The sequence below is a fragment of the Pteropus medius genome, unplaced genomic scaffold (genome assembly GCF_902729225.1).
Source record: "Pteropus medius unplaced genomic scaffold, Ma_sr-lr_union100, whole genome shotgun sequence".
Lineage (NCBI taxonomy): Eukaryota > Metazoa > Chordata > Mammalia > Chiroptera > Pteropodidae > Pteropus > Pteropus medius.
This window is the reverse complement of record NW_024356248.1, coordinates 4,577,655-4,649,743: the sequence shown is the minus strand read 5'-3', so window position 1 is coordinate 4,649,743 and position 72,089 is coordinate 4,577,655. Positions and strand designations below refer to the sequence as shown.

General features: G+C 35.1%; 6 protein-coding genes across 6 annotated transcripts; 3 read left to right on the top strand and 3 right to left on the bottom strand.

Annotated features, from left to right (window-relative positions):
* Positions 1-4,425: 4,425 nt before the first annotated feature.
* LOC120600606 (olfactory receptor 1030-like) lies at positions 4,426-5,364 on the bottom strand. The gene has a single exon (XM_039860020.1). It carries the CDS (start codon positions 5,362-5,364, stop codon positions 4,426-4,428), a length of 939 nt encoding a protein of 312 aa, XP_039715954.1.
* A 9,456-nt stretch (positions 5,365-14,820) lies between these two features.
* LOC120600691 (olfactory receptor 5M10) lies at positions 14,821-15,851 on the top strand. Its single transcript, XM_039860173.1, has one exon. The coding sequence runs from the start codon at positions 14,882-14,884 to the stop codon at positions 15,818-15,820; it is 939 nt and encodes a 312-aa protein (XP_039716107.1). The 5' UTR covers positions 14,821-14,881; the 3' UTR covers positions 15,821-15,851.
* Positions 15,852-24,508: 8,657 nt separating this feature from the next.
* On the top strand, positions 24,509-25,447 carry LOC120600759 (olfactory receptor 1030-like). Its single transcript, XM_039860271.1, has one exon. It carries the CDS (start codon positions 24,509-24,511, stop codon positions 25,445-25,447), a length of 939 nt encoding a protein of 312 aa, XP_039716205.1.
* Positions 25,448-31,083: 5,636 nt separating this feature from the next.
* Positions 31,084-53,450, top strand: LOC120600620 (olfactory receptor 1019). The gene is made up of 2 exons (XM_039860039.1): positions 31,084-31,674; positions 52,515-53,450. The coding sequence occupies exons 1-2, from the start codon at positions 31,084-31,086 to the stop codon at positions 53,448-53,450; spliced, it is 1,527 nt and encodes a 508-aa protein (XP_039715973.1).
* Positions 44,054-45,038, bottom strand: LOC120600621 (olfactory receptor 5AP2). Its single transcript, XM_039860040.1, has one exon. It carries the CDS (start codon positions 45,017-45,019, stop codon positions 44,066-44,068), a length of 954 nt encoding a protein of 317 aa, XP_039715974.1. The 5' UTR covers positions 45,020-45,038; the 3' UTR covers positions 44,054-44,065.
* An 8,349-nt stretch (positions 53,451-61,799) lies between the features above and the next one.
* On the bottom strand, positions 61,800-62,735 carry LOC120600672 (putative olfactory receptor 2B8). The gene has a single exon (XM_039860145.1). It carries the CDS (start codon positions 62,733-62,735, stop codon positions 61,800-61,802), a length of 936 nt encoding a protein of 311 aa, XP_039716079.1.
* Positions 62,736-72,089: the final 9,354 nt, after the last annotated feature.

Genomic DNA, 72,089 nt, shown 5'->3' with positions numbered 1-72,089 from the left:
TCTCATATGTACATAATTATATACTTATATGTAATTATATATTAATTTATATGTGTAATGTAATATAAAACATATATGTATATAGCCATACATTTATACCTATCTTCTTAGGGAACTTCATATTTGACATATTTTTCAAATATTGTGAAAAATTAAAGCCAAAGGGATGAAACTCAGATATGAAAAAACAGCAAGTCCTTAACACTATTTAAATGAACAAATGATGGTAGTTGGATTTTTAGGGTCCCTCCAGCCAGCACAACATTTTCACTTGAAATCTTAGTTGTTTAACTTAATTTCATTTAGAGGACATTGTGAAATTTCTCTCTTGATACATGGATAAGAACGTACAGAATGAGAACTGTTCTCTCTGCTTTGTAAGTTCACCCACTCATTCATGTACACTGAAGATTTTGATATTTTTTTTTGTTCTCGGTTCTGGGGTTACGGCATGAATAAATCCCCCATCCTCATGGAGCATACACTGCAGGAGAAGGACATTATTAAACACATAGACAAAAATACATATGATAACGTCAGTTACAAGCATGTATTATAAAGGAGTGAAGGCAGGATTTTTTGCACATTAGTGAGATACTAATCTTCGCTCAATGGATAAAAATATATTTAGGGGAACAAATGTAGAAAATTACCTACCTGTATAGTTGACTTACCATATTTTGTGAAAAACAGGGAGGGAAGATTTATAGTGTATTTTCAAGTACATTCCCTAGAGTATGTTTTGAATAATTCAGAAGATCAATTAAATTAATCTTTGTTCCTCAGGGCATAGCCTTAATTTGATGCTCTGGGAACTGGATTCTCCTCTAAAGCTAACACACTTACCCAACATTTATATATACTGCTTGATACTGTGCATAGGATCTTTAACACATAGAAAGAAATCAACTATCACTTTTAATACTCTGGATTGAGGAAAATATGGGTAGATAAGTTTTGCATTTACATATGGAAAAGAGCGGGAAAGTCCAGTCAGTAGGCCTCAATGTTTCTGATGTGAGTTAGGGAGAAATTACAGAAAGTTTATAAATAGTGAGGTGAGGTCATCTAATGAGAGTGAGGAGAAGAAAAGTGAGAGATGTGAGGAGTAGAAAGACTAGGAAAGCCACAGACTGGAAAAAATGTTCACCTGACGTCATTCTGACAAAGGACTTGTGTTCAGAATGCATGAAGATCTTCCACAATAAACTGATAAGCCCGTTTTTAAAAAGTCTAGGTGAATAGACACTTCATGAAAGAAGATATGTAAACAACTGATAACCACATGAAGATAATTTCAACATCTATAATTTTCAAAGAAATGCAATTATATCTACAATGGAATACCACTCCACAGCCCCACCAATGGCAAGAATTTTTAAATTGATAATAAATTGATAATAAATTGAAAAGATAATGACCATTTCAAATAATTATAATCTCAGAATAAGTCACTTGATGGAGTATAAAATAATTTAAATGCTTTGGAAAACTGGCTGTTCCTTATGAAAGTTGCAGTCCCTTTAAAACTATGGTTTAGTAAGTATTAATTACTTATTCAAGAGAATAAAAAGGACATAATCATAAAAAAACTCAAATGTGTATTGGCAGATACAGAGATTTTTAAAAATTGATATATCCATATAATGGAATACTACTCAGCAATAAAAATGAGCAGACTATTAATACAATTTAAAAGAATCACAAAAACATTGTATAGAGAGGAAGATCAACTTTCCGAATGGCAGAGTCATTACCTTACAAAACCTGATTCTCCATAAAAGCAATGAGAATGCTTGCAAAAGTTGTCTAAGGAACAAGCATGTGATCCATGCCTTGCAGCAAAAGACTATAAGAAATCTCTTTCATAAATATGGAGTTTAGGCATCAGCTAATTTGAAATTACTAAGTGTCTGTGATAAGATAGTAATTATAGCCTAGAAATGAGTAACAGGGCTTCTGACTGTCATAGAGTTCCTGGTTCCAATTTCCGTTTAAAGATCGGCATGATTTAGTCTATGGCCTATTTCTTCTATTCATGTAATTAACAAACATTCAGGAAAAACTTATATTAGTTACTCTACTGTCAATGTAGACAGCACAAGAGAAAGTCAAAGACGATCGTGTCCTTAAAGAGTTTCTACTTCGAGTTGGGTAGAATGAGGCTTACATATTTAAAGTTTCACAATCAGGTTTCCATGGTTAAGAATTCATGATATCTTGTTGGAAAGGGGTAGAGAATAAAGTTTGCACTCAGATAACCATAATGCAAAGGGAATAGTAATAGTTATTACCACAACAGATATTTGCTGAGAACTATCTATATTCTAGGTTTTGTGATAAATGCTAGCTTTAAAATAGTGAGCAAAACCAGACATGGACTTTGGTTTTATGGTTCTGAAAACCAGGAGGAAGATACAACCGTGAATCAATCACACAGATAATGTTAAAATTATAATTGTGAAAAGTCCTCTAAATTAAAAGTACATGATGCCGTGAGAACATCTACTAAGAGAAAATGACTTAGAAAGATCAGCCAAGAAGACACTGAAAATGGAAAAAAATAAATATATTTAAATTCCAACAAAGACAAAAACTGAAAGTGAAGATTACCAATGTAAAAAAAGAAGATATTTTATCTATAGAGACATAACAAATAATCTGGTAAAATGATCATCTGTATAACAAAACTAACAGAAGCCAGAAAATAAAATATTTTAAGTACTGAAAGCAAGTTTCTATCTATTTAGATCCATGCTCAAATGAATTCTTCTTTGAGAATTTAAGTTAAAACAAGAAATCTTCAGACAAATAAAACAGAGAATTTATCTCACTCAAATTCTCACTGAAAGAACTAATTAAGAGTATATATCACCCAGAAAGTAACTTAAACCCTTGTGAAGAGTGAGATACAAAAAGAACAATGAGATTCATTGACAAATCTGGCTAAATTTAAAGGAACATTGATATTAAACAAATATTTAGTATATTATAATTGTAATCATATCTAACATATAATAATATTTAAATAGTTTATTATTAACTAATACTTTAGCATCAATGATTTATTTTACACTACCACATGACAGTACATAAGGTAAAGTGGGAAGTAACCAGAATTAAAACATTCGAAGTTTCTTTTATTATTCCATATCAGATTGTCTGATTAATAAAGATTTAGATAGGTCAAGTATGTGTATTAATATTTAAGGTAATTTATTTAAAATGAAAAAAAAAGTGTAATAATCAACAAGAAGTAAAAAGAAAAATTAGAAAAAAATTTAATTCATGGTTGGAAAAAAGGAGGAAAAGCATAGGGAAAAGTTTTTTAAAGCACAATATAAGGAGTTATAAAATATTCCTAAGTACCAATATTCACAAATACATATGAAATTTAGTAATTAAAAGTACTCAGGGGCTGAAAGTAAAAGGGTAGAAATATACACAATAGACATCGACTAACCAAAAACAATAAAAAATACTGATGAAGATACATGAATATCAGACAAAACTTAGAGTTTAATCATCAAAGATGGAATAAAATCTATAAAATGTTAAAAGGAAAAATAATGGTTTATTACTGGACATGACCTAATAATATAATCTCAATGTTTAAAAAAAAATTACAAAATAAAATAGAGAAGTCCTCAAACACCTCTCTGTTTTTACATGTGAAACAGTAAAACATTTGTAGGGCTGCTGACCAACTAGATTGACCTAATACAACTCTGCTCTGCTCAGCTTCCATCTCTTCTGAGAGTAGTATTTATTTATTTATTTATTGTTAGCTTCCACAGTTTTGTAAGTCTCAGGAGGAAATGTCAAAAATGAGTAGTAGGGTGCTATGACATGGATGGGCGTGCAAATTGTCCAGCAAGCAATGTACCACCTGTAATGCCTGAAGGGTAAAATAACACCACATCTCACTTGTGCCGCTGTTTTCCCTGTGAACTCTCAAATCAGGATATAGCAACTTACAGTTCGGATATTGGCCCAGTTTGAGTACAAAAGAAATGATGATCAAGGTCGGCAGAACGTCATTCGTTTAACACCTTGCAAAATGGGTTAAACCGTAAGTAAGAAAATATTTAAATGTAAATCGAAAAATATGTAAAACCATAGGTAGGGAATATATAATTGTAAATTGAAAAATATGTAAAACCATAGGTAGGGAATATTTGTGATCGTGACTACCAAAATAAGAGAGTAGATACAGGACTAAATGTAGACTGTAAGTAGCTTTTTTTATTTTTCATTCTCATGGGCACAACTAATGGATCAAGGAAGTTGGTTTCATGTGCCTTCTGAAGAAATGAAGGACATAGACTGTGGAGAGAATATAGGTACTTCTACACACTTTAACGGTATCTTCTGTTGGAGAGCCTTCGAGAAAATACTCCGTTTGGAGCTCCCAGGATGGCTATTTTATTTATCCAACAATTTCTTTTGGACAACTTTCCTTATTGCTTCTTTAACATCTTTGTTCCTCAAGCTATAGATCAAAGGATTTAACATAGGACTCACAAAGATATAAAACACAGCCACAATTTTCCCCTGTCCTACAGATGCCTCCGAAGGAGGTCTGAGATACATGCAGAACAACGTCCCGTAAAAGACGGTGACAGCCGTCATATGGGACCCACAGGTGGAGAAGGCCTTGCGCCTCCCCTCAGCAGAGCGAATACGCAAAATGGCTGTGAAAATGAAAATGTAGGAGATGAGAATCAAGGTGAGAGAGCAGGTGAGGTTGGAACCCGCCACCACAAACATGGCAGTTTCTTTGACGTAGGTATCTGAGCAGGCAAGGACTAACAGAGGTGGGTCCGCACAGTAAAAGTGGTTGATTTCATTGGGTCCACAGAAGGAGAGACGAAGCATCAGGACGGTCTGTACCAGACCATTTGCAAAGCCATAAACATAAGAAATAGCAACGAGAGAGATGCACACACATCTGGACATTCTGAGACCATATAGCAAGGGCTTGCAGATGGCCACGTAGCGGTCATAAGCCATTACTGTGAGCATATAATAATCTGTGATCACCAGGGTAATGAAGAAGTGGAATTGTATAAAGCAACCAATGACAGATATGGTTTTTCTCTTGGATAAGAAATTAACCAGCATCTGAGGAGCGACAGTGGTGGCGCAACAGAGATCCAGGAAGGACAGGTGACTGAGGAAGAAGTACATGGGAGTGTGAAGTCTCGAGTCACTTCTGATTAACAAAATCATGCTCACGTTGCCGATGACCGTGACCAGGTAGATGACGAGGAACACCACGAAAAGGACAGGCTGCAGCTCCGCGCGATCTGTCAGTCCCAGGAGAACAAACTCAGTCACTGCTGTGTAGTTTTCCTTTAACATTGTGTTTGCTTCACTTCAATTGAGGTCTAAATAAAGGAAACAGAAATTCATGCCTTTTGTCATTCATCCATTAGTTGCATCATGTCATCTGCTACTTCTTCCTCTCTCAAACTTATAAATAAAGAAGTAGCCTTGTAAGCAGGCAATTGATGTTTGAAATATCTAATATAGAGCTACTTTATTTAAAGGCGGTCATATTTTTCAATGCTTTTCTGCAAGTCTTTTCATATTTGAAAAGCTCAACTACAATTTTCTTAAATATCATTTTCTTTCAAATTGTAATCTCATTTTTTAATATACCTCTTAATGCATCATTGCTGAAACTCATCTGTGTTTTCATACCCGAATGGACATAAGGAAGTAAAACTATATATGGCACACATCTTTATAAAACTAGGATCTGTCTACATGCTCCTCTGAACTCAAGCTTGTTTCCGAGCTGTTCCCTGTAACTGCAATGCAATGTCCATTTTCCCCACTGTCGTCTACCTCAGGGAGCTCTCTTACCACCAAATCTTACTTACCTTTTAAGAATCAGCTCAGGATCTCGTTTGCTTTGTATATTATTGACAATTATTGGGGGCAAGATTGGTTCATGGGTCACAAAGCAAATCTGTGTTTTTTGTATAAAACAGATTTTATATATATTTATATGTATATATATATACATACATATATGTATATGTATATGCATATGTATATGTATGTGTGTGTGTTTATGTGTGTATACGCACACACACACACACATACATACATACACAGTACCTGAACAACGTGTGTCTGTCTATGTAGGTTTACATGTGCATGCATACATATAGCAGTAATATTAAATATTCATGGAGTAAGTGCTTAAGGGAAAAATAATGTAGTAAAAGGCTTCCTGCCTGGGAAGGAAACACTCATGAAAAGGCTGACAAGTGATCATAATGATTTTATTGAAATTCTACCTCACTTTAGCACCTGCAAAATGTTGAAAACATACCTCAATACATGAATTCAGTTGAAGTTATTTAAAACATGTAAATGATAACACCATAACACCGAAATAATAATCATATTACCCAAACAACTGAAAGAGTACATAAGATATCATGAAATGCCATCTCCCAACATTTGTGTAAGATAAAAGTGACCATGAAAAACATCATGAAAAAATCTACATCTTCCTTCAATAGCACATACTCAGCTGTGTTGATGTTAAACTGACTCTTGTTAACAGCTACCATGCCAAGGACAGTCACAGACCACTCTGTAGGGCCCATTGCAAATGCACCACTCCAGGATTCTTTTCTTGTTCTGCACTTGAAGACTTTGGATTTATTGACAAGGGTAATGAAACAAGTCACCTAAATCGGCAAAATCATAATCATTTTGTATTTTGTTAAATTTCATAAGATTATAATAATCGTCATAATAAGCAAATACTTTTTTGGTGCTGGGACTGTATGATTAATAGGTGTCTATTTTGAAAATATTAATCCAAAGCCAAAATTACTAATATCTCCATTTGCTTGTGAACTGTGAGGAAATGAGGCAATGCAAGCAATGAACATTCCAGATAATTTTACCGAGTATGTTATGGAAGGAACCTTCCTTTAAAGAAACGTAAAACAATATCTTAAGCGATTTAAGCAAGAAAAACTCAGAAGTATTTGCAAGTGAACAAAGTGGCTCTGGGGACATCTGGAGCTTTGCATTCTTGACATTCACCTTCACTCTGAGACTTTCTCGTGGAGGTGCTTGTCATCACGGCCCAGTCACCCAAAGAGTCTAGACGGTTGGTCTTTAGCTTTAATGAGGCTGATGTCTCCTTGGCATGTGGTCATGGTTAGATGTGAAGTGGAAAAATAAATTTAGAGAAGGCAGTTTCATGAAATGTTTTTATATAATTTTAAATAATATAGATTATAAACCTCGAAGTGGACAATTCTGCATGAAGGGGGTACAAAACATTACATGATATGATGCTTATAAAAAGTAACTTCTTTAACTGAGAAAGAACCTAAAAGACTATTTAATATCATCCCCTTATTTTTCTTCATGAAGCAAGAGAGAGTAAGCATGGTATAGTGTTGAGAGTCTGCAAGTGTTTAATCGTTATTGGGGGTCCCTGCTGTCAGACTCCCAGGCTAGAAATCCCATATCCTCTAATTTCTATCAGCGATACTTGGGCAAGTTATTCATCATCACGATTAATAATAACAACTCCCTCCATGTGAGGGATCTAACTCAGGTAAAAATTTAAGAATATGTCTGACATATAGTGAGCACTTAATAAATTGTAGATACTATTATTGTTTGGTGAAAATCCAGGTCTAACATAAAACGAGACTCCACACCAAAGTGTGAGCTCCGTAAGGACAAAGAGTTATTCAATCTGTAGTGACAACCTCAGTGGCACTTAGAACAGTGCTTTCCAAATGGAGATCATCAGTGATTACTGAGGGAATGGATGTTCTCTTTGGTCTGCTTCTTTTTTCATTATAAATATTGCTCTGTTGTACATTTAAAATACTCTGTACATTTAAAATTGCTCTAGTGTACATTTAAAGTACTCTGAGAATAGGATGGCGTAGTAGAATTTAACTTAGGACATTTACTAACTCATCGGAATATGTTTCAGCCCATAATTTTATTTTAGTGTATAAAACATCTATTTCTAGATTCCAAAATACATTTTAGTAATAGCTAATCCTACCTGTGAAAGGAGAGTGATTTCCCAATGACAGCATGGATATAAAAAGCTTGAAGGCTTTATAACAGAATTGTCACTTACGGAACAAACCCTTATATTCAATTATTCCTTAGCAGAAAGTCATTCAGACTATAAAAAGCCACTATTGCTTTATTCTTTTAAAAGTCCTAAGCTCATCGAGGATGTAATTTGTGCCCAACACTCCGTATCATCAGGGAATTGAATCTCCCAAGAAAGATGAAGCAATGGGATTCATTATTTTAACTTATGCCAGAATGTCCTAGTATTTTGGGGCTTGCAGGAAATATTGTTTTCTTGTTTACGACATGCAAGATAAAACAATGCATGGCATAGCGAGCAAGTTTTGAAGTCTGGAAAACCATTTGAAGATCAATTAACTTTGCTGAACTTGGAGTAGTTAGTTACTGATTCTAAGCCTTATCCTTTATCTTTTTAATAGATACAATAATAAACAGCTACAGGAACACTGTGGATATAGATATTATAGATGTGCTGGTGGTTTTCTCTTTGTTGCTTTACCCCATCTAGCCCTATTGTCTTTTCTTCTCTGTCCAAGCCGCTGTGCATCTGCCTGGTCACTTTCCCTACCTTGAGGGTTCTTTGGTGGGCATAATTTTATTGACCTCTCGCTTGTCATTTTGTGGACTCAACACCATCAACCATTTCTGTGCACTGACCCATACCTCTTAATGTTGACATGTTCTGACTCTTACATAAAGCAGACTGCCCTGTTTCTGTCTGCTGGATTAACCTCACATGTTCTCGATTCATCATCCTCATGTCTTATGTTTTCATTTTCATCACTATCGTGAGGATCCATTCCAGTGAGGGAGAGCCCAAAGCCTTCTCCACCTCTGGCCCCCACCTGACAACTTGACGGATATGTTTTATGGGTCTCTCTTCTGCCTGATCTGATACCAACAAATGAGTGGTCTTTGAGCAAGAGAATATTGTGGCAGCATTTTGTATTTTTGTGAGTCCCCATCTGCGTCTGTTCATCTACAGCCTGAGGAACGATGATGTGAAACAGGCTTTGAGAGGGATGTTCATGAAATCCTTGGTGCAATGGAGAAAAGTTCTATTTTGACAATCTCCAAATTAAAAAAAAAAATGAGTCACAAAATAATCAAAAAGTATCCCTTCTTGGTTGTGCTTGACTATAATTCCCTGAAATAACAGTATTATGTTTATGCATGCATAGTTTGGGATTAAGTGAGAGTCTAATGGAATAATAAATAAGAGAATTTATAAATTATAATCGGCAAGAAACACAACACAGAAGTCAGCTGTTTATGATTAAGCCGGTCATGTTTTTAGTCTCACTCAAGAGCTCATTTCCATTTGATCGGTTTGCTTTTAAGTTCTTCCTTTCACTGCCAAGGTCACCAATACTGAGCATGGCTAAGCTACTCCTAACAGCAAAATGAAATGCTTTACAATGTAGATACTGAATATTAAAATGTTCTACTTTTGTACAATATATTATATAGTTTCCTTTAATAAAAGCTAATTATCTTCTTCAAAAAAGCTCATATCTCTAATTTCAATGTTTTTTTTCTCAGTACATGTTTAGAATATTTTTATGTCTCTTTATAGTGAACATAATACCATCTGTATTTTATTATTTCAACAAAGAACATATATTTTCTATGTTTTTATGACCCTGTGGTTTGCTTCATTATTTTTCCTTTAATCAAAACAGATTTCTTTCCTAATGGAGGATATCTAGTTCTTATTTAAAATTTCCCCTTCTTCCAGAAGACTTTTATGTATCATTTTGTTCCTACATATTAACAACTATTGTTATAAAATTTGCATATTCCTTTTCAGTTCTCGTCTATCCATCAACAATTTTAAAATTACAGGTGGTCTGTATGCATGAACATATGGTTATAAGGCTTTACGTTTAGATAATAGCGTTAAGCATAGTCCACTATACTCTATGAACTAGGCTTTTTCTTAAGTGTATAATATAATTTATTGTTAATATGACATATTGTAGTTTATAAGTCTCCTTTCAATATATAGAGAGTTTTGATTTTTTCCTCTTTAAGAAAATCTTCATAAATAAAAATTAGTGCTTTAGCTCATTTCCTATATTAAGATTTCCACAGTATTGTTCTTACTTCTTTTTATATTATTCTTTTTGGACATACTCATATGTAAAATTACCACCAGCAAATGAATACCTGAATTTTCCTAAATCCTCAATCACATTAGGAGTGTTCATTTTATTGAATGTATGTGTGAATATAGTAGATATAAATTTAACGCAGAAAGCATTCATGCATTAGGTAGAATTTATTGGAACTCTAATTTGTTTCACTTCTCAATGCCATAGTATGCCAGCTACTATGATGTTCGTTTAATGCTTAAAAGAAGAAAAATCCTTTATTTCAAGGAAATTTCTCCTAAGAGGTAAACTTCTAAATGTAAGAAACATTTTGTTTCCAGATTAAAATATTGTGGGTAGAGAATGGTATTGACTTGATCTTAACTCCCACACCTAACAAACATATAAGCTTTACGTATCACCAAAGAATCTCAAAATAATCATAAGCAAAATATTTTTAAGGGGAAAGTAATAGTAGTTTGAATTAGAAGGAACCTGGATGACCTTCCAGTTTAATCCTGTTATAGAACTGTTTTGAACCCCTGCTTTGTCCTACTTTCATATTGAAATTCTAACATTAGTAAATAAAATCCTTTAATCTTATGCCATGCGATTTGGATGATATTGGAAATATGCACTTTTTGTTTGCTTGTTTTCTTGCTTATAAAATTAATAATTGTTTTGCATTAATAATTAGTACATAAAGAACAAGTCCCAGTTTTCCTTAATCCTAGTATTTTACAAAGTTACCACAATGTATTTATTTTTGTACCATTCTTTTTTTATAAAAAGCTATACAAAATCATTTGTCCTTCTCATAACTGGGAGCATCTTCATTTTAATATCTGTATAATATTCTAATGCAATAATCTGTCACATTGATAGCCACTCCGTCCTCTATGATTCCAGCCAGCAGACCCTTGCAGGGCGTCCAGTTATGTAACCAGCTTCTGTTCTGTCTGGCATCTGCCTTTGCTTGGCCGATCATTAAATGCAGGCATCCTCACTTTGCACAGTGCTGTGGTAACTGAGATCCAGGCAAAGCAGGGACACATTTCCAATCTGCATAAATTGCAGTTAACATGGTAGTGTGTAAAGTGAGGGCTGCCTGAATGTAATATAGCACTTACTTCCCTTTTCTCAATTATAAAACACACATTACAATGAAAAGCTTCTTCCGGGTGTCTTATTAAGCCTTTAGCACATTCTTAAAATTAAAATAGCTGACTAAAAGTGTACAAAAATTTTTAAGACTCCTTAAAACAGAGGTCCCCAACCCCTAGGCCACGGATGGGTACCTGTCCATGGCCTGTTAGGAACCTGGCCGCACAGCAGGAGATGAGCGGCAGGTGAGTGAGCTAAGCTTCATTTGTATCTGCAGCCACTCTACAGCACTAGCATCACCGCCTCAGCTCCACCTCAGATCATCAGGCATTAGATTCTTGTAGGAGCCCTGGTCCTTAGTGCCAAAAAGGCTGAAGATCGCTGAAACATGTTAAATTGATTTTCAGAAAAACTGTATATTATTCTTTTTCCTGACACCTTCAAAGTATAAAATGCCAGTATTCTTAAATTCTCTTGAATATAAACACACAAAATCTTATCTTATTTCACATCTGACTACTAATATTTTGACTCATTGAGTTAGCATTTTTCTATATTTATCAATATTCTATACTCAACTTTTAAATTTATTTATATGATAGTGTTTTAGTGCTTTGAGTGATTTCTTTGAATTTATCATATCTTAATGTTTATTACATTACTTTATCTGGCACAAATATTTTCCGAAACCTGTGGGCATGTCAATTCTTTTGGGGGACAGTTGCTAGTAAAGGACAAACTCATTAGGAATATGATTCTGTATTTAGACATCCTTGTTGAAAAATAATGTTGCATTATGCACACTATTATAGTGAAAACTAAATGTGTAAAAGTGTTAACAAATGCACAGCGTTAATGTGTCAAAGTTAAATGTTTTCTCTTCATTATACGCTACGAGCATCTCTCTGCTTTTCTGGCCAAAAATTTTAATCTGCCTGTAAACTTTCATTTCTAAGCAGACTTCTTCATGGCCTCCATTTTATACATCTCTCCTCTGAATCTGGGGACCAGGCTATATCGATGCTACTAAAACTAAAATATTTTTTCATATTTTCCAAATAGTTTACAAGAGATATTACTATGTATATATCCATATTTGATTTTCATGTATATGTGTGCATATACTTTTTAGATGAATCATCATATAATATAACTTCTAGGTTAAAAATATGGGCTAGCTAGAAGCATCTGATATGCATTCTCCTAAGATAAATTTGAAGGGAAGAATAATGAAGATAGAATTTCTCCATCAGAAATTAACATATTTGAAATATACATAATTTATAATAATTTGGTTTAAAATATATGTACAGATTAGTCAAGAGAATAGAAGAAATAAGCCATAGACTAAATCAAGCTGATCTTTAAACGGAAATTGGAACCAGGAACTCTATTTCGGTCAGAAGCCCTGTTACTCATTTCTAGGCTATAATTACTATCTTATCACAGACACTTAGTAATTTCAAATTAACTGATGCCTAAACTCCATATTTATGAAAGAGATTTCCCATAGTCCTTTGCTGCAAGGCATGGATCACATGCTTGTTCCTTAGACAACTTTTACAAGCATTCTCATTGCTTTTATGGAGAATCAGGTTTTGTAAGGTAATGACTCTGCCATTCGGAAAGTTGATCTTCCTCTCTATACAATGTTTTTGTGATTCTTTTAAATTGTATTAATAGTCTGTTCCTTTTTATTGCTGAGTAGTATTCCATTATATGGATATATCAATTTTTAAAAATCTCTGTATCTGCCAATACACATTTGAGTTTTTTTATGATTATGTCCTTTTTATTCTCTTGAATAAGTAATTAATACTTACTAAACCATAGTTTTAAAGGGACTGCGACTTTCATAAGGAACAGCCAGTTTTCCAAAGCATTTAAATTATTTTATACTCCATCAAGTGACTTATTCTGAGATTATAATTATTTGAAATGGTCATTATCTTTTCAATTTATTATCAATTTATTATCAATTTAAAAATTCTTGCCATTGGTGGGGCTGTGGAGTGGTATTCCATTGTAGATATAATTGCATTTCTTTGAAAATTATAGATGTTGAAATTATCTTCATGTGGTTATCAGTTGTTTACATATCTTCTTTCATGAAGTGTCTATTCACCTAGACTTTTTAAAAACGGGCTTATCAGTTTATTGTGGAAGATCTTCATGCATTCTGAACACAAGTCCTTTGTCAGAATGACGTCAGGTGAACATTTTTTCCAGTCTGGGGCTTTCCTAGTCTTTCTCCTCCTCACATCTCTCACTTTTCTTCTCCTCACTCTCATTAGATGACCTCGCCTCACTATTTATAAACTTTCTGTAATTTCTCCCTAACTCACATCAGAAACATTGAGGCCTACTGACTGGACTTTCCCGCTCTTTTCCATACTGTAAATGCAAAACTTATCTACCCATATTTTCCTCAATCCAGAGTATTAAAAGTGATAGTTGATTTCTTCCTATGTGTTAAAGATCCTATGCACAGTATCAAGCAGTGTATATAAATGTTGGGTAAGTGTGTTAGCTTTAGAGGAGAATATAGTTCCCAGAGCATCAAATTAAGGCTATGCCCCTGAGGAACAAAGATTAATTTAATTGATCTTCTGAATTATTTAAAACATACACTAGGGAATATACTTGAAAATACACTATAAATCTTCCCTCCCTGTTTTTCACAAAATATGGTAAGTCAACTATACAGGTAGGTAATTTTCTACATTTGTTCCCCTAAATATGTTTTTATCCATTGAGCGAAGATTAGTATCTCACTAATGTGCAAAAAAATCCTGCCTTCACTCCTTTATAATACATGCTTGTAACTGACGTTATCATATGTATTTTTGTCTATGTGTATAATAATGTCCTTCTCCTGCAGTGTATGCTCCATGAGGATGGGAGATTTATTCATGCCGTAACCCCAGAACCGAGAACAAAAAAAATATCAAAATCTTCAGTGTACATGAATGAGTGAGTGAACTTACAAAGCAGAGAGAACAGTTCTCATTCTGTACGTTCTTATCCATGTATCAAGAGAGAAATTTCACAATGTCCTCTAAATGAAATTAAGTCAAACAACTAAGATTTCAAGTGAAAATGTTGTGCTGGCTGGAGGGACCCTAAAAATCCAACTACCATCATTCATTCATTTAAATAATGTTAAGGACTTGCTGTTTTTTCATATCTGAGTTTCATCCCTTTGGCTTTAATTTTTCACAATATTTGAAAAATATGTCAAATATGAAGTTCCCTAAGAAGACAGGTATAAATGTATGGCTATATACATATATGTTTTATATTACATTACACATATAAATTAATATATAATTACATATAAGTATATAATTATGTACATATGAGAGAGAATGTGTGCATTTTGATATATTGAAAGAGAGATAACACAAAGATATAATGTGAGCAGATTTATGCAGACATTCTGATGTGTCTACTGAAAAAGGGAAATTTCCCTATAATGGATAAATCAATGATGAAATGATGAAATGGATAAAATAAATGCAGAATCTGGATCACACAGAATTCTTCACGTTCTTTGTCACTTTCAGTTTTCAAGGAATAAGAAGATGACTTCCCAAAACCACACTATAGTGACAGAATTCATCCTCTTAGGACTCACGGATGACCCAGTACTAGAGAAGATCCTGTTTGGGGTGTTTCTGGTCATCTACCTAATTACACTGGCAGGGAATCTGTGCATGATCATGCTGATCAGGACCAATTCCCACCTCCAAACCCCCATGTATTTCTTCCTTAGCCACCTCTCCTTTGTAGACATTTGCTATTCCTCCAATATTACTCCCAACATGCTGTACGATTTCCTCTCAGACCAGAAGACCATCTCCTATGCTGGATGCTTCATGCAATGTCTTCTCTTCATCGCCCTGGTGATCACTGAGTTTTATATCCTCGCTTCAATGGCACTGGATCGCTATGTAGCCATCTGCAGCCCTTTACATTACACTACCAGAATGTCCAAGGATATTTGTATCTCTCTAGTCATGGTCCCTTATGCTTTTGGCTTCCTGAATGGACTCTCTCAGGCACTGCTGACTTTTCACTTGTCCTTCTGTGGCTCTCTTGAAATCAACCATTTCTACTGTGCCGATCCTCCACTTCTAATGCTGGCCTGCACTGACACCTACGTCAAAAAGATGGCAATGTTTATAGTTGCTGGTTTTACTCTGTCGAGCTCTCTCTTCATCATTCTCCTGTCCTACCTTTTCATTACTGCAGCCATCTTGAGGATGCGTTCTGCTGAAGGCAGGCACAGAGCCTTTTCTACTTGTGGTTCCCACCTGGCAACAGTCACTGTATTTTATGGAACCCTCTTCTGCATGTACTTAAGACCCCCATCCGAGAAGTCTGTAAAGGAGTCCAAAGTAATTGCAGTCTTTTATACTTTTTTGAGCCCAATGTTGAACCCGTTGGTCTACAGTCTAAGGAACAAGGATGTGATCCATGCCTTGCAGCAAATGATTAAGGGAAATCTCGTAAAATTGTAGTTTAGGCATCTGTCAATTTGATATTACTGTGTCTGTGTTAAGATAGTGACTCCTTTCAGGGGACACACCTACCACCTTATAGTCATGATTTATTTATCTTCATGAATTCTTAGTGATATTAACTAAATTCTCCTCAAAATTTATACTTTCAAGAGAAATTTTTCTCTTAAAAACTGTAACATTGAAATTAAAAATCATTTTCTTTACCAGAGACTCTGAAAATAAATTGGTCAGTATTTGGTAATTCCATATAATATTTTCATTTCTTTACTTCCTAGGGAGTAAGTTTGCTAATAAGTACCTCAGAGTGATGTAATTAACTCACTGTGATGAGAACATTGGAAATCCATCTTCTCTGAATTGTATGGTCTTCAAAGCCATAGTGAGGGTTAAATAAGATGATTAGTTTTATCCTTTTAAAAAGTTATGAAATAGTTTATTATTCAGTGTGATATACATCAATATCGATGGTGCCTCACTAGTTGCTGGAATCACCTTAAAGAAACTTTTAATAAATGGATCACCAATAGGTTTAAACTTTCTGTACTATTCTCCCCAACTCACATTATACTGATCCTGAGAAACTTTTGTCTATTTCTAAATACTGTTTGTGCTCAAATTTGAAAATAAACTGTCAACCTCTGTTCATGAGAGTTCAGAAATATGGATCAAATTTAATCATTAAATAGTATAATGGCATTCTAGATACATTTTTCTTGTTGTAGCTCAGACTTACGTGAAATTATTAAGGGTAATAGAGTCTGTCAATTGGCTTCTGCAGACCCAAGAATGCCTTGAAATAGTGTACACGTGAGTAAGTGCATATACATGTTTCTGGAGTAGAACACCCAATATTTAATTTGGCTCATATAACTGTGAATCGTATTTTCTAGACAAGCCTATTCCAGTGGTTTTCAAAATTCTATTGAGAAAATCAGTAGTAAGGAAAATTATATAAAGAGATACATAATTCATCCACATTCATCATGCATTATTAGTCAACTGGATGACCTCATATTGAAACACATAATAAACTTTCTTTAAATTCCTTAAACATTTGGCATTCTAATATTGTGCACTTTGATTTTAACTAAGACTACAAGACTTAATGCTCATCTGATATCAACTGCTATATTTATTGTAACATGTTTAAATTATTTTCCATAAAATTACCCAGATGACCTGCAGTTTTAAAAAATTTGGCTGTATTCTTCAGTTTCAGTTGATTAAATAAGGCTGTTTCTATCAAATATGTTCACTATGAATAACTAAATTACAGACAGATGTGAGGAAGTAATATTTATTTCTTATATGTCCTAACCCAATGGACTTCTATTTGTATTTTGTTATATTTTCTCATAAAATTGATAAGCATATATATTCTTAGAATTCATAAAACAAATTGAACATAGTTTTCACTTGATAGTAAGATGTTTGCATTTTCACAAGACTATTTTTAGTGTACATCATTTTTAATGTAGTATAATACACGGCATCAAATCATATTTGAACTTAAGTATGAAAATATTACAAATCTATTGTAGAAAGAGAATTGGAAAATGCTGAAATATTTTTCCATTTTAGAATAAAGTTCAATTTCAATTTTGGAATAAAAGTAAAATTTACTTGCAACATCCTGTTAAAAGAAAGCTACTCTGTGTTTTGTGTATATACTTTTTCCACTTAATTTATATTACAAAATCATTATGCCGTTCTATCGATGTGCTGTTGTTACTGCTGACTCATACCTCTATGTACACATCCTTCTGACTGTTCCTTTAGGGTAGTTTTCTAAATATGAAATTCCTGATTTCAATGCTTTGAACATTTTTAAAGCTTTTGCTAAATTCTTTTGTGGGTACATTTTCTCCAGAAATCATCAAAGCATCAACCATTTACACTAATCACTGATGATGTTTAATGTTTCAGAATAACCATTTCACTGTACATTTATTATTAGATAATACCATTTAAGATTATTTGCTTCTTCGTTGTCTCAACTAAAATTCCTTGGAAAGAAATCTGTTTTAATTTGAACAGAAGAATTAAAATATATGTTTTAAGAATAAGGCATATCCATAAGTTTGATGATTGCTGTTCATGTTATTTCTGATGATTACTCACATAAAAATATTTATATTTTTATTTTTCATTTTGTAGCTTTTATGCATCCTAAAATTAAATAAGCAAACATCTATATTGTTATTGATTTTTCAGTCATATTTTACAGAAATATCTTAAATTATTTTAGATGCAATTTTGTTTGATGTTATAATATTATATATAACATTTTCCCTCACATTTTAACCCATTCTCTCCTGCACTTATTAAGCAACCATTTATTTTTCCACTGATTTGTGACATTATTTTCATTGCACACTAAATAAATCTATTTCTATTTCTTCTTTGACCAATCTGTATATGTATTTTAACCTAAATTCTTATAGTTAATGAAGATTAAGATATTTTATATTCTAGTAGAAAAATTCTACCTTAATTATTTTTCCTCTTCAAATTTATCTTAGAAGAATGCAAATCAGAGTCTCCTAGATACCTAATATTTTCAACCCAGAAATTATGCAATCATGGTTCAATTTATAAAGTGTATGCATTCAGATACATACAAATCAAATATGGCTATACATACATCTATCGTAAATTATTTGGAAAATGTGAAAAAATATTAGGTATTCACAGTATTGCTATAGCTCAGTCTCCGGATCCAACGGGGAGATGTATGGTATGGAGGCCCGAGAGAGGACCGCTTAGTTTTAAAAAGTTACGGGTGTGTTAAGAAATTTTTCCAGAATGGCAGAAAGGTGCTTGTGGCCTATTGATGAGGAAAAAACATGTAACCTTGGCACATTAAAGCTGTTTATTTATTAATGCTTTCATACAAACATTTATTTTTACACCAGATCGGTGTCTACAGTGAACATATTTTTTCAACATATCTAGCTAAATATAGAATCTTATCCCTAAATACATTTTCCTTTTGCCGGCAACTATTCCTCCAAAGAACTGACAAAATCACACATATGCCTCAACTGACTCATTCTAAGTAGGGAACATGTGAGGTTAAACTCTGCAGACAGAAACAGGGCAGTCTGCTTTACGTAAGTGTCAGAACATGTCAACATTAAGAGGGGTGGTTGATGGTGTTGGGTCCACAAAATGACAAGCGAGAGGTCAATAAAATTATGCCCACCAAAGAACCCTCGAAGTAGAGAAAGTGACCAGGCAGATGCACAGTGGCTTGGACATTCTGCTGTTGCAATGCAGGGGACTGCAGATTGCCACGTACCTGTCATAGGACATGGTACCGAGTGTGTAGTATTCAGTAAGGAGCAGAGTCACCAGAATAAGACATTGAGCCAGACACCCCGAGTAGGAAATGATTTTCTTCTCAGAAAAGAAAGTAACAAGCTTCTGGAGAATGACATCAGTGGAATAAAAATTTTCCACACCTGCTAAATGGGTGAGGAAAAAATGCATGGGGGTTTGCAGCCAGGGAGTGGATCTTATTAATGAAATCAGTCCGAAGTTCCCAGCAGGGTGATGAGGTAAATCAGGAAAAACAGCACAGAAAGGATGAGGTGCAGCCCTCGTTGGCTGGTCAGTCCCAGCAGAATAAACTTGGTTACCTCAGGGCTGTTGTGCTGGGGGACTATCTTCATCTTCATATTCTCTAATAAAAGGAGGAGAATTTTTCAGATACAAAAAGAGAAATCAATTGTATGTAATCTAAGAAGGACAAAATAAATGGACACTCAAACAAACTGCTTTTGAAAAGAGAGGTGTAAGGACGTTGTTATTTTCCTAGAGAGAGGAGTTTCAATACTCGCTTTAGGTTTTTGTTGGTGTTGATTAAAGTGGACACATGATACATTTGAGAAACATATTTCGAGTCCATGCAACATACTGTGCTGGCTGCCTTGCAACTTCCACCTTAACTTTGCTAGCGCACATGGAATTTGGCTTAGCTTATCGGTGTCCCTGATCAGACTATGGAAATGGAACTCCTGATGTCAAACATGGCCATCATAGTCTGATTGTGACATGAATGTTTGACTAGGAAGTGGGAAGAATGGTGACTCTGCAGACTGGTTCTACCATCGTCAGAGAAGGCAAATCTTCTGTAATTCAGTAGCATATACGTCTAGAGAGCCTGTTGTATATTTATTCATGTTCAGTTTCTTCCTCATTTCGTACTTACTCTCCAAGAGCAACAAACTTCCCCTGGTCCTCCGGCGATCTGTCCATCCATCTCCTTTATTCCAAATCAGGCCGTAATAGTCTGCGTTGTCTCTTCACCTAATGTCTCCTTTGATCTCACTAATATTTTTATCTCACAATATCCTAATTTATCTCAATTTTCATACATATTTTATATTTTTATTTTAGTTTATCTCATACCCTTGACTTCACATTTTATATTTAATTATCAGAAATCTTATCTACACTACCTTCCAATGTTACATATTGAATCTTAAAGCAGTTTGGTAGCTTTTCCTCTACTGCCAGCAGAGTCTAAGACAAAATTATTTCTTACAGAAGCTACTGTAATGAGTTTCCTTATTCTATATCTTCCAACACAAGCCAGTGATCTTCTTCAAACATAATCACATCATATTATTTCCTTCGTAAAATAGTTTCAGATATTCCATCATACTTGGGCTAAAATCAAAACTTCTTACCAGAGTCTACAAGATCATGTATGATGTCTTCCCAGTCCCTTCTCCAAAATGTTCGACCACTGATTCTCAGTTCCTCTCCTGGCACATTGACCATCTAGATGTTTCTTGAACATTCTGAGCACATTTTTTATCTCAGGGCCTTCGCACATAGTGTTCCGCCTGCCTAGAATGTTCTTCCCCTAGACCTCGAAGTGAATCACTTAGTTTATCACTTCATTCAGATCTTTTTTTTTAAAACAACAACTTCTATGAAAGCCATGTCCTGACCACTTGTCTAAGTTAACTCCAATCCAATTGCTCTTTAATCATCAACCATGATCTATTTTTTTCTCATGTCATCTTTACTTCTGGCATTATTATTTATTTACGTGACTCTGTTTATGTGTCATGTCTACTCCAGTTCTGTATTGTCCAGGCAGTGGCTACTGTCACCAGAGCCCAGCGAGATCTGGTACCAGGAGGAAAGTCCCTAGCCAGCTTCTTCTCCAATAAACATGTTAGCAAGAGTTTGCTTGGAATGATGTAGCCACCTCAGCACCTTGATTGTGAAGCTGGCAAGAATAAAAAACGACTGAGTTACTTTTCTCTTCCTCCCACCTCAGACATCCTGCTGCTTCCTCTCACTGTCCAAATTCAGTTGAAAATTAGTTACAAAGGACTTTATCGATGCAAGCTATAAGGGTTAAGTTCCAGGTGCACAAAGCAAGGTAGAGAAGAAAAGACAATAGGGCTAGATGGGGTAAAGCAACAAAGAGAAAACCACCAGCACATCTTTAATATCTATATCCACAGTGTTCCTGTAGCTATTTATTATTGTATCTATTAAAAAGATAAAGGATCAGGCTTAGAATCAGTAACTAACTACTCCAAGTTCAGCAAAGTTAATTGATCTTCAAATGGTTTTCCAGACTTCAAAACTTGCTCGCTATGCCATGCATTGTTTTATCTTGCATGTCGTAAACAAGAAAACAATATTTCCTGCAAGCCCCAAAATACTAGGACATTCTGGCATAAGTTAAAATAATGAATCCCATTGCTTCATCTTTCTTGGGAGATTCAATTCCCTGATGATACGGAGTGTTGGGCACAAATTACATCCTCGATGAGCTTAGGACTTTTAAAAGAATAAAGCAATAGTGGCTTTTTATAGTCTGAATGACTTTCTGCTAAGGAATAATTGAATATAAGGGTTTGTTCCGTAAGTGACAATTCTGTTATAAAGCCTTCAAGCTTTTTATATCCATGCTGTCATTGGGAAATCACTCTCCTTTCACAGGTAGGATTAGCTATTACTAAAATGTATTTTGGAATCTAGAAATAGATGTTTTATACACTAAAATAAAATTATGGGCTGAAACATATTCCGATGAGTTAGTAAATGTCCTAAGTTAAATTCTACTACGCCATCCTATTCTCAGAGTACTTTAAATGTACACTAGAGCAATTTTAAATGTACAGAGTATTTTAAATGTACAACAGAGCAATATTTATAATGAAAAAAGAAGCAGACCAAAGAGAACATCCATTCCCTCAGTAATCACTGATGATCTCCATTTGGAAAGCACTGTTCTAAGTGCCACTGAGGTTGTCACTACAGATTGAATAACTCTTTGTCCTTACGGAGCTCACACTTTGGTGTGGAGTCTCGTTTTATGTTAGACCTGGATTTTCACCAAACAATAATAGTATCTACAATTTATTAAGTGCTCACTATATGTCAGACATATTCTTAAATTTTTACCTGAGTTAGATCCCTCACATGGAGGGAGTTGTTATTATTAATCGTGATGATGAATAACTTGCCCAAGTATCGCTGATAGAAATTAGAGGATATGGGATTTCTAGCCTGGGAGTCTGACAGCAGGGACCCCCAATAACGATTAAACACTTGCAGACTCTCAACAATATACCATGCTTACTCTCTCTTGCTTCATGAAGAAAAATAAGGGGATGATATTAAATAGTCTTTTAGGTTCTTTCTCAGTTAAAGAAGTTACTTTTTATAAGCATCATATCATGTAATGTTTTGTACCCCCTTCATGCAGAATTGTCCACTTCGAGGTTTATAATCTATATTATTTAAAATTATATAAAAACATTTCATGAAACTGCCTTCTCTAAATTTATTTTTCCACTTCACATCTAACCATGACCACATGCCAAGGAGACATCAGCCTCATTAAAGCTAAAGACCAACCGTCTAGACTCTTTGGGTGACTGGGCCGTGATGACAAGCACCTCCACGAGAAAGTCTCAGAGTGAAGGTGAATGTCAAGAATGCAAAGCTCCAGATGTCCCCAGAGCCACTTTGTTCACTTGCAAATACTTCTGAGTTTTTCTTGCTTAAATCGCTTAAGATATTGTTTTACGTTTCTTTAAAGGAAGGTTCCTTCCATAACATACTCGGTAAAATTATCTGGAATGTTCATTGCTTGCATTGCCTCATTTCCTCACAGTTCAAAAGCAAATGGGGATATTAGTAATTTTGGCTTTGGATTAATATTTTCAAAATAGACACCTATTAATCATACAGTCCCAGCACCAAAAAAGTATTTGCTTATTATGACGATTATTATAATCTTATGAAATTTAACAAAATACAAAATGATTATGATTTTGCCGATTTAGGTGACTTGTTTTATTACCCTTGTCAATAAATCCAAAATCTTCAAGTGCAGAACAAGAAAAGAATCCTGGAGTGGTGCATTTGCAATGGGCCCTACAGAGTGGTCTGTGACTGTCCTTGGCATGGTAGCTGTTAACAAGAGTCAGTTTAACATCAACACAGCTGAGTATGTGCTATTGAAGGAAGATGTAGATTTTTTCATGATGTTTTTCATGGTCACTTTTATCTTACACAAATGTTGGGAGATGACATTCCATGATATCTTATGTACTCTTTCAGTTGTTTGGGTAATATGATTATTATTTCGGTGTTATCATTTACATGTTTTAAATAACTTCAACTGAATTCATGTATTGAAGTATGTTTTCAACATTTTGTAGGTGTTAAAGTGAGGTAGAATTTCAATAAAATCATTATGATCACTTGTCAGCCTTTTCATGAGTGTTTCCTTCCCAGGCAGGAAGCCTTTTACTACATTATTTTTCCCTTAAGCACTTACTCCATGAATATTTAATATTACTGCTATATGTATGCATGCACATGTAAACCTACATAGACAGACACACATTGTTCAGGTACTGTGTATGTATGTGTGTGTGTGTGTGTGTATACACACACATATACACACACACATATACATATACATATGTATATACATATACATATATGTATGTATGTGTGTGTATATATATATATATATATATATATATATATATATATATATAAAATCTGTTTTATACAAAAAACACGGATTTGCTTTGTGACCCATGAACCAATCTTGCCCCCAATAATTGTCAATAATATACAAAGCAAACGAGATCCCGAGCTGATTCTTAAAAGGTAAGTAAGATTTGGTGGTAAGATGGCTCCCTGAGGTAGACGACAGTGGGGAAAATGGACATTGCATTGCAGTTACAGGGAACAGCTCGGAAACAAGCTTGAGTTCAGAGGAGCACGTAGACAGATCCTACTTTTATAAAGATGTGTGTCATATATCAGTTTTACTTCCTTACGTCCATTCGGGTATGAAAACACAGATGAGTTTCAGCAATGATGCATTAAGAGGTATATTAAAAAATGAGATTACAATTTGAAAGAAAATGATATTTAAGAAAATTGTAGTTGAGCTTTTCAAATATGAAAAGACTTGCAGAAAAGCATTGAAAAATATGACCGCCTTTAAATAAAGTAGCTCTATATTTGATATTTCAAACATCAATTGCCTGCTTACAAAGCTACTTCTTTATTTATAAGTTTGAGAGAGGAAGAAGTAGCAGATGACATGATGCAACTAATGGATGAATGACAAAAGGCATGAATTTCTGTTTCTTTTATTTAGACCTCAATTGAAGTGAAGCAAACACAATGTTAAAGGAAAACTACACAGCAGTGACTGAGTTTGTTCTCCTGGGACTGACAGATCGTGCGGAGCTGCAGCCTGTCCTTTTCGTGGTGTTCCTCGTCATCTACCTGGTCACGGTCGTCGGCAACGTGAGCATGATTTTGTTAATCAGAAGTGACTCGAGACTTCACACTCCCATGTACTTCTTCCTCAGTCACCTGTCCTTCCTGGATCTCTGTTGCACCACCACCGTCGCTCCTCAGATGCTGGTTAATTTCTTATCCAAGAGAAAAACCATATCTGTCATTGGTTGCTTTATACAATTCCACTTTTTCATTACCCTGGTGATCACAGATTATTATATGCTCACAGTGATGGCTTATGACCGCTACGTGGCCATCTGCAAGCCCTTGCTATATGGTCTCAGAATGTCCAGATGTGTGTGCATCTCTCTCGTTGCTATTTCTTATGTTTATGGCTTTGCAAATGGTCTGGTACAGACCGTCCTGATGCTTCGTCTCTCCTTCTGTGGACCCAATGAAATCAACCACTTTTACTGTGCGGACCCACCTCTGTTAGTCCTTGCCTGCTCAGATACCTACGTCAAAGAAACTGCCATGTTTGTGGTGGCGGGTTCCAACCTCACCTGCTCTCTCACCTTGATTCTCATCTCCTACATTTTCATTTTCACAGCCATTTTGCGTATTCGCTCTGCTGAGGGGAGGCGCAAGGCCTTCTCCACCTGTGGGTCCCATATGACGGCTGTCACCGTCTTTTACGGGACGTTGTTCTGCATGTATCTCAGACCTCCTTCGGAGGCATCTGTAGGACAGGGGAAAATTGTGGCTGTGTTTTATATCTTTGTGAGTCCTATGTTAAATCCTTTGATCTATAGCTTGAGGAACAAAGATGTTAAAGAAGCAATAAGGAAAGTTGTCCAAAAGAAATTGTTGGATAAATAAAATAGCCATCCTGGGAGCTCCAAACGGAGTATTTTCTCGAAGGCTCTCCAACAGAAGATACCGTTAAAGTGTGTAGAAGTACCTATATTCTCTCCACAGTCTATGTCCTTCATTTCTTCAGAAGGCACATGAAACCAACTTCCTTGATCCATTAGTTGTGCCCATGAGAATGAAAAATAAAAAAAGCTACTTACAGTCTACATTTAGTCCTGTATCTACTCTCTTATTTTGGTAGTCACGATCACAAATATTCCCTACCTATGGTTTTACATATTTTTCAATTTACAATTATATATTCCCTACCTATGGTTTTACATATTTTTCGATTTACATTTAAATATTTTCTTACTTACGGTTTAACCCATTTTGCAAGGTGTTAAACGAATGACGTTCTGCCGACCTTGATCATCATTTCTTTTGTACTCAAACTGGGCCAATATCCGAACTGTAAGTTGCTATATCCTGATTTGAGAGTTCACAGGGAAAACAGCGGCACAAGTGAGATGTGGTGTTATTTTACCCTTCAGGCATTACAGGTGGTACATTGCTTGCTGGACAATTTGCACGCCCATCCATGTCATAGCACCCTACTACTCATTTTTGACATTTCCTCCTGAGACTTACAAAACTGTGGAAGCTAACAATAAATAAATAAATAAATACTACTCTCAGAAGAGATGGAAGCTGAGCAGAGCAGAGTTGTATTAGGTCAATCTAGTTGGTCAGCAGCCCTACAAATGTTTTACTGTTTCACATGTAAAAACAGAGAGGTGTTTGAGGACTTCTCTATTTTATTTTGTAATTTTTTTTTAAACATTGAGATTATATTATTAGGTCATGTCCAGTAATAAACCATTATTTTTCCTTTTAATATTTTATAGTTTTTATTCCATCTTTGATGATTAAACTCTAAGTTTTGTCTGATATTCGTGTATCTTCATCAGTATTTTTTATTGTTTTTGGTTAGCTGATGCCTATTGTGTATATTTCTACCCTTTTACTTTCAGTCTCTGAGTACTTTTAATTACTAAATTTCATATGTATTTGTGAATATTGGTACTTAGGAATATTTTATAACTCCTTATATTGTGCTTTAAAAAACTTTTCCCTATGCTTTTCCCCCTTTTTCCAACGATGGATTAAATTGTTTTCTAATTTTTCTTTTTACTTCTTTTAGATTATTAAACATTTTTTTCATTTTTAATAAATTACCTTAAATATTAATACACATACTTGACCTATCTAAATCTTTATTAATCAGACAATCTGATATGGAATAATAAAAGAAACTTCGAATGTTTTAATTCTGGTTACTTCCCACTTTACCTTATGTGCTGTCATGTGGTAGTGTAAAATAAATCATTGATGCTAAAGTATTAGTTAATAATAAACTGTTTAAATATTATTATATGTTAGATATGATTACAATTATAATATACTAAATATTTGTTTAATATCAATGTTCCTTTAAATTTAGCCAGACTTGTCAATGAATCTCATTGTTCTTTTTGTATCTCACTCTTCACAAGGGTTTAAGTTACTTTCTGGGTGATATATACTCTTAATTAGTTCTTTCAGTGAGAATTTGAGTGAGATAAATTCTCTGTTTTATTTGCCTGAAGATTTCTTGTTTTAACTTAAATTCTCAAAGAAGAATTCATTTGAGCATGGATCTAAATAGATAGAAACTTGCTTTCAGTACTTAAAATATTTTATTTTCTGGCTTCTGTTAGTTTTGTTATACAGATGATCATTTTACCAGATTATTTGTTATGTCTCTGTAGATAAAATATCTTCTTTTTTTACATTGGTAATCTTCACTTTCAGTTTTTGTCTCTGTTGGAATTTAAATATATTTATTTTTTTCCATTTTCAGTGTCTTCTTGGCTGATCTTTCTAAGTCATTTTCTCTTAGTAGATGTTCTCATGGCATCATGTACTTTTAATTTAGAGGACTTTTCACAATTATAATTTTAACATTATCTGTGTGATTGATTCACGGTTGTATCTTCCTCCTGGTTTTCAGAACCATAAAACCAAAGTCCATGTCTGGTTTTGCTCACTATTTTAAAGCTAGCATTTATCACAAAACCTAGAATATAGATAGTTCTCAGCAAATATCTGTTGTGGTAATAACTATTACTATTCCCTTTGCATTATGGTTATCTGAGTGCAAACTTTATTCTCTACCACTTTCCAACAAGATCTTCATGAATTCTTAACCATGGAAACCTGATTGTGAAACTTTAAATATGTAAGCCTCATTCTACCCAACTCGAAGTAGAAACTCTTTAAGGACACGATCGTCTTTGACTTTCTCTTGTGCTGTCTACATTGACAGTAGAGTAACTAATATAAGTTTTTCCTGAATGTTTGTTAATTACATGAATGGATGAATGGATGAATAGATGAATAGATGAATGGATGAATGGATGAATGGATGGGTGCCACTATACCTGGAGAATTTTATTATTGTGCGAGTTCATCACATTTCTTGGCTACACTATTAACAATGTGATATGGAAAGCTTTTGATTGGTTTGTTTGGACCCCAGCCTCACAATTTACTAGTTGTATATGCCAGGGAAAATTACTTAACCTCTCTTTACCTCAGTTTCCCATCTATAAAGTATAGATAATAATACTATGAACCATGGAGTTGTGTGAGGATTAACTGAGCTAATGCTTGTGAAGTGTGAGGCCTGATGACCAGAGGGTGTTAAGTATTCAATATCTGAAACCTATAATAATTACTCACGTTGTGTTTTCTTTCTTGTGGTTTCTTATACATAACAGTCACTCATCCCATTTCATGTCCCTACAGAGTCTCGTTTTTGCAGGACAAGAAAATTAGATCAAATTACCTAAGAGGAGATAACCAAGATTTGTTGTATATCCACCGAATTAGCCACACATTGCACATTCCTTAAATTACTCAGCAAGTGTCTGTTGATTAACTATTATCTCCCAGAGCCGGTGCTAGTAGTGGAGATCACAGTCCTTGCCCATGAGGGTTTGCAGTCTAATGATGGAAATATAGATATTAGCAGATAATTAAAGCAGGGCATGTTAGACAAGGTAAGAGAAAGAGTTCTACAATGCTTGGAGGCAGAGAAAGCATCATTTGAGAAGACTTCATTTGAGACTTTCCTAATGCCAGGACCAACTTGATTCTGATGAGAATAAGGACAGCACTGACTAGAGGAAAGTTAAGGGAATATTTTTTTAAATGGTGAGGGAAGAATGAACAAACTGTGACTATTGGTTGGGAAATGGCAGCTACATACAATTGAGAATGTAGTCAACTCAGTATGTGAAGACAGGAATTCAAATCCTACTCTGCCTCTTACTAAGTACATGGCACTGGGTAAGTTATTTATCACTCACTGTTCTTTTAGTGGAGCCTCTGTTGATTTAGTTAAAAGTTGAGGATAAAGTTCCTACCTTTTAGGGTTATTTTGAGGAATCAATTAAATTACTTTCTTAAAAGTTGTCCACACATTAGAAGTGCTTACCAAGGTTTTTGCCAAAGACTCCGTCTGTTTCACAGTCCTACTCATAGCAGATCCTACCCAAGACAGCTATGTTCATCAGAGAGGACATTGCTACAGGTTTTGGATTTTAAGAGAGGAGAGAGTTTGAGTAGAAGAGGAAATAGAACAGATCATCATGAAAATTTCAAGATGACACCTCTTTGTGTGCCTTCCACAGAGTTCTCAGACAAATGATGAATTCAAACTTAGGAAAAATGTGACTAAGGCATATGATTACCTACTAATCCAGTACGTTCCAATTAAACCCAAGAGAGATGATTCCCAATGTAACACTCACTGCTGCAACCCTTAAGTACTCCTGAGATTTCCTAAGGAATAGCTCCCTGCCTCCCACATCCTGATATAAAAGCAGCTGCATTTTACAACTTAAATGGGCATCAAGAAACTTCCTTAATCAGAGCTTGAGAAAATAAATACTTATCAGAACCAGAAGTAAGTCTTGGTGTTTTTACTTTATTTTGAGTCGAGGAAATTGTATTAGTCTCAAGCCAAGAGCCACATATTCTATGCATTTTCCACTCTTAAAGGTCAGCTGTATTTTTTGGACTTTGCCAATCAGTAGGGCTCACAGACCATGTGCATTAGCTGTGAAAGAGGACATGTCTTTCTCTCAGTGGCTGTAGGCAAAGTAGAGGTCAGCTTTGGAAAGTCTTAACTCTACATCTTACAGCACTCATTACTTGCCTACTTAATGCAAATTATATTTTCTAAGTACTTAAATGATTTAAGTATTTTATTCCTCTTGGCAATTGCATTTCCCATTTTATGCAGAGAAAACTAAGACTAGGACAGGTTAAATACCTTGCAACAATCATGGAATTCATAACTGGTGTAGCCAGAGTCAGAATCACTGACCAGGATTAGATTCATGAAATTCTGACTCTAAATACAAAAATATTGACTCTTTAGACATCTAATACATTAGAGAAGCCCTGGCAGAAAAATACTTAGAGCATAAATAGAGATAATTTGAGACAACCAAAACAGAACAGAGGAGGGGGTAAAGGTTTGAATTTACAATGGAGATAAGGTACATGCACAAGTAGAACTACTGTGTGATCAAAACTTTCTTTTGCATAAACTTCATGGTAACCATGCAAAAAACAATTCAGGGCTGAGATACATAACATAAGAAAAGAAGGGAAGAGTAGGGACAAGAAACAATGAAAACATCGAGAGCAGAAAACAAAAGATAAAACCAGGAAAAGATGGAAATAACCCCATTCATGCTCCTTCCTATAAACAGAAACTCATTTTTTTAAAAAGGTTAGTAAACAACTTTTCTTCTTCTGTAGTTCCTCATGGCATGGAATTTATATATGTCCCTGTGGACAAAATGTAGATCTACTTCTCAAACAATTGCTTTGTACACTCAGGTTCAAAAAGCACTTAATTCTCCTAAGTTTATGACATTATAAAAAGCTCCATAAGGATCCAGAGGTGAGGAAAACACTGCAAGTAATTCATTCTTTTATGCTACACTATTTTTAAAAAATATATATGGTATATAAATATGTGCTTTGAAGTCACAGTATAAAAAGGTTGGAATTTTTCCCTGCCTCTGAAGAAATAATATGTAAGTAGAAAGAAGGTGCGTAATAATGACAGGATGTTTTGGACAATAAGTTAGAGGTATAGAGAGTATACTGGAGGCATAAAGTAGGAACGGATGAATTCAATCTCGAGTATGACGGGAGCAGAGTAAGAAATTCTTCATGAATAATGGGCCTTTCAAGTGGGCCTTACAGAATGAGTAAGAGTTTGGATGGTAAAAAAAAAATAGTGCTGAGAGATAGGGGATATATAGCTCAGTTGTATATATAGACATACGTATGGATGTAAAAATAGTTATCTATAGGTATAACTATACATATAAGTGTAGGTAAGATAAAAATAATAGAGTAATTCAATATAAAGGCAAGTGATATAATGAGTTAGTAAAAATACAAAGTAGATTTACAGTAGTTTCGCTTTTGAACAATATATGAATTTTAGAGGAAAAATCATTTCAATAATCAGTAACATGATTTGCACCTTCACGTCTGCCCTGTTTCCGTTTGTTTCAAGAGCAGACTCTCAGAAAATGCCCATCAGGAATGACAGTGCAATCACAGAATTCATTCTCCTGGGGCTCACAGACTGCCCCGAACTCCAGCCTCTCCTCTTTGTGCTTTTTCTGCTCGTGTACCTGGTCACTGTCCTGGGCAACCTGGGCCTGGTGGTGCTGATCAGACTGGACTCCTGTCTTCACACGCCCATGTACTTCTTCCTCACTAATTTAGCCTTTGTTGACTTGTGCTACACCTCGAACGCCATCCCACAGATGCTGACTAATTTCCTGTCAGAGAAGAAGACCATCACCTTTGCAGGCTGTTTTACACAGTGTTACATATTCATCGCGCTGCTCCTCTCTGAGTTTTACATGCTGGCGGCCATGGCCTATGACCGCTCCGTGGCCATATGCAATCCCCTGCGCTACAGTATGAAAATGTCCAGGCGGGTCTGCATCTGCCTGGCCGCATTCCCTTATGTTTACGGCTTCTCGGATGGGCTGTTCCAGGCCATCCTGACCTTCCGCTTGACTTTCTGCAGGTCCAATGTCATCAACCACTTCTACTGTGCCGATCCGCCACTCATTAAGTTGTCCTGCTCTGATACTTACATCAAAGAGCATGCCATGCTCATATCCGCTGGCTTCAACCTCTCCAGCTCCCTCACCATCATCCTGGTGTCCTATGCCTTCATCATCGCTGCCATCCTCCGGATCAAATCAGCAGAGGGAAGGCGCAAGGCATTCTCCACCTGTGGATCCCACATGATGGCCGTTACTCTATTTTATGGCACGCTCTTCTGCATGTATGTAAGACCTCCAACAGATAAGACTGTCGAGGAATCCAAAATAATAGCTGTCTTCTACACCTTTGTAAATCCAGTCCTTAATCCATTGATCTACAGCCTACGGAACAAAGATGTGAAGCGCGCATTGAAGAAGATCCTCAGACGAAACATGGGTAGTGAGTGGGCAGTGCCTCCACTTTCTAATAAACCGTAACTCTAAACCTTTGGCTCAAGTGTCTTGGCATGTTGATGATCAGTTTCGTATTCTTTATGGACATGTCTCAAGAAGCTCAACTAAAACTCTAAGTTCTAGGCAAAAAAAAAAAAAAATGAGCTACTCTTGTTAGTCTAGGCCCCGGCCCCTCAGCGTGTGGTCCAGGGTCTGTCAGCAACAACGTTACATGGAGATTGCTATGATTCGGCACCTCAAATCTGCGATATCAAACTGGTGTTTGAACCAAATCCGAAGTGATTCGTAAACACATTAAATTAGAGGATCAATGTTTTAAATGAAAATTCCCCCTTGGCCTGCCTGGGGAGCTGGTGTGCTCAAATCATTTTTCACCGTGGACAGAATGAAACATGCTCTTACTTCAGTGTCTTGTCTAGACTGTTATTCCCATCTATCTTTTGGGACTAAGAATCTTTAAGAAACAAACCCTTCTGTACTCCTCCCGACTTACTAGGTAAATCCAGAAACTATGGGTCATGATAGTGGTTCCCCGTTTCTTGAGAATGTGCTTGTATAATGTGCTTCTGAAGGTTCTTCTGAAGGCGTGGGAATGGGAAGAGAAAGGAATAGCATGAGGATTCTTTCCTAGACCTCAATTTGTGGATCTAGTTTGTGTTCTCTGAGCCATAGGGTCCCACTTCCTCCCTCTGACCTGCAACCCTGGTCCACAAATTCAGGTCTAGAAAAAAATGAACACTTTCTGCATCACTTAGATTTCAAAGATTTAGAACTTCTGAAGTTATTTATCTTCTTTTCTAGCTTTTAAAAATGGAAGTTTGGATTATTTATTTCACTCTTACTTTTTTTGTCATATTAAGTATTCATACTTTTTACCTAAACACTGCTCTAGCTGAAAGCTGCTAATTTTTTATAGTTCACTTAGCAATATTTCTATCTTCCCAATGATGTCTTTTTTTAATCTATGAGTCATTTAGCAGATAGTGGTTAATTGTCATACAGTTGAGACTTTACAAGATATTTCATTATATTTTTGTAATTTCGTTCTCGTGCAAAGAGTACTTACTAGCTATATGACTTTATTCTTGAAAATTTATTCACTAGTATTTTTCCAGCTTTATTGAAATATAATTGACATATAACATCATATAAGATTATAGTATACAACATGATGCTTTATAAACATATATTTGAAAATGATCAGCACAATAAGGTTAGTCAACACATCTATCATCTTATATAATTACAACGTTTTTTGTCGTAGTAAATAATTGGATATTTGGTAAATGAGAAGAAAGAGTGGATTACTATTTCATCTTTACTCTGTTCATTTTCATGTGTGGGCAAATAAATAACATTGGTAAATTCCATGCTTACCAGGTTTTTCATGATATATCATTTTCCAACTCCTAGACCTAACTACTTGATCTAACTCTATTACAACTCATTATATCTTGTGCAAATGATTTTGTTTATGGGCTTTGTAATTTAGCCACTTTATTCTAGATATAAAAAAATTTTTAGCAATCACTCAGTAGTAATTTTATGGAAAAGACCATACAAAACACAATTCAGACTGGGAAAATATCACAGAGACATCAAAGTCTGTGAATTATGTCATTGTTTTATATCTTTATTAATTTTCAACTGATCTGATTGAAATAAACAGTTATCCAGATTGCAAAAATTCCATGAGAATAAACTCCTGATCACCTAAAGGAATCAGTTCAAAATAAACTGATACAATCACATTGTGCCAATCCCAAGATTCTAATGAGTATGAACCTACATAAATCACTATTTCTCTGTAGTTTTCTCTTATAGTAATATTGTAATTATTTATTCAGAGTGTATTGAAAAACACTCCAAAACATTTTTGGAGTGTTTTTCAATACACTCTGAATAAAACACTTTTGGAGTGTTTTTCAATACACTCTGAATAAATTCAAATTACAAGTTGGGTATAAGTCATTACCAATAACTCATCCCTTGAGCCACTAATGTCTCCGAGAAAATCTTTCCCAGGGTCAGGTAGGAATGAAAATTTTGACTTCTATGCTTGCAATTTCTCTTCCTATTTTGGTTTTGTATCTTCACAAATAGGATTCAGGTAACAACAGAAGCAGTTTTGAATATTAGCATAATTTTTAGCCTGTATTCCTCTTTTAGATTGGTCAGAAAATTTTATTGGAATTATGTTTACATTAATCATTTTACTTTACAACTAGCATTTTCTCCATTCATTCAATAATTTAACACACATTCGATACCATATGGAGTAAATACATGACAATTATAAACATTCGTTTAGAATATCTATTGAAAGAAGAGTTCCCCCCAATCAAAAAATAAAATTGGTAAACAATTTAGAAGATGGACATATTCAAGCATAATTATAGTCATTCTAGCAAAAATTAAGCTCTCATAGAATTTATAGATCTCTCTTTAAATTATTGGAGAGAGAAACTTTAGGAGCAATTTAATATTCACTAACAGATACATGACTAGTAATGAGTGTAGGATTTGTAACATAATGAATCAGAATGGTATAAACAACAGGAATTTCAGAAATTATTTAGTCCAATTTGATACTAAATAAAGACTGAAGTCTATAGAAAGAAAGCCACTTTATCAAGGTGAAAAAAAAAAACTGTTTCTAAATGAAGACTCAAAAAACAATTTTACTAATATGTCATTGGCTAGTAGGAAGTCATGTGTATCATGATCTATAATTTAGATTCACACATTGTAATCAGGTAACGTATCTGCCTTTATATTCGTTAGACACTGGAATGGAAAATTGGGAGAGAGGGCAGGTGTTGGAGTTCTTTACAGCAGAGTGGACAGTGAAGGCATTTCTTCTCAGGAAAGCACAGGCACATGACGTGTGTGGCTCCACCAATTCTATGACCCAGCTAGCTTTTTCTCCATTTCCTCCCTTAAAATATCGTTGTGCTCAACTATTCTTGCTTCAGTGTGATCCTGCTACCTAGGACATTTGCATTTTATCTGGAGTCTGAAGAGTGCAAACTTTACCACAAATGACCATTTCAACAAGCAGTATTTCAGGTACCAAGGACACTTGTAGAGGCGAGCTTTGCACTTTCATTGATTGGTTGCCTTTTTTTTTTTTTTTGAGTGGGAGAACAGAATATTCTTGGAACTCCAAATTTTTACCAAGTATTTATCATGTTTACCAATTTACTGTAATAGTCACTTGTGGATTTTTGTTTAATAATCTCTACTAAACTACAAATAATGGGTTTTTTTTTTCACTTTACATATCAAAAAAATAAACCTATATATGTATAGATATCCTGTGAATCAAATTCATCACATGAAAAAAATAAAGCATCATTAAGGGAAAAAAAAATTCGTCGACATGAACAAATCTGTGTTGTCTGTGTTAGCTAGTTTATTTATGATCATTCCAACCCAAAGGAAAGCAATTTTACATTATTGGGCCAGCGCAGTTTTATTTCAGTTATATTTCTTAATATAAGAAACATAAACATTAAAAAACTCATTGCTACCTACACTGACTCCTGAACACCAAGAAATTTCGAATTGGGCACCAACGTTATAGGGAAAACCCTGTTTAGAAGGATGTCTACTTTCCTGCCTCACTGAAGTTTCAATAATATATTTTTATGATATTTCTTATGTAGACAACAAATTTTTCATAGGGATTATAAACTGGTTCAACAATCTCTTCATTAATTTAATATGAATTATTTGGCATTCTATGATAGAATAGGAGGTAGAAAATGGTAACAGTCATGGAGCATCAGTTTTGTTACTTTTTGCATAAATATCACAAAAATAAACAATCTTAACCTCAGAGCACACTGGACACAGTAAAAATTAATAAGAAGCTATAAAAGGCAGTTCCTATAGCCATTAAACATGAGGCTTTGACACATCCCAGCAGTGTAAGATCTATAAGAATTTGCTTATAGAAAGAGAAATAATCTTTAGTTGAGTTTCTATTAAGTATTACAAAATCATTCAGATACTTACCTTCAGTGGGCAAAGGCTTTAGCTCTAATGCAGCAAGTTTGACCATATCATAGATTTACCAGAAATATTTTAAAATTGCCAATGATATTTCTCATATGCACACCTCAGGTCAGAGATTTCTTTTTAATAGAGATGTTGACAGTCAAGTTTCCCGGCTACTTTTGGTCTTTAAAATGTGAATCAGGCAAGAAACTCAATTAAAGTGATCTTGGAACAGGGTTGTGGGTGGGAGACAGAATCTTAAAGAGGGAGGAGAGGGAAGACTAAAGAGCTATAGTTTTAAAAAGTGCTTAACATGTAGTAATTTTAATGAAGAAAAATTAAAATGTGTGCAGGTTATATGAGAGCATTGAAAATATTTGTGACTTGTCTCATCCGATATCCACGTGTATATTAGTTTACCATATGCCTTATCCCAAACAGACACATAGTTAAGCAACTGTTATTATTTGCTTGATATGTGATGATGAGCAGTCAGGTGTTAGTATTTAGGATCCAGGTATATAGATGATGTGTTTGAAAGTAGAAAAGATTTGAGTCCAAGGGTGATTGATGTACAGAGCTCTGGTGTCACATTGTAGTCTATTTTCTTCAGAGCTCTTAGATTTTTTCTGCTTGTTTCTATTCCCTCTCCACTTGTGGAGTAACTTTTCAATGCTCAGAATTTCCTGCAAGCAACTTTTTTGAGAACATGAATCAATGACAAAATCAAAAGTGCTTTAGGACCCTACCATTGGCACTATGAATGGAGGCGGTTTTCCACATAATACAGAATATACCTTACTTCCTTGTATTTTCTCTAACTTTAGGGGTGCAATGATTCTAGCAAACTCTGTTGCTTATTGTGAAAGGAGATTTTCTTACCCTAAAGAGAACATTTGAGATACTCCAGTCTCTTCGAACAATTAAGCTCAAGAAAGGCTGCACATTCTTGTCCAATTTTGGTAGCTTCAAATGTATATGAACATAGAAAAGATTCTGAGACTTTCTGCAAGAGGGAAATCCATCCTCTCTTTTGCCCCCCAACTCAGCATTTTTCAAATTTATTTTTATCATTAACTTGTTTTGTTGCCTGATATCCAGTTGTTCCAATGAACACAATTTTGGAAATACTAATCTAAAAATTCAGGTGATGACCAGCGTAATGTTTGTTTATTTATTCTATTTTCTTCATTCCTAATTGTACTTGCCCTATCAGTTGCAAGATTCTTCTAAAGGGAAAATATAATAGAATAGCATAAATTGCTTTGTAAAACTGAAGTGCCTGGGCATTTGGGAAGAAATAATATTATCAAAATATAGACTTATCTTCCTAAACTGTAGAGCGTAGTTGCTAAACTTATTTACAGGAAAGGGTAGGAAATACGCAGATTAAATTCCAATCTCTTTTTAATATTTTTATTGTCTTTATTAGTTGTTTAATGTTATGTGATAACCGAACTGGTGCTACTATTTAGGGCATAGTTGTCCTTATTTAAAGATTAGATGAATATCTTCATGTCGTTACAATGGAGGATTTACATGACTAAGGCAAATATTTTCCAAATGGACTCCTCCTTCTAGTGAGTGAGGAAAGAGCACTTTTACTATCTACATATATCCTGATTGTCTAATTATTGTATTTTGCTCCCAGAGACCAAAGTTGTAGATTTAAGCCCTGCAAACTTTATTTCAAATTAACAGAGAATGTGAGTTCTAATTTACCACTGCAACTCGAATGTAACACAAATTGTCTTTGACATTTGTTTGGAGTGTGTATGCGTGTTACATTCAAGTTGTAACATTCAAGACAAATTCCATGATATGTTACCTTGTAACTTTCAGAAGTGTTCAAAAGTCTTAGCCTGTGGTGATTTTCAAGTTCTTGGCTGCTTGCTATTTCTTAAACGTTTTATTTGACACAATAGAAAATTTTCTTTGCATCTACGTGAATATGTTTGATTTCTCTTCAAAGCCTCTTGTTAGTGCATGTACAGCTCACACTATCTGAAAATCATTTCTAGCTAGTCCGCCTAGAAAATTCTTAGTTATTTAAGCCCCAGTTAAAGATTATTGTTCTTTGATTTTATCCTGATTCCTGAACTCGAGTAGTTACTTTGTTTAAATCTTTATTATTGAACTACACTTTTAACTTTAATTTTCTCTTCGTCAGTCTCCCTTATCAAGAAGACACTTACCAGCTCTTTCAAGATAAGCACTGTTCCTAATTATCATTATTTCCCTGGCTAAGTGACTCACACATATGTAGTGTTCAATGTTGTTTGTGTGCAAAGGTTACCTTATTATAATGATTAAACCATACAACATCTTGGGAACATCACAGAGTCCAAGTAGCAAACTTTTGAGAGTACTTGGTTCCATCTTCAGGAACAGCTTAGACACTAGAAATAGAGTTGGTGACATTGACATTGCACAGAATTGTCATAGCACTTCAGCGGATCAAGGCTACAGATTTTTTTGTTATGCCCTGGTTAAAGATAGGTTTAAAAATTGTATTATTTGCCAAAACGTATCTGATAATTTTCACATAGAAAATAATAAATTCTGATATCTCTTTAAAATTGAAGGGTCTTAAGATCTTGGAACATAGGCCATGTTACCATTTAGTAAAAACTCGACTGACTTGAGCAGCCATTTCAGATAATAGTTGTCCTTTCTAAAGAGATGCAGCCTTGCTTGTAATGCAATCATCCTAAAAGTGTTTAAATTTGAGGCCATCGTGTGAAGTCTGTGACAGAAAATAGTTAAATCCAAAGTATGACAGCAGAAATAAGAGAGAGACAGAGAAACAGAAACAGAGACCCAATGGTACTGAAAATTCCAAGCCTATGTTAATTCAAATTAGCTTTGTGTTCTTTCTTTGAAAAAAAAAAAAACTGACTATTCCATTACTGTATGTTAAAATCACATTTATGTTTAATGACAGAGAAAGGACATGGAAGTAACTGTTTATTAAAAAGTTTAGTTTCAAGGAACATAGGATGCTTGTTTAAAACAAACAAACAAACAAAAACCATTATCTGACAGATTAACAGATGATCTAACCAGATATGGATGTCTTTTTATTTCTAACATTGACTTTTTAAAATTGTGGTTATTGGGCATTTTCAGTTCCAGATGCCAGAAGCAACATCTTGTCTTCCATCACCTTGTGTCTTCGATTGGAATGATGCTTTCTTGATTTTAAAACTTTTATTGATGGTTCACTATGAAGGCAGAGAAATATAAAGAGGTCTATTCTCTCGAGGAGCTCTGGGTCTGTGTTAGGAAACATCACACTGTATTTTTATGATTTGCTTCTGTGACTAAGAGCTTGATTAAAGTTGCAATATCTCTAGAATCACAGAAGCAGGAAGGATGGGGGAGGGTCAGGAGAATCATAGAGGAGGTTATACATGTGCTATGTCTTAAAATATGAGAGATCACCTGAAAAAGAATGATGAGATGGACAAAAACCATTGGATAAGCAACAGTATTATGTATTTTTAATATGCAATACCTGAAAAGCAGAATAAGGAGGGATTAAATGATAAGATCTGATTTAATTTCTTATCTAAAACCATAGGTTGGAACTGAAAGCCAAATTATTACTCAGTCTCTTTTAAATGGCTGCTTTCCTATTAAGATGACAATCACTCTTTCGATGACAAAGGGATATACTAAGATCACGTCTAGTATATTTTACCCTGACCCAACCAATTTAAAACATTTTCTGATGACATTTCAGTGGTCACTTTCTGTAAAGAAAATCCAGTTCCACTGGGGAGATATCCCAGTTATGAGAATCCCAGTCAAACCAGCTGAAATCTTTAAACTTGTCCTAATCACATTGCAGCTAGCAATAACAATGTATGTGCGATCATTTGCTAAGGCATTAAGAAAAGGATATCCAACTTGTCCTAGCTCTTTAAGCTTAAACTACTTACCCATTCTAAGGTAAAGCAACATGACACTTTATCTTCAGGATTATGAACAATACCTCTTTTTTAAACCCCAGAAACTTTCATTCCATGAGCCTCGGTATTCTTTATCTGTGATTCCCCCTTATATTTACCCTGTAGTTTGCTCTCATTGTTTTCTCCAGCAGTCTAGATTACTCGCCCCATTTTAAAAAACCAGTTGACTTTGGCACCTCTATCAGGATTAAGTTCTGATATTTCTCTCTGGGTCATTGGAACAAGAGGTAGTCTCTAAGCCCTGTTTTAGTTCTCTGGACATATTTTGGCTCAGCCTATTCCTGATCACCTGTCTTCTGGCAGTTACATACACCACTATCCAATCATGGGAAGAAGTTGGAGTCATTCCTCCCACTACTCAGCCTTTCTCTATCCCACCTACTTTCATACTGGGCATTATACCTCTGAAGAGGGATATTTGGTTATTTTCAAGTATACAGGTTCATGTGGAATGAATGGGATTTATACAGAGTGATCATGTTCCCCAGAATGCCTGGTGTGTTTGGTCCAGCTCCATTATCAGCAAAAATAAAAGCCCCTTGAGAGAATGGAATGGAGCCAGGGTGAATGAAGGTAGATTTGGTCATTTCTAAGTGTCCTATACCCTGGAGGTAACTTAGGCATTTAGAGAAGTGCAAAAACTATTTAATGATCCTGAGACTCCATTGAACGCAACAATAAATTAAATGGTAAACAATTGACCAGATCCTGCCTCTAAATTTCAGACTTCCACTCAAAATATGATTCCTACTCATTTCTACTAGAATATGGTTCTCACTGCATTCATTAACTGATTTATGCAATAAAATTGAGTGAATTTGTTTTATGGAGTAGACAATATCCTTGGTATTGGTGGAATAGCCAACAAAATCAGTCTTGTTACTTCGTCATGCAGCTTGCAGCTTGAGCTGGGGGAAACAGCTACTGCACAGTGACGTGAAAAAAGTAAACTCCAAAACCTATTTATTACCTACAAGTCTTATGTGACCTGCTGCTCCTTCCCAACACCTTCTATCATTGCTCCTATCATTGCTCACTTTGGTCTATACCGATTTGTCTTCTTACTATGCCTTCAACAGACCAAGGAGAATCTTGTCTCTGGGACTTTGTAGTTACTGTAGCATACCTGGAATGTTCTTTTATAGGCGTTCATATGATATCCCTGTTTGGGCATTGCTTAAATGTTATTTCCACAGAGAACTCCTCTCTGACTCCCACTCCCTATTCTATTGCCTGCTTCATTTGTCTTCAAAGCACCACTCATAGGCATGCAAAGCACACACATCCACACACACATACCTACGCACACACGCATGCACATTTGGTTTAGGCAATAAAGTCTTTCTGATTTGAATATAGATTTCATGAGATCAGAAACTTTATCTGATTTCTTACCTTCTCTATTTCCAGTACATGTTACATGCTATTTTTTCCACTAATAGATTTTTAAACAGCTTCAATGATGTATGCATATGTTCAAATTCATCAAATTATACATATTAAATATGTGCAATTTTTTATATATCAACAAATAGTTTTTAAGTGGATTATGAGTTTAAAAAAATATGAAGAGTATCCATTTTCTTATTCCAAGCACAAACTAAGGAAGTATAACAGAAAATGGCACTTGTCACTTAACCATAGAGAAACATATTTAAGCCCAATGACACATAAATATGATGTTAAAATACAATTCCTCTTCATATGCAAAACATGTGATTATTTTATAGATGTCTGAGTATGATAACTAAGCAAAGATAGATAATTTCTTAATCTTTTAATGTGTCCCTAGATGCCAGATTGTCAATTCAACATATAAACCTGGAACTCAGTTAGAGGTCAGGGCTAAAGATATGGATTCTGAAATCATAGCAGGCTTCTTAAATCTCCTAAGAAGTGGATGCAAATGGAGAACCAATGTGCCAATGAATGCATGTAAAGGATTAAATCTTTGTCTACAAGATTTGGAGGCCAACATGAAGAGGGGGAAGAGCCATCAGAGTTATCTGAGAAAACGTGGCCACGGAGGCAGGCAGACAACCGAAAGAGTGAAGTTATGCAGAAACCAGCAAAAGAGTGTTTTGGGGACAGCTGGAGGAATTAACTATGTGAAATCCCGCTGAGATAGCAAGTAAAAAGTAAGATAGAGGATGATCTTTGGATGCAGTTGTGTTAAGTTTTCATATGTTATTGAACAAGATCAAGTTCAATGGAGAGATGATACAAAAATACAATTGGAACACATTATGTGTTATGAGAAAGTAGGGACAATGACCAAAGGCAGTATTTTTGAAAAAATATAATAGTAAGGGGATCAGAGAAATAAGTTGGTGACTGAATGGACTTTCAGTCAAGGAAATTATTAAGAAGGAAAATACTAGATGATGTTTGTAAACAAATAAGAATATTTCAGCAGACTTTGAGAAAGTGATGCTTGGGAAGAGTAGACATATAATATCTAGATTAAAGTTCACAGAAGGCTTCAAAAGTGTGAAAGAACAGGTCTTAGATAGAAGCAGGGATACATTATTCATTATGACAGGTGGGAAGAAAAATGTATGTTTAAATGATCTTATTTAAATATTTATATTTTGGAGGATGGATTATGAGGCAACAGAGAATGAAACAGAGAATGAAATTCTTAGTGGTTTTCTCTAATTACACTAAGCAGCATAAGTGTAAGGTAGAACAAAGAAACAATTACGTTTAACTAAGTTGGGATTTAATTGGATGAATAGAATGGAGAGAAAGAGGAACCATGGAATTGAGGGTGATTGGAGCTGAGTCATTATATAACGAACCATGGGATCTCAGTTGCACAATAGTGAAATATGGAGACAAGAGCAGTGAAAAATTAGTGATAAAGTGCCATTTTTCTTAGATTTGTGAATAAGAAGCAGTTGAAGGGTGGCTATTATAGTAGATGAGTTAGAACAAAAAGAAACATGAAGAATGCCAACCATAGTACATTTCTGAATGTCTTTGAGAGAAACTTTGATGAACAGTTGAAAGTGGAAGTTAGATGGAGATGGGAAGACTGTTCAGGGTTAACAGGAGGAGTCAACTCCTCCTTTGTGGCCTCTAATGTTGTTCAGGAGTGAGGTGGTCTCGCTTAGAGTATGTGGTACATGAGTGTTCTTTCTCTTGGTCTGAGGATAGTGAAATGGAAAGAAATAAGGAATAAACATTTACTTGATTCCAAATCATTGCCTAGGCCTCTGTCCACATGCCATCTCATTAAAAAGGTTGTTTCCCCATTGCTCCAACATTGACAATTTCCTGACCCACTACAATGAAGAATACATAGATAATTTAATTTGATAAGTGTTTATTGAAAACTGTGTAAGAGTTTGAAAGGGATAGAGATAAAAAGTTAAAGTACATTGATTACTACCCTCAAAATATTCTAAGTCGTAAAGTCAGTAAAACACTCCCCCATTGTTGCTATGGTAACCATATTATTATAATACCTAGAAGACTCTTTCTTGTATCATATTTGGTACCCCTGACATCCTTGTGAGTGGAATAGTGTTATTATTTATAGTAGATGCTGTGGTACGTGAACCAGATTTGCCTTTCAGGGTTGAAGTATTTGCTTTTCCACCTTCCAAGTGTATTGGCAACTGATGCTTCACAGTTGAGTTCTGCTCTTAGAACTGCTACTGCTGAAAGAAATTGTCATGCTCAAGATCATCACCCCTCCCAGTGGTTAAGCCATATCCAAAGGACCAGATACAAATACCTGGTCCTTTTTTCACAATTTTTACAACATTTATATATAATAAAACTGAGATTAAGAAAAGCTAAATATTAAAATTGAAACTTAAACCCACGTCAGCTAACTCTAAGTATTGTGATATTTTACCAGACACTGCCTTCTCCTACTGTGTGGATTTATCATATAAGCCCATGGATAAACACTTAAGACACCAGGAGATTCAGAAGTTTATTTTACTTTAAACAATCTATTTTAAAACCAGGAAAAGTGTTTAAGCAATCAGACAAAAATTAATATGAAAACATATTTTCTTCTACATAGCAGGATGATGTGTAACATGGCTTTACAGTATGCGTTTCTGTAAGATCTTCTTTAGGGCCTCTTTTACATCCTTATTTTTCAAACTATAGATGAGGGGGTTTAGCATAGGGATCACTACTGTATAAAATACAGAAACAATCTTGTCCTGCTTCATTGAGTAGCTAGATGTAGGGCGTAAATACATGAAGAGAATCGTCCCAAAGAATATGGTGACAGCCATAAGGTGGGAGGCACAGGTAGAGAAAGCTTTGTACCTACCCTCTAATGAGGACATCCTCAAGATGGCAATGAGGATACATAGATAGGAAATGAGGACAATCACAACACAGCTGATGACATTAAAACTGGAGAAAGCCATGATCACAATGCCGTTGATGTGGGTGTCAGAGCAAGAGAGTTTGAGCAGGGGTGGGGTGTCACAGTAGAAATGGTTGATCTTATTAGAGTCACAAAAGGACAATCTGAAAGTCATTCCTGTATGTATGGCTGCATTCCCAAAGCCTGCTAGGAATGAGGTAGCTACTAGCAAGAAGCAAATTCTCCCGGACATGAGAACTGGGTATAGCAGAGGGTTCCAAATGGCTGCATAGCGGTCATATGCCATCATGGCCAAGAGGAAGCATTCAGTCCCCAGGAAGGAGCCAAAGAAATAGAACTGGGCAGCACATCCATTAAAAGAAATGGCCTTATTCTCAGCCACAAGGTTCACCAGCATCTTAGGAGTAACAGAAGAAGAGTAAGAGGCATCAACAAAGGAGAGGCTGCTGAGAAAGTAGTACATGGGGGTGTGGAGACGAGGATCAATCTTAATTAACATGATCATCCCCAAATTACCCACCATGGTTGCCATATAGACTAACAAAAACAATCCAAAGAGGACAATTTGTAGATCTGAATTTTCCGAGAGTCCTAAGAGAATAAATTCTGTCACTTCTGTTCGATTCCTGACTTGGACATCTTTCATATTTCTGATCATTTGAACTGCAATAAGAGAGAAGATGGAACATGGAATTTGGTCAGATAAATATATGACAAAGCTATAAACATCCTTTTGCTGACATATACACATATAAATTCTAACAGAAGAGTGCAAAGGGAAAAACATAGTAAAAAGTGCATTGAACTTGATGACAAGTCAAAAGACATCAAAAGACTGCAGTCCTAGATGTGCAGCCCACTAACGAATGACCTTGAGAAGGATGACTTAATCTCTATTAATGAAGATCACTTCTAGCATTAACTATTTATGGGATCATTATAGGAACTCATCTTTAAGATGTACCTCTTTTCATTTTTTGTGATAAATTAATTTCTACATTAACATATCCTCTAGACGCAACTTCTGGAGAAAGACGGCAAAATTAACTTAGGCCACTAACTATTCCTCCACAGTACTAATGGAATGAATAAAAAAGACTGAAAATTAGTAAAATTAGTCAATAGTGTCAAACAAGAAGAAAATAATTGAATCTCCTGGGTTTACAGGGAACTTCTTATCTGAGCCTCACCACAAACCAGTGAGAGAGACAATTAGGTACCATCCCAAGAACGTTAATAAGATTATCTTTTGTTAGATGACTTCAGCGAAGTATAGGACTTTCTCGGCTACTCGGTGGTGAACTCTGGGCTAAAACATAGCCCTCTTAAAGCCAAATGGTTTGTTATTCCTTAACACTATATTGCCTCTCTGTATTTCACTGAACAGATGTATAGCCTAAATCCTCTTCCTTGGAATAATCTTACTGTAAGAACTTCGGAAAGAATTAAAAAGAAGAAATGGATCTTTTTCTCTTGTCCTCAACCAGAAAGTTTCCCCGAGAGTATTATTCTAACAAAAATAGTGAAAAGAATAAAATGCCACAGACATTTGTGTCTGTGTGTGTGTGTGCGTGCGCGCATTCTAAGCACATAAGGAAAGGTAACAATGAGTAAAAATAACAAGTACTAAAATGTACTAAAATATATGGAGCATTTCTTGTGCTCAACATGTACTGCATGTGTATTGTTTCTGCTTTATTTTATTCAAATCCTATAAGATAGGCAGTATTATAATCTTCTTTTTGCACAGGGAAAATGGAAGATACAAAAGATTAGCAACTCTTGCTCAATGTCACAAAGTTAACATAGTACAGACTAATTTATATCCAGCCAATGCAACTCTCATATTTTTATATGAAGTCATTTATAATAATAATAATTATAATAGATGTAAGCTCCAATACAAACAGCAATTGATATTGTAATTCTCAGAGCTTTGTTAATATTCCAGAATGCATTTAGTTTCATTTTAAAAAGTTCATATGTCTCATGAAGGGAAAATATAATTATAGTGGTTGAAAATTGTCTTTCTAAGAACTTTCATTAATTTGCATTATTAGCAAAATACCGTTTGTTTTCTATCTGGTGCTGTGAATTATATGCTCTGGTCTCCCCTCTACTCTGGCAAATACATTTCTTGCTTCTCCGCAGTATTCCTGCTCCCCGTGCTGAGGTTTTACAGCCAACCGTCTAGTCCAGAGATTCCGATCTGGCATTTCAATTTCTAAGGATTTGTGAAAATAATAGTGAGATTTCCTGAGAAATGCTGGTGTTTAAAAAAGCCTTAAAATCGTATTACTTACTGCTGCTTATCTTTCTCCCAATGACTTGCAAATTTTGTAGTAATAAAAATGACAGAACATTTACTTAACATACTTTCTTAGCCACTCAGTGCTCTTGGAACTTTGGGTCAATGAGTGATTGGAGAAATTAACAGAATTGTGAATTTTTCTTCAGGTAAGTGAATTACCTGAACAGAACATTCTATATTTTTCCCTTACCTTTCTTAACTGCTGGACTTCTATTTGATTCCTTCGCTTGTTATAGTTCAATGCCTGAATTCACCAGGAAAAAATAAAAAATAAAGTCTTCTTAGAAATGTCACTCACTCAGGTTCTCTCAGGTTAAGCAGGAGGCACAGTTGGAATGAACTTTAGACAGCACCCATTACACAGATAGGAAAACTTGGACCCTTGACCTCTTCCTTGTCATAAGAGAATTACTCTGCATTCAACAGAGACACTTTCTTTCTTTTACTTTTCCTTAAAGATAAGTACCCCAGTTCATTATATCAGGGTAAAATACATTTTAAAATATAGAATGTATTGCTTCAGAGCAGCTGTAATATTGTTTGAAGTTATTTCCAATTGTAGAGTCTCCAGACCAGACTGTGAAGTAAGCATCCTGACTCACTTTAAATAGTATGTATTTCTTGTTTAGTCTCTAGGGACTGCATTCCTCATATTACCTCATTTTAATCTACTTGTTTCTCCCCTCTGAAACTAAGGAGATCACATGTTCTTTTCGTATTTCTCTTCTTTACCCTTGGGATCCCTGAGCCCCGTAGAGAGTGACTTTTCATCCACATTTCTAACCACTCTTGAACATCTTTTTGTTCTATAGAGAGTTGGCGGTCTGATAGTTAATGGTCTGCTCCCTTTGGGAACGTCAAAAGAATCCACAAAACAGCAGATCTAAGCCTTTGAGAGTCTTGTCTTCTATAAGGACTTTGTGTACATGTAAGTTATGCTGCCTTGCTCATGGTAAGGAGCTGATTGGAGGAGGCACAAGGAGCCAACGAGAACAAAGACTGTCTTGGCTTTCAATCTTGGCCCTGTGTCTCACTAATTGTGTGACTCTGGCCACTGTGCCTTAGCTGTTTCATTTTTAAGTGAGAATACTAATGTCTATCTCATAAGGTTGACTCTGGAGATAAAATAAATGAATAAATGTGAGCTGCTGCATTAAATACATATGGACTCTTCCTATTTGGATCAGTGGTGTGTGTTGACTGATAAATTCTCTTTTTTGGCCTCCTGACTCCATTTTAAATGGATTTCTGTTTATTTTCACAGGACTCAGACCAGGGCTTATACACCATTACCCCCCACTCCCACCCCATTCAGAGATCTTTGGACCCAGACTGAATTATACTACCAACTTTCCTAGTTCTTCAGCATGTAGAGGGCAGATCTTGGGGCTTCTTGGTTTTCAAAACCATGTGAGGAATTCCTATTTAAAAAAGCTCCTCTTATAGCTATCTAGCTCTATCTATCTATCTATCTATCTATCTATCTATCTATCTATCCATCTACCTATCTATCTATTATCTATCCATCTATCATCTATCTCCTGTTGGTTCTTTTCTTTCTGGAGAACACTGACTAATACCGTGATGTTGATTGCTGGGAGAAAGAGTGAATCAGAGGCATTAGGGGTGGAAAGGTGGAGTAGCTAAATGTCTACCTTAGTAAATGATATCACCTAGCACAGTCCCAAATAGCAATAAATTATCCATGCCCCATGCAATTTTCACATATCCTGTCAGTTGATGTACTTAACAGAATTATCTGAGCCTTGAACTCATATCCATTTTATAAGTAAACACATTTTTCATATAAATATGGAGTATTGTTGAATAAATTTTATATATGACAAATATATAAAATGCATTTATATAAGATGCATTTGCCACAAATGCATCTATTAAGTAATTCAAAGAGAAAAAAAACACTGGCTTGAGGTTTACCAAGAACTCTATATCATTTCAGAAACTCATATCATGAACTGGAATGTTACAAAATTGTTTCAGGTGTCTCTACAACCAACCTGTAGCAGCCTGCATTTTTAACTGTCACATTTATGGAGGTTTTAAATATATGTGCAAGCATCTGCCTTTTTAATTATGTAGTGAATGCCTGACCAGTTAGTTAATAAAAGTTGTATTATTTTATTACAAACTGTTTTCTTTTTACTTCTCCTATTTAAATTATGTGCATAGGTAAATTAAATTATTTATGAGTACTATTTCAGGGAGCATAGAGGGAGCAACATAAACTACTTACTATAAAAATGTCATTTGGGTCTGAAAGGGTAAGGATACACTGTTCCAGAGGTCGCTTACCATACCAGTCACTAGCCATCAATATAGTCTCATTCAAATAGATTTTATATCTTCTGGCAAAACCAAGAAGAGAGAGAAAGAAATTTCAGTAAACTAGTAAAACGTAAAGGTAACCTAATAACCTCATGTAAACAAACATCTCCAGTTAGGAAATTTATGTGGAAGAACAGATCTCATTTATAATTACCAAACATAAAAGACCTAAGCACAACCAAATGAGAAATGTGCAAAACCTCTGTGAAGAAAAAGAGTAAAACTTCAGAAACATACAAAAGTAGATTTCAATATGTATGACCACATACATGCTCTTTGATTGTAAGACTCGATGATATAAGGTGGAAATTCTGCTAAGTTAATTTATAAATTTAATGCTGTCCCAAAAGTACTTGTGGGAGCGCTGGTCAACCTTTATGAAGGGTGAGCACCACTGGGTATCCCATGTGCCACTGGCTATCTCATGCACAGTTGAGGTAGATAATGGTAAAAGAGGTCAAATATATGGTAACAGAAGGAAATTTAACTTTGTGGAGTGAATACACACTGCAATGTACGTATGACATATTGTTGAATGGTACTCTTGAAACCTATATAATTTTATTAACCAATGTCACCTTATTTATTAATTAATAAATAAGGCCCTTCTATATAACATGGAATGTATTAGCCTCTTTGAAAGGACTTTCAGGCATTGGCAAACAGGCCTTTGTAAATTACCATCAAAATCACACCTTTAGGCAGCTCTGGGCTGGTAGAGGGGTCCATGCAGCACTTATGGTTGACTTAATCATCACAACTAGAGAGGCTCATGAAAATTCCCTTGTGTGTCTTTCAAAAATTAAGGCTTAAGGAAGAGAAAGTGAAATTCCTTGGGGGATGACAGCTCATCAAATCTTTGTGTCTCCTGTGAATGCAGAAAAAAAAATCATCATATTTCTTCTGGGGATTATGATTGAGACTTAAATATCTCCTGCACACAGGAGCAAAGATTGGATGAGCAAGCAGCTCAGAGACAACTACCAGAGCGACTCACCATCCTTGGACGCTTCTCAGAATATTTGTTCAGTACAACCCATCAAGAAAAGAGAAGACATTCAACCTCTCACTAACAGGTAGAGAACAGGTCAGGTCACAGGTCAGTACTGGGGACAGAAAGACAAAAAGATGTGACCTATTGCTAATGGAGCATAACACTGTTCTTTGATCAGGGCCCTGCCATTTTCAGATTTTGAAAGGAGACATCGACTATGGGTTTGGCTTTTAAGCGCCCTATAATAAGGCTAAATTCAAAAACGTGCTAGATTCAGAAGGTTCCATAGAGTTTCATTGTCCACTCCATTCATTGCACAGTTAAGAAAGCTGCATCTAATACAGCAATTCATTAAGTCCAAAAAATTTATTAGTGCAAAAAACAGAACTACAACCAGGATTCCAGACTCTTATCCCAATACTCCCTTCATTTAAACATGCAAAAGCAGGTGATACATTGAACTCTAAATTATATTTGATCTGTATTTGCTTCTATAAAACAATATTTTTGCTGGTCTTTTAAAAATATCCGTTTATTGTTAACTATGAAATATGCTTGTTTGCTCACTATTCTACCATTTCTTCAAATGTCAGATCAGTTGAACTTTAGTTATGTTTTCCTAAAAAGGAAAACATAAAAGTTTTTTCTTAATCAGCCCTGACTTTGAACTTTATAGCTTCATCTCTACTTGTTTTGTCATTTAATAGAAGTGCCAGTAAGAGTCCATGATACATCACCTCTATGGAATAAGCGATGAACTTTTTTTCCTGGGAGTTAGGAGCACACACTCATTGACGGAATTAAATCATCTACACACTTACACACAATTGCCAAATGCATTAAGAACTTAGCACACAGCTGTCACTGAGTTCAGCAATACATACATATATATGCACTTGTACACACACAAATATTCTATTGCAAAAAGTTATTAAGGCAGGTATTAATCTTATTTAACAAATAGAAAACTGATTTTAAGAAGATAGGTAATGTGCTTAAAATCAATAGTAGTGAATTGCAAAGCCTGGATTTGTCTGTGCACTGTAAGAGAAAGCAACATATTAAAAATGACTTTATTAGGAGTAGATATAAGTCTTTTATGAACTATAAACTCTCAAACTGCTATATGATATTGATTATTCATTATTAGAGCCCCTTCTTTGTTGCAGTTAATTATACTCTATGCAGAAATTGTAAGATGGGAGCACTACTTTCATCCACCTTAAGATTTAAGAAAACCTATTGTGAATGTCCATGAAAGACACATTATACTATCTGCTTTCTTGTCTTTCCTAAGCGGTAAACCGATTAAAGTAGATACACTCTGACTTCTGTCTTCAGGTTTAGGTAGAGGATGCTACTTATTTCTGAATTACTTTGTGTTTTGGTTTGGTTTGGTTTGGTTTGGTTTTGCCCATTTTCTTTTTAGAATTCTTCAATAGACTAAGTATTCATTCAATTAAAGAGAAAGTGGTTTAACAAATGCATGTTTCTGTGTGACTACAGAGTTGGATAATTATTTATCTATTCTCCCTGAGTGAGGGATCTTTGAATCTTAACTTTGAACAGAGCTGTGCAACAAGCTTTTGGCTAAACAATAGAATTGTCCCCAGACACAGCTGTGTCTTCGCCCTCATCATGCGCCATGCTGAACCCCTGGGTGCTTCTAAAGATCAGAGAAACCAAAGGACTAATTCTGTGACTATGTATGATAGGCAAGACAAGAAAAAGAAAGGTAGGCACAAAAACAAAGAGACTTAACCTCCATCAAATCACATATAGACGGAGGACAACAAAGTGAAGTGGACTCAAGAGTCAGAGAGACCCAGCTCTGCTACTTACTAACTGTTCACTTATTGAAGTTAGTTAATATATAGCCTTGTTCTTTTCAGATATAAGATGAATATAACAGTGACATCTACTTCATAAGGTCATTGTAAGAATGACATTATGTAATGCACTCACTATAGTTAATAATAACTCCTGCTTTTTAAAAATTATTGTTACTCACTGCCTTTTCTAATATTGCTCACCCTCTGCTCCAAGTATTCTACTTTCTGTAAAATATGTGTGTGATGTGATGTTCTCTACTCTGAAATCCCTGGGTATTTTATTTTTTACTTTTGTGCCTATCTGTAATGAGAGTTAATATTTATTCATATCTGTGTTTATATTTGCTTTGTTTTAGTAAGAAGGAAGGGACACTCAGAGCTTCTCTTCTTTACTAATTAATAAGTTGGTTAAATGCACCGATCAGGTCATGCATTGGTGTCACATGATAAATGACCTCAGAACACCAAGGTCTTTGGAGAAGCGGAATTTGCCATCCCCAAGACACTAGCATCTCCTGTTTTGACTGGGCACCTGGAGAGGACACACAACCATCACCCTCACCAAAGTCATTTGAGTTACCCTATGAGTCATAGAATCTAATTACTAGGAAAATTTTTAAGGATCGCCCCAAACAATAAACCAAATCCAGACACACATAAAATTGAAAAGATGGATACAGAGAACCACTCAATGGTGACTGAGTTTATCTTTACGGGCATCACTCAGGATTCTCAACTACAGATTATCTTCTTTGTGGTCTTCCTCTTCGTCTACCTGGTGAATGTAGTGGGGAATGTTGGTATGATCATCCTGATCATAACAGACACTCAGCTTCACACACCCATGTATTTTTTCCTCTGCAACCTCTCCTTTGTCGACCTGGGCTACTCTTCAGCCATTGCTCCCAGGATGCTGGCTGACTTCTTAACAAAGCGCAAAGTCATCTCCTTCTCCAGCTGTGCCACCCAGTTTGCTTTCTTCGTAGGTTTTGTGGATGCTGAGTGCTACGTTCTGGCTGCCATGGCCTATGACCGTTTTGTGGCTATCTGTCGACCTCTCCACTATAGAATTCTCATGTCCAACCGAGTCTGCGTGGCTCTCATGCTAGGTTCTTACCTGGCTGGCCTGGTGAGTTTAGTTGCTCATACTTCTCTCACCTTCAGTTTGAGTTACTGTGGTTCCAATGTCATCAATCACTTCTTTTGCGAAATCCCACCACTCTTGGCCCTCTCTTGCTCAGACACCTACATCAGTGAAATCTTGCTCTTCAGTATTTGCGGCTTCATTGAGTTCAGCACTATCCTCATCATCTTCATCTCTTATGCCTTCATCTTCGTTGCAATCATCAGAATGAGCTCAGCGGACGGCCGCCTTAAGGCTTTCTCCACCTGTGGGTCTCACCTCACTGGCGTCACACTTTTCTATGGCACAGTCATGTTTATGTACCTGAGGCCAACATCCAGCTACTCCCTGGACCAAGATAAGTGGGCCTCTGTATTCTACACTATTATCATCCCCATGTTAAATCCTGTGATCTACAGTTTACGGAACAAGGATGTGAAAGCAGCTTTCAAAAAACTAATTGGAAAAAAGACTCAACGATAACAAAAAAAAAAATGTAACTGTGTTATTATAACAGGTAAATGATAGTGGTAGAAGGATGGTGATACAAGATGAAAATCCAAATAACTTTCCAATAAACACTATCTAAGTTACCATCTATTTGCCAAGTGAATCTTAATTTCCGGAGAGTTTCCTGAAACTCTCAACTCTATGATCTGAAAAAATCATAACTTAATATTTTTGAAAGACATACTGAGCAAGATTCATTAGTTTTTTATTTAACATTGGGTCACATATTGATTAGAAATGGAGACAGGACTTGATAGAGAGAATAAATAGCCAATTACCTTACAACGTATTTTTTCAGGGTCATAAGAAATGACAAGCACAAATGTTGACTATTTCTCTACTCTGAAAGGAAGTCAGAGAAAATTTAGTTAAATACGTGGGGAATAGAGCTAGCATAAGGAATGACTTAACTCAGCCCTGGAACCATCTACTCATATTCAGCAAAAGTGCTAGATACGTGCCAGGTTATGGAGCATACAAATATAAGGCAGACATTTGCCAACAAGGAGTTTGTTGTGGTTTCAGTTACTGCATTAACTCTCTGAAACTGCTCTCACCATTAATCAAGAGCCTTTTCTTTTCTATCTTCAGACTTCCCTTCTGGAAAGTGGTTGGTTTTACCAAATAATCGCTGGATCTCTTTGATCTCCTCTGCCTAATATTTTAAAGGGGTGAACATCTAAGTTTTGTCAGCTTCACATATTGACATCCTTTCAGCCCTTGGGGAAACCACAGGACTCTAGGACCCTATGAAAGATACAGTTTGGGTCAACACTAAGGCTAACGATAGCAAAGCTGTAATGTCTATAGGATTAGTTGTCCTGCTTCCATCTGAAAGTTTCCCTATGCCTTTTTCTCTTCTTCTGATATTCCTTAGATCCTTGACTTTTCCTTGGGTGCCAAGGGTCTCCCCACGTCCCACCATCATCCCCAGGTCCTTATTCAAGAATAGTCTAATTAAGCCTGATGTATCAATGACTGACAATAAATGACATAACTCCTTTTTTGTGTGTTCTCAAAGCTACAAACTTTTAATTAAAAAACAAGAATGCCAGGTATCAACAGCAGGTAAAGGCAGAAGACTGGGATCTGAGGAAAGCTAAGTTTTATCAGATATGCTGAAACTCCATCACACTATCAGTTTTAAATACTTATAATCAGTAATCTTTCTACCTCAATCTTTCCTCCATGCAATATAGTCAAGTTCAGGAAAACACAATGCTTGCCCTAAAGTGTAGAACAGCTACATTCATTATGAAAGTCACCAAAGGTTTTAGGGATAAAAGATGCAGGATTTACCAAGCTCTTTAAATGGGTGTCATTATATATGAGTTGCAACTGCGTCAGTTCACAATTACCCAATCACATGATGAATTTCCAAAAACACATTCCCGGTGTTACATTATAGAGAAAGTACAGCAGCTAATAGACAGATGTAGAGTTGGCAGTTCAGAAACCATCCAGAGATTTAGCCTTCAGTTCCTTTTTTTTTTATAATCCGACATGTAAATCTATATGCTGTGTGAAAAATAAGGAAATAGGGCATTCCTATTTCAGTAACTGTATTAAAAAGAAAACCACAGGCCCAAAATGGTATCATTTGTGGTAATACCCATGATACCAAACCTAGATTTAATAACTGACCTGGTTGCTGTTTTAACCTCTCCCACAAACATAATCATGAGCAAACAGTTTGTAATTTTTTAGTCAACACCAATAAACTGATCTCATTTTGGCCCTCTCAGTCCCCCATAAACAGAAGAGGCAATCCATGTGAGGAAAACCTTTTGCAGTTCCCATTCCTCCTAAAGGCATCCTGGTCTGAACATAATCCTTGTTTTGTTTTTTTTTTTTTTTTAAGTTCTCTTCCTCCACCCTTCTTCCTATAAAAACCTTTCATTTTGTACAACTCCTGGAGCTTCCTTCCAGTTGCTAGATGGGATGAATGAATTAAAGCCAATTAGATCTTCAAATTTACTCAGTTGAATGTCACTCTTTAACAACTACAAACTAAGTATAGATTATAACAAATATATATTATAGTTCAAAGAGACACTGCCTTAGAATCAGGAAAATCTTTGAATCTCAGTGACCTTGTTGAAGACTGGGTTTATTTCTTAATTAATTATTGTATCTGGTCAATAAATAAAGCACTTTAAATCTCATTAAGTTTCTATAACAATTATTAGAGATAGGCATTATCCTCATTTGAAAGATGATATAAAATAAAGCTCTCAAACAGGTCAACAAACTTGTCGGACTAATGGAAGAGCTACACTTTTCATTCTAATGACAAACAACAAGTCTTAGACTGTTAAGCAAGAAACTCTCACCTAGGCCATGGTATTTTCTAGCTACATGATCTTGGGCAAGTTATTAGATCTCTGTAAACCTCAATTTCTTCATCTACTAAATGAGAATGAAGTTTACCTTTTGACATTTTTCAAAGGATATGCTGTAATCTCTGTAAAGAATCTGTCATGTAAAAACACTTAATAAACATTAGTTGCTTTTATTTTTTCTTCATTTATATTTTAACTATCCATAATTAAGCTATCAATGTGATGCAATAAAGTACAGAGATTGTTTACTATGTAGTTGGTGGTAGAAGCATACATATCACTTATAATGGCAGGAGAAAAATGAATAAAAGTTTGATCACCTTGATCTTAGTTCAGTCCCATCAATAGTTATTTCACATGAATACATTAATATCTTTCTACTTTGGTCTCCTTATCAATAAAATGGGGGCTATTATTTATAGCTTACTTATCCTTTTAGTTTACTCAACTAAGAAACCAATAAATGCCTTATGTTTGAAAAGGCCTGAATTCTCTTTCATATGTTAAAATTTCGGTGCAGTAATAAAATCATAACAAAGATAAATGTATCAATTACATTTTCTATAATAGACTGCAGAAATCATATGAGTTGGTGTTCTTTTAATCAACGTAGAGTTGGTAGTCACTATACCAGGAACTGTGAAAGGCAAAAATTGATGCAGAAGTGGTTAAAAAGGGAGATGTCAGAGATACAGCTAAGATTCAATTCTGCTTCCTCCATGCTCAAGCTATATAACCTCAGGTGAGTTTTTTTAAACAATCCGTGTTTAAGATGTGGTGGACAATGTGATACATTTATATTTTTTATAGTATGATATACATATGTATACATAATTTCCTGACTTCATGGAAATTATATGCATAGGGAGATAAGATAAATGTAAAAACCCTGTATCACAGAAAAAAAATAATAATAAATGATGAAACAGAATGCAGGCAAAGTGCTTTGGAAGCTCACACTAAAAAGGCAGCATTTTCTCTTGAGAGATCAGGGTATCTTTATGGAGGAGGGGACATCTGTGTTGTTTTTGAAGCATGGCTTATAATTAATCAGGGAAGCAAATGAAGCAAGGAATGTCAGAAGAAGGAAACATGGTAAACATAAGCAAAGAGGCTGGAACCATGGGACATGTTCATGGGTCATTTTGTCTGGTTGCTCTCTGGAAGGGTAAAGTTAGAACGTAGCTCAATATCTGGCATTAATTTAAGGACTTGGGAGTTTATTGCTTGGAGAATAGGGAGTTTATCACTTATAGATTCTGGAGAAGCTTCCTCTTCGCTCCCCAAAATACTGTCACATATCCATCAGCAGAGCAACCTTTGGGGAAAACAGTATAACTCCATAATCTGTAAATTGGTAAATCTGAATAGGTTCTGGCTACTTGGAGCAGATTTAAAATGGTGTGCTTTTCTTAATAGGGTTTGGATAAAACTCTTACATTTTGACATATGTCTGGTCTTCTCCCAGGAGAAGAATTTAAACTGAAATCCCTGCCTTTAATCTCTGCCTTAGACAAAATACCTGGAATAATTAGTGTCTAAGATTCCTTTTCTATTCCATAGTTAGCCCTCTTCCATAATTAAGTCAGGAGCTATACAATTGTCAAAGTCCTTTGTTTGGCATTCTAAGTCCTCTTCCTTAAATCACCTCTCTGGTATTATTCCTCCCTGCTCTCTTAGTGCAACAGATTCTCCTGTAAAATTATTTATTGAATGATACTTGCATTTTTCTATCTCTTTGTCCTTCCCAAGTCTCTACCCTCTCCAATCTCTGCGTCTTTGATAGCACCAACTCCATGTCTCAGAACATCCAAACTCCTCTTTCTTCAAAAGCCAGCTTAAATACCACTCCTTGAAAAGCCCTCCCCGCCCCACCCCGCCCCCCACCAACCACTCTCTTTCTCTCTCATTTACAGACTGATTAAAAATCCCAGTCTTCTGAACAGCAAGATTCTTTTATTTATAACTTACCTATGGCTGTGTGTGTGCATATTATAGCTATGCACATACATGTGTAAATGCCTTAAAGGCAGGCACTATATAAGATGTACCTGGGTTTTCCCATTGCAATAGTGAGTTCACAATGGATATGTAAGGAATGTTTGTGAAAAATGAGAAGAAATGTGTATTGTGCTTTAAACAGCTTCAGGGAGTATTAAACTGTGAAGGTATAGGAGGGACTTTGGAAGCAGCGTTTTGGTGTCTGTGTGTTTAACTCTGTTAGATCAGTGTTAATGAGAACAAGCCCCTTCAAACCCAGCTTTAGGACACTAAACTAGGAGCTCTTAATCAACACTATGAATGGCACCCACAGATGACATCTGAAATTCTACATTTTAGCTTTATCCTCAGCCATTTTTTCTAGATCCCACCTCTCAAAAGTTCAAATCACATTAAATTCTAATACACCATGAAATTTCTCCCTTTGTATACTTTTGCTTATACTACTAGTCCCTATGCTACAAACTTTATTAACCCACCTAAAAACCACTTCTTTATTATGTGGCATATCAATCATCACTTCTATAAAGCATTCCTGGACTCACTAATAATACCAATAATACCTACAACATGGGGTTGTTGGGAGGAGTAAGCAAGATAACGTCACCATGGACAGTTGTCCCTCTTGCTCAAGGCAGTTTGGTTTTCATCTGTTATTCTGGAGTAAGTATCAATAGTGCTTCATTTTGCTCTCAAAAATGCCCTAGTTCAAATATTAATACATATGAAAAACAGGTAGTACCTTTAACCACTCAGGTCTTAATAATGCTTTTTTATTTTTATAGGAGAGAAATACTATGCACATAATTCTGCTATAACATTTATACTCCTGAATATGCAGGCTTCCTTAGTAGACTATGAGATTTTAAGGCAAGCTCATTTTTTATCTCCAGGTCCTGGGACATAATAAGTGATCAACAAATGCTCATTGAACAGATTAATGTCCATGGCCTATTGGATTAGAGAAGAACTACCAAAATCTAGTCCCAATTCTGGATCTCAGGAAACCTAAAGAAATTATGTATGAGGTCTTGAGATTCATAGGAGAGCATTTTTGGCCCCATTTTTTAAGACGATGAAACTGGAGTTATAGAAATTTAAATGGCACATCGGTGTTCTCTTAGTTTATAAGAAATAGAACTAGGATTAGAACTAATTTCTCCTGATTTCTCATCCAGGGTTCTGTAGAATAGGAAAGTGTACAGCATTGTAGAAAGCTACAGATTGATCATAATTTGGGAAGAGGTTTGGAGAACCTTAATACAGGGCTGAATTCATGACTACATTCAGTCTGGTGATTTGATTAGATTGATTAGTCTGGATTTAGACAAGATTGTATTGTGAAGCACTTGTTGAAAGACTCACACTTGCCTATGAGTAGTGAGCTGAGTCTTTGCAAGGTCAAATAGTCTAGAAAAGTCACTATAGCATGAATAAATGACGGAAAGAGACAAAATAAGAGATGTTAGCAAAGAAGCAGTTCAGCTTTCAGATTATGCTGAATGGGTGATATTGATGATGAATAATTAATTTCATTATAACTCTATTCCTTTTCAGTATTTTAGAATCTAACTGGAATATTAAATTTTTTTTTTTTTTTTACTTTAAGGGGAAAGATACTATTAAGAAAGCTTGTAACATGATTATATGATAGTAGTATTTATTATATCCTCGATAACTGTAGTGATGACATTAAAACCTCTCAACATTGCATTATTGTCCTTAAAATTAACCAACCAAAACCAAAAAAATAAAAATATAAAGCCACTTCAGAAGAAATTTTGACAGGTTTATAATATATCAATTTTATAATAAATCTATTCTAGAGAAAACAGAGATAGTTAGATATGGGTAGAGAGATGATAGATATAGATAGATTAAAAGAGGACAATATATAGATACATAGATACATGCATAGATACTTAAAGATTATCTAACCCAACAACTGTCTCATTTTGTAAATGAAGAAAATGAGACCCATAGAAAAGAAATGACTTACTCATACTAACTCATATTAAGCTATTAATTAAAACTTTTGAATTATAATTTTATTATTCTCATTCTAAAAACAGTCTCCTAGATTTATAATACTGATCCAAATAAACTAGTCGAAATAGACTAAATAGGTAAAACAATTGGTCTGAATAATGAATTGCTAGAAAAACAAATATTTAATTTATAAACAACCAACTAAACATGTATTTCTTACTTATAACGTTTGGGAAATTTTTAAATGCTACCTTTCACTTCAAATCATTTGTTTGGGAGAAAGTTGGTTAGAGGTATATGTTTCTAGTCCTTTCTTTTTTTAAGCAAATATAAAACATATTAAGTCATTTATATATCAAGACAAACATACAAAAACATATCCTACTATGTAATGAATTCAAATATTTTGTTAGTAATTTTTCCTTTTACTTTTAAACGAATTGTAAATCTGTGAAATTTCATTTACAGATCTATGTGACCTTTACGTCTAGGTGAAAGACAGTTGTATTTTAGTAGTTGGTTATCTCTAAAAGGTGAATTATATCTTTTTTATTTTACTCTAAATTGTGAAATAAATGAGAAACAATTTTAGAAACAGTTTATCTCTAATTTAGCAGCATGTTAATCACAGACCTTATTTATACTTATTGAGTATATTAATGCTAATTATATTCTGCTATTCTCTTAATTTAAAAAATAATTCTTTGCAAAGATACCACTGGTTGAAAAGATTCAAAACAGAAAATATTCATTTCCACAAATTCGTGACATACTTATATATCTGTGTTCCACACAGCATCCAGAAAAACCTTTTGTAAACATAAGTTGTGTCATATTACCCTTCTTCATAATACTCCCATTTTAGTAAGAATAAATCCCTACTCCTTGCCATAGTCAACTCAGCCCTGTGTGATCCGGCTGCTGCCTGCCTCCCCAGACTCACCTCCCCAGACACACTTCCTGCTGCTCCGCTTTTCACTAGTTTCCTTTATTCTCTCAAACAGAGCGAACTCTCTCATTTCTTCACAGACTTTGTTCGCAACCACCCTCTACTTAGAAAGCTCTTCCCAATCTCACTTCTACCTCTCTTAGTCTTTGTAGGCAGCCTCCTCAGAGAAAGTCACCCTACCTATTATTGTCTGTCACTGCCCCTTGATGAGTATTTCCTTTAATGCATTTATCACAATTTATCAGTATACGTGTATATATTATATGTATATTATAAATATTTATATAGGCATAAAGAAAAGAAGTATTTTTATTTTATTTAACATTGTGTTATATAGTAATTCAATGATACATAGTGAATGAACTAATTAATCCATTAATTAACATTTAACCAAATCTGTTTCTGATCATTATTGTCCTTTATCCGCACAATTAGCCTAAGAACACCAACAATAAAACTGTCATCAAATAAAATCAGATTTATTTATCCACTGCAAAAAGAAATATTACACACCAGGATTTTCAGGAAAGATGGAGTTCAAATGAAATTTAAATGAAGCAATATTTTAATAAAGGTCTAAAGCACAAAGTAGATGCAAAATCCTGTTTCCTTGGAAACTACAAAATTAAGATGTTGCATCCAAAAATCCTTTATCCAAAGTTCTGACCCAAGTTAGAAATTAAGAATTCCTCTCTATATCAAAGTACTTTAGATCCTCCAGACAGGAGTAAGATGTTTCATCTTACTGACTTAATTTTAAGCCATTAATTTCAGATAGTCTATGATTTCAGGGAACCAAGATTTTTCAGGAAGTAAGGAAAGAGTAGTCACCCAATGGAGGGAGTTGCTCTGACACAGTAAAGTCATGGTTTGTCCTTGGGAGACACAGGTTTCCTGCCAAGTTTGCAGCTGGATTAATGTGTCTTTTATGAGTGGCAGGGAAGATGTTAACTGCCCAAGCCATTTTTCACTCCCTTACTTCATATTCAGAAGTCAATGGTCTTACATAAACAGTTAACCTTAGCATCTCATTAAGAGCTCTCAAGTCCTCTGTTTTGCAATAGCTCTCCTTAAAGCTCCTTTCACATCCTGGTTCCTTAGGCTATAGATCAAGGGGTTGAGCATGGGTGTAATCACAGTGTAGAACACGGCAATGATCTTTCCTCCAGCCCTGGAGGACTTTGACTGAGGTCTCATGTACGTGAAGATGGCAGTTCCATAGAATAAGGCCACCACTGTCAGATGGGAGGCACAGGTGGACAGTGCCTTGCGTCTCCCAGCGGCAGACTGCATCCTGAGAACCGATAGAAGTATTCGGGCATAGGAAACAACAATGAGGAGAAAAGGAATGAAGACAATGATGATACTGAAGATAAAAACGACCATCTCAGTGAATGAGGTATCCGTGCAAGCCAACCTTAGGATGGAAGGTACCTCACAAAAATAGTGATTCAGGACATTAGGCCCACAGTAGGGCAAACTCAAGGTGAGGACATTGATAACCATGGAACTCAGAAAGCTACTGGACCAAGAAATGGCTGCCAACTGGATACAAGTGCTTCGGTTCATCATTATAGTATAATGAAGAGGATGACAAATGGCTACATATCTGTCATAAGCCATGACACCAAGGAGCACACATTCAATCATTCCAAAGGAGAGAGAGAAGTACATCTGAGTGGCACAGCTGGAGAATGGGATGGTCTTCTTTCCTCCCATGATGTTGGAGAGCATTTGTGGGACATTGGTGGATATGTAGCAGATATCCAGAAAGGATAAATTAGTTAGAAAAAAGTACATGGGGGTTTGGAGACGAGGTTCTATCTGGATAATAGTGAAAATAATAATGTTCCCAGCTACTGTTAATAAATAGAAGAACAAGAACATAACAAAAAGAATGAGCTGCATCTGTGGCTGTGATGAGAGCCCCAGAAACACAAATTCAGTCACAGTGAAGTTTGTTTTTGTCGTAGCCATTTTTCAAGCCACCTACCTCTCACTAAATCATCCACTCACATGAAGACAAAATCAAATGTCCTATATGTCACAATGTTTGAAATTTAAGACACACAAACAAAAGGTCTTGGTCTGAGATTATATCTTGAGTATCTGAGTTGTACTACAAATGGAAAGATTTCTTCTGCTTTTAGAGGCAATATTCTTCTCATGAGATAAAGAATTTCAAATTCAAATACTCATTAAAGTTAAGCAGATATTCTTCTCCTTTCTTTAAGGAAATGGGGTTTTTTGCCTGTTTATAGTCTTTCCAAAATCTATTTATTCTTCAAAGCTGTGCTCTTACTTTACCTCTTCAAAAAGATCCAATCATGTCTTCATTTATATCTAACAACAGAGTATCATGATGCACCATTCAAGTAAACAGCAGTGAAGGGCATAGCTTCATGTGCTACCCACTAACCTATAAGTAAATGTAGGAACAGCAATTTGTGCTGCTACTGTATTACCCTGATGCAGCCTACTAGTGTTTAGGCACCCTGGTACCCTAAGAACAAAGACCGTGCATACCAACAGCAAAGACTGGTCATAGAGCACATTAATTGCCAATTCTCCCATCATCACCACTTCCATATTTGGAGGTCTTGGATGTTTTTATTAAGTGTAAAATAAGAATAATGATAGAACCAATTTTGTGAAAATTTTGAAGATTAAATAATCTATATAAAGAATTAAGGCAATGTTTACATGTAGAAAGCAATCCACAAATAAATGCCATCTATTACTAATAGCTTTAATAACATACAGTAGTTCTACATTTAGCTGGAATTCACTTCACCAATAATAACCATTTAAGAGAAGGAATATTAATGAATTAATTAGTATCATATATTAATTAAATTATTTTGTATGCTATTAACATATTATATATTAACAAAATTTAATTATTAAGTTAAATCCAGACAAGTTAAAGTCACTAGGTGTAGTCACTGAGAGCTCCTTAGCCCCCACCCTGTGCCTTCTTATTCTTAGCTCATATATAGAGTTAGTATGTTTGGTAAACTGACTTCCAGTCTGCAGCCAATTAAAAGCAGTGATTTACTGAAAGCGATGAGATAATGAAAAGTCCTAGAGAGAGGCACAGTTACAATAGCAAGAAGAAGTTGTCAATCATTTATCTATTCATCCATTCGTTATTTCTTTTTCTTTCTTTTTTTAATTTTTTCTTCCTTTCTTCCTTTACTGTTTTCTTCCTGTCTTCCTCTCAAAAATACCTTTTTGATAATCTAATATGTACCAGATGCTTGGTATACTCTAGTAAACAGCATACATTTTCAATACTCTCATACAGTTTACAGTCCAGTGGAAAGTTGCAAAGTGATTTCTGAGGGAATGGGGAAACTTATCAAGAAAACATTTAAGAGCCAAGTAGTTACAGGTCATGAAAAAGACTACTTGATGTGAAACTTGCTTTTTCAAACAATATTGATTCATATGTATTACATTTTAGAAAGCTTTCTTGAATTTTGATTTAAATCACGGCTTTTCATATCAAATAATTCCATAAACTGGTAAACTAAATTATGTAAACTATGAAGTCTGGGGATAAAGGAGAAGAGAGTAATTAAATCACAGTCCTGTTTTCATCAAGTTAGCGGTAGAGGTTATGAAGTTTCTTTCCAGGCCCCCTAAACAGCATTTAGAAAGTTCTGCTGCAAATAAAAAGTGTTATGGTGATTTTTAGGCGTGATCATAATGATAACAAATACATTTGCAGTGAATTTCTCAGTTGACAACAAGATGACACACAATCAGGAAATCTTACACCTGGTGGCGAAATGCATGGGATCCGCCTTTGGGGAGCACCGGTGACATGCCTGGCTCCACCACTCACCAGCCGAGAGACCTTCCACGATTCAGGCCAAAATTCTGTGCCTAACTTTCCTCATCTGCAGGATGGGGACAAGAGAAGCATCCTCATAGAGTCGATGGATGAGGTAAATGAGATAATGCATGTAAAACACCTAAAACAGAGTTAGACACATATAGTAAAATCTCAATGTATGTTAATTATTATGATGATCCATGTGATCCTCATTAGAGGATCTTTGTCAAGTGTACAGAACAGGAATTATTGACACTCCTCACCCCAGCCCAATGACAATGAGATGAAGTCTTTAAGACAGTAAACAACTTATCCAAAATCACACGAGGAATTACTGAATATATATGTAAGCATCTACAACACACATGTGTATACTTATATCTATATCGATAGTAATATAGATATATAATAATCTTGGTTCCATAGGCATGCATGTATACGTAGAATTGCATTGACTTAAATAAACATAAATATTTTGGATCAACATCTAAATACTGTCTGTATTTTAAAGACTTAATAAAATACAATAGTCCCTTAGTCTCTCTTAATGCACAGTTATCTGAAAGAGCACTTTTAGTTCCTTTATGACTGTAACTACTGAAAACAAGCTTGAACCCATTCAATTGACAGTTTGTCAAGGTATAAAATATTCTGTTCCTCTCAGAACACACAGAGTTGCATCTCCATCACAAGGATGAGAGAAATAAAGGCATTTTTGTAAGTAAAATAACATCCATAGTATGAAGCAAGCTCGCCAAATTAAATACATGGTTACAAAAGCCCTGGAAGTTTTATAATTACCTACAGATTCTATATTGGCATTTCAAGCAAGCAAGCAATTACCTAGTTACTGTACACCCTCCATTTTACTTAAAAGGCAAAAACTACTCTTGCCAAATGCCTTCAAACTTGTCTGCCTGGAAAACTCCTATCTGATCTTTTTGAAATCTCTCTAATTTCATGCACCCAGACAGAGTTAATCAGAGTGTCTTCTGCTGAATGATTTCCAATTTCCATTTTTTGAACATACTTGTGTGTGTGTGTGTTTGTGAATAAAAGTTTATTAGTCTCTCTCCAACTAATGGGATTTCCAGGTACCCTGTCATATTTGTTTATGTTTCTCCTGTCCCTAACACATAATAAACATTATTAAATGTTGATTAAACTCAAATAAACCTTTCCTATTTCTACTTAAGTCTTGAGCTCAAATTAAGAATAAATTCACCTTTGTGGTAGCTATGACTTTGTCTAAGTATATAGTCGTTTACTCCCTATTAGTTTCTTTTTTTCTAAAAAATGCTATCTAATGCTCAAAAAACCCATCTAATTCAGTTTGAAAAAAAGAAAGAAAAACTTGATATGGCTTGATGCCAAGAACATACAATGTGTGCTAACATACTTTACTCAAGGTCAAGTTATTTTGGCATCACTTAGACACACCATGTTAGGCATTTTATGTCTTACATGGATAAATGACTCATTTTTCTGCAAATCACAGACAGAAATCTAAAATGTATTTTATACCAAACCAGAAAAGGCTGCTGTTTCCTCATAAATTCCGGATTTTCGAAAGTGAATTCCTTAATCTTTGTAATTTAAACCACTTATATAACTGAATACGTTATTTTTTCCAATGTATAATTAAATCGTTCATTAAGTTTGGTAGATAGATTTGATAGATAGTAGTAATATCGTTGGCCTTTGGGAAAACCTCATTTTCCAGGGATAATTTTGCAAGGCACTATAGTGTAGGGATAAAAGCATGAACTCCGGACAAAGACAACCTAAATATGAATTCTGACCTCACTATTTCTCTGCTAGGTCACTTGGGCAAGTTTCTAAACTTAACTGAATACCCTATTTCTCCTGTGTTGAGTAGGAACTATATTGGTACTTATTTACTAGGGTTATCTTGATAATTACATTAGAAAATATGTCTAGAACTTTTAGCAGAGTATCTGACATAATAAGAACTTAATAAATTATAGCTAAAAATATCATATAAATGCCAAGTTTACTCAATTTACTTGTGTTCTAAAAGTAGAAGGACTATTAGACATAACCATCTTGGAAGTACTTGACATATTACTACAGAGATGTTTAGAGACTACGCAAACTCATACTATGTATGTTATTATTGCCAAAATTTGTGATGTATTTTTTTTGGTTTGCACTTTATCAATTAACAAAATTTATTGTTAAAAAAATCGGCTTGAGGACTAAGAAGTTTAAAGACTAAGGAAAACAAAACTAGCATCATGATTCTGTTCCCCACCTAGTTAAGAAAGGACATTAGGAAGGCTACCAGGAAGCCCATAAATATCTTTCTAATGAATCCATCAGAGTTATGGAAATTATGCTAGAAAAGATTTTTTTTTCAATGAAAACATCATTTACAGTGTTTACAAATTGCACTGCAGGTGATTATTTACAACTTATTATGAGTTAGTTTTACAAATCCTCTTGAACAAATAATTGGGATCTGAAGGAGAAAGAGGAAAATATAAAAGCATGGGCTCTTGGAAGGCCGCACTCTAAGAGAGAGCCAACCTCCAACATCAGCCAGAATGCTATGTAGGAAAAGATCATAATGAAATTAACAAATTTTGATCTTAAGCATAGATAAATAAATCACTCCCCCTCTCACCCCGGAAATAAAGTTTTCTCTATGGAAAATAAAAAAATTATCAAAAAAGAGAAAGCGAGAAAGAGAGAGAGAGATTAATTGCTGTCTACTATAATTCTTCATTGCATAACAAGCATTTTTAGGTACTTTGGAGATTAAATTGCATCTTCGCAATAACTCCAAAATACATTTATATCCATTTCGAAGGTGAGAAAATTGATGATCAGAGAGTCTATACAATTTTCTCAAAGTCAGAGTGTTTAGCAGAGCCATATTTGTACTAGAGTATGCCTAATTCTAAAATGTTCTTTAATAAATAAATAAATAATAAAAATAAAACATTCTTCAGTTAAATAACTGATGGTTTTATTTTATTATTGCTATTATTTTTTTAATAACTCAATAATCAATTGCAAGCATAAACATATTAGACAAAACATACCGTAAGGCCATAAACCCATAAACGATGTGTAGAATTAATCTGCTTCATGCCTGACCTCACCATATACTCATACAATCAATTACCAGTAAAAAACACAAAACATGCATGATATTCATGGGCAAAAAATACATTTCCGTGGAGATAAAATAAACTATTAGTTATGATAACTACGACTAAGATACTGCTATAATCCAACTCTGTCCTTTTATAAATTAAAAATAAAGATAATGAATGCAGGCACAGTAAAGTCCCTAAGTCATCTGAGTTTTCTCATTTTAGGACCTTAGGCTGAATTTTTAGACTCTTGAGGAATAATGTCCCAGACCAGTAATTAACATTTAATTATTTGTTCTGAGAGATTCTTGATTAATGCATTTGCTAGTTGCTCCCCTTTTCTCTCTGCCCTGCATATGAACCTTTGCCATGGTTAAACATTACATGTCTTCCAAGTGTCCAGGGTGCCCTCATCCTTCTCTATTACCTAAAACCGGTAAGGATGAAAATGAGTTTATGTATCACAAGAACAGCAAAACCTAAAATCCAGACTTCAGAGACTGTATAGAGAGCCACTTCCTGGAATCAACTGGATTTTAGAGATGGATATGACCCTAGTATACTCTCAAATATCCACATAGCAAGTTTGAACTTAGGTTCTCTTCTCTCTGATCATAGCAAACTCTGGAACCACCTACTATTGCCTAACAACTAAACACAAAACTATTTATTAGAAAACAGTAAGGCCAGGAAACTTATTAGCCTTGTGAGCTCAAACGTACCATTTCACTTTCGTGAGCTTCGGCGTATCTATCTTTAAAATATCCATAAAAATATCTAGACCGTTAAATCGCTCCCTTGTTTTGAAGCTAAAGGGAGTAAAAGAAGGAAGAAAAGTAGGAACAGAGGAAGGAAGGAAAGTTAAATGTTAACATTAATTAACTCCCTCCGATGTACAAAGAGCTAGATGAGCCAAATGATGTCTTTGCATAATAATATCATGTAATCTGATGATTCTCAAATTTTAAGTGCCCTACAGTTGGTTGTTGTAGTTTGTTTGTTTATTTTTAATATCAGTGCCAAGGCCTTATCTTAAATTAATTAAATAGGAATCTCTGCAGATAGGACTCAGATATAGGTATTTTTAAAGCTCCCCAGGTGAGCCCTTGAAGTCTATTTTCCAATATTTTTACTGGGAAAAAAAAAAACATTTGTGTATTTAGACAAAGCTAAACCTAAAATATTCATCCTTTTAGGAAGTTCTCTTTTGCTACTTCCATTTTTTTCCCTACTACGGGAGGGAAAAAAAATGCAATTGCTGTGTAAAAACAATCTAAAAAGTACCACATCTATCTAAACCTTTTTAGAACGTCCATTCCACTTTGCTTTGATATAGCTGGAGTCTCCCAGAATTAGATGTCCTCAGGTGTTGTCCCCTCAGAGTGCATTGACTCTGGATTGTAATGGAAACTATTCAGTATGTAAAGGAAAAACAATACATGGCAGACATAGCATCTTTTAGCATATATTTTCTCATTTGAGCCTCACAACTCTAAGAGACAGAGAGGACTCTCCACTAGACTTAAATCCAGAAGGAACAGATCATTTATCTGTTTGTGTGATTCGTAAGTCATATGAAAAGCATTTAAAGGTTTCTCACATTGTCTAGGGCCATGGTCAGCACCTATTACATATTATTTAAAATGTCCATACTGCCCAAAGCAATCTGTGGACTCAATATAATCCATATCAAAATTCCAATGCCTTTTTTTCCTGAAAAGAGAAAAAAGCAATTATAAAATGCATACAAAACCGTGACTAGTCGAAGCAATCTTAAACAAGAATAAAGTTGGAGGCATTACACTTCCTGATTTCAAAATATATTGCAAAGCTACAGTAATCAAAAGAGTATGGTACTGGATTAAAAACAGACATACGTCAGTGGAGCAGAATAGAGAACTCAGAAATAACCCCACAAGTACACAGTCAACTGATCTTAAACAAGGGTGTCAAGAACACAATGGAGAAAGATGGTGTCTTCAATAAATGTTGCTGAGAAAACTGGATATCCTCATGCAAAACAGTGAAGTTGGACCCTTATCACATACCGTATGTAAAAACCAACTCACAAGCACATATGTAATCTTAAAAAGAAAGGTATGTAGGGGAAAAATTATGTAGGATCTTTTAGATGAATGCTTATCAACTTTAATATGCATATGAATCGCATAGATTTCTTGTTAAAATGCAGATTCTAATTCAGTAGGTCCGAGGCAGGGCCAAAGAGTCTTCCTTTCTAAGATACCAGACAATGCTCATATGCTAGCTCTTGAACCATACTTTTAAGTAGTACAGTTTAAGTCATGGTAAGGAGTTTATACTTTATTCTGGTTATAATATTTGGAATTTTAAGCACTGATATATTATAATATTATTAATGATCTGAAATTGATTTGGCTGTCATGAAGCAGACTTTGGGAACAAAAAAGAAGCATTGGTAGCATATAGGTGAGAAAAGTTGATGGTGCCTCTGGTTAGAATAGTCTCGAAGATGGTTAAACAGGGAAGAAGAAAAAAAGAGAGATAAACCAATTCTGTCAAGTTCATACATAGCTTCCATCCTTGCTTCCACAGATAACTTGTAATGTGTGGATCATTTGTCCTCTTGATTATCGAATGTCTTTTCTGTAATCAGTGTTCTCTAGTGAACATTTATAATGGAATATGAATATCTTCACACTGTCCTTTCCAAGAGATCCATCCAGATGCCCTTCCCTACTTTCTTGTCACTAATTTTTCTATCTTATTCTAAGTCTCCACTCAGTCAATCTAGTTACAGCTCATGAAACCTCATGAGTTACCTCAACTCCAGGAAAGGTCCAAATAATATTATTAAAACATAAAAAAAAAAAAAAAAGATTACAAATAAGCATATAAATAATCTTAGGATGTTACAACATTAAATATAGACATAATAAGAAAATTAATTAAGCCTATAGTATTGATGTTAACAGCATGTTTTGTTATTGCATTGGGAATGTTTTGTCCTCAGTAAGTATTTAGAGTTCAAAAGAATTAATCATATTGAATGTTGAATTACACTATAAATTCAAAAAGTTCTTGAGGAAACAATGAATTCCTGAATCCTATATGGGTGTACCTGTGTTCATAAATTTGGTTTGATTAAACTTTACATTTCATGCTTGTTGGTTTACCTCTTTTGGAAACCAAACCTATACGCATTCCTCAAATTCCTGTCAAAACAGACTGGTGAGATCCAATAATCTTTTTAGTGTATATTTCCTCCAAGAGCAAGTCTTCAATTTCTTCCTCTGAGCTACTGATATTCAACTTTCACTATAGAAGCATTGTAGAATGGTGAGTTTGGGTGTAGTGAGAATTACATGAGCTCATAAAGCGACTCCTTAAATGTAGTCATTGGAGACTTTTGTCCAGGGGAAAGCTGATTCCTTCAGGTTGGGGGGAAGTTAGGGACTGCCTCTTCAGACAAGGATTTTTGTTTTTAACTGTGTCCTTGTCCGCCCAATGTCCATATCCTATTATTTTATCATCCCGATTTTTCCCTCCATAAAACCTCTGGCAAGGTTAGGCTTTTAACTGATATTGCCTTTCTGTAGTTCTTATAATTAGGCCATTGCTTGGACCTCAATCATACATTTCCTAAAGGACTAAAAGAGATGAGAAGTGCCTTCAAATCTTCAGTCGAGGCTTTCCGACTGCCCTATCCTGTTCACAGTAGGATCATTAAAGTTTTCAGTTCAAAAGATCCCATGATTTTTACAACCAATATTATTGTGGTTGTGATCAATGATACAGCTAATTAATCTATCAACACTTTGCCCTCCTATTGCACTTCATACTATGACATTGTTGGTAATCATTTAAATTATCATGATGCCATTACATGTCATGGCTTAGTAGTGTTCCATTTCCCTGGCAAGTATATATTTGCACATTTTTTAAGGGTTTGATTCTAGGGCTACACCTCATATTTATTAATATATCAGTCAGAGTCTTCTCAGAAATCAGATGGCCAACTCAAATTGGCAATTTAAGAAGAACGTAATAAAGGAACTATTGACATCAGAGAATGGGAAAATCACAGAGTATGGGACAACGCAAAGGATAAACTAGTCCTTTGACAAAGCATCTTACTACATCTAGGCCTCAAGGGAGAAGGAGAAAGAGCAGTTATGAGAACCCAAAGATAGAGGGAGAAAGATTGCATGATGAGGGCAACCAGACAGAAGCTTTTGCATTGGTTTAGGAATAAACATGGTCTTCACCCACCTTGCAGGTTTAGATTTTAGAAATAAATAATATGAACTCAGGCTTTTTTCCATTCAGTTTCTGCCCCATTGGCCAAATTAGCTAATACAGTTCATACAGGTTCATGTCCTAGAGCAG

What these genes read in the sequence shown, in the direction of transcription:
- LOC120600606 (XM_039860020.1), bottom strand. Translation starts at nt 5,364, where the DNA reads ATGTTAAAGGAAAACTACACAGCAGTGACTGAGTTTGTTCTCCTGGGA.
- LOC120600691 (XM_039860173.1), top strand. Translation starts at nt 14,882, where the DNA reads ATGACTTCCCAAAACCACACTATAGTGACAGAATTCATCCTCTTAGGA.
- LOC120600759 (XM_039860271.1), top strand. Translation starts at nt 24,509, where the DNA reads ATGTTAAAGGAAAACTACACAGCAGTGACTGAGTTTGTTCTCCTGGGA.
- LOC120600620 (XM_039860039.1), top strand. Translation starts at nt 31,084, where the DNA reads ATGCCCATCAGGAATGACAGTGCAATCACAGAATTCATTCTCCTGGGG. An exon ending in ATACTTACATCAAAGAGCAT is followed by an intron (nt 31,675 to 52,514) that starts GCCATGCTCATA and finishes AAAATTGAAAAG; the next exon opens with ATGGATACAGAGAACCACTC.
- LOC120600621 (XM_039860040.1), bottom strand. Translation starts at nt 45,019, where the DNA reads ATGATCAGAAATATGAAAGATGTCCAAGTCAGGAATCGAACAGAAGTG.
- LOC120600672 (XM_039860145.1), bottom strand. Translation starts at nt 62,735, where the DNA reads ATGGCTACGACAAAAACAAACTTCACTGTGACTGAATTTGTGTTTCTG.